The sequence below is a fragment of the Callionymus lyra genome, chromosome 7, assembly GCF_982586985.1.
Source record: "Callionymus lyra chromosome 7, fCalLyr1.hap1.1, whole genome shotgun sequence".
In the NCBI taxonomy this organism is placed as follows: domain Eukaryota; kingdom Metazoa; phylum Chordata; class Actinopteri; order Syngnathiformes; family Callionymidae; genus Callionymus; species Callionymus lyra.
Window position 1 is genome coordinate 24325363 of NC_141824.1, and position 54968 is coordinate 24380330.

The window sequence follows — 54968 nt, forward strand, 5'->3', positions numbered from 1 at the left end:
CATATATATATATATATATATATATATATATACTGTATATATATATATATATATATATATATAAACAAAATAAATTCAAGATAGGTGGATACATTTAACATGTTTCCCACTGAATATAGATGGAAGTCAGAAAGAACAATGTGAACCTGCAGCAGCAAACTACAATCCAACCATCATCCATAATTCACACATGTACTTGTCCTACTATCCTTTGTGTTGCACCGAAGGAACTAATAGACGAGAGAACTTAGTACCTGAGCTGCATCTGCAGGCAACAATGAATCAACGATTTCTTTGTAAGCCTTTATTCGGACTTGATTTCAGTGCATAAGATACTATACTATACTGATATACTGTAATGTTGTGATGAACTGTTGTGAAAGTGTTTGCAGTCATACATGAAAACTCTTCAAACTGTGATGAGTTCAGTTTTATTGGCAGTACTAGTAATATACAGGATTTATACATAAGTCAGCACGACAAAGAAACGTATCAGCAGTTGTGCAGGAATGTTTTCAACTCCATCCGTAGCTCCTTCATAAACAGAAACATGAGCCTGATACAGATAATAATGTAGATTAAAATGTCCCCCACACAAATCGTAACATCATTTTTTAATCAATGGTTTAAGCAGATCTTAATGTGTCACAAGAGAAAAGTCTTCTTTCTAAGAATTTCTGATCAGCTTGATTCTCTCTGCATGTTGCCAAAATGCAATCTCAAAGTGATGTGCTTATGAAGCTTCATGAAGCTGTGTCATGTTGTTTAAAGGTCAGTAGGTGGCGCCATCAGTTTTAAAAATTATGTTTCATTAGGATAGTTGGTCAAAACAAAGGAAAATAGAGACCGCCATCTAGTGGACTCTAATAATAATGACACTGCTTCATGAAGCTTCATCAGACAATCACTACCATCTCACGCAATTCATGTAACATCAATTAAAAAACATTTTAAGTTGTCACATCAGGTTGTGAAGGAATATGAAAATATGATGAAAATTCTTCTTTTTATCTGTGCTTTAGAATTAATTTTATTTCTCCTCTCTATTTAGATTCTCCATTCAAAAGACTAAGATGAATTGAAATATAGTTTCTAATATTCAGTGTTGAATCTCCCCAACATATATTTTGTGTGCACGTGTGCGAGCGGGTGTTCATCGAGGAGGTGGCTAGAAGGACAGCAGATGGCAAGGACTTGCCCTCTGGGCTTTTTTGCTGTCATTGGTCTGCTTGGCACTTAGTCTGTCTTTTATAAGCTGGTCTCAACCCCCAAAATAAAAAAAGACTTCATGCAGAATAACAGTAGAACACGTTTCACAGGTACATCAGTCATTTTTAAGGACAGTGGTTTAAATTAAAAAACAAACAAACGATATGTCGCACTTTATTTTGACAGTCCTATCACAGCATCAAAAATAGTTTTAATCTTTTTAAGTACAGTATATGGTTTGTTTTGTCTTTGTAAGTCTAAACTGGACCAGATTCTTGCAGTGGAATGTGATTTCAGGTTTCTTGCGTCGCTGTCTGACGGCTCAGCTCACATCTGGCTTTCTCGAGGTAGCTCGTTCTGGTACTCAGAGTCAATTTCGGCGGGCCCGTCTTTTGTCTACAGTAACCGGATGTGACAGGGACTAAATGTGCAAATGCCAGCACACTGACGCAGAATCCCTTGATAGTTGCTGCGATATGGTGTTAAAATAAAATCTGTGCGAGTAAGGGGGGTGGATGAGTGTGTGTACTTGCAAAATTTAGTGACCAAACGCAATAGCTTAACATGACATTAAAACGGTTTAAACTTCTATATCTGTAACATAGAGGGCTGAGAGTTGGTACCAAAACCTTTTTGTGTGATATCATCCAGACTTTGGAACCATTTTCACTGTAAACTAAGCCATTTTATCTTCAAATGTCATTTTTATATTTATAACTCCAACCACTTATTGACATAAAACTAAAGCAGTGATCCTCAACCGATGGGTTGGGGACCAGTACCGGCCCATGTTGCATTTGTTAAAGGGCAACAGAGAAAAACAAAATAATTAAATTTTTGTTGATTTAATGTTTATTATCACTGTCTTAAATGGCTTTTAATTTTGTATTAAATGCTTTTCTCATATAAAGTCATGTAAGAATGCATCTTCTTACATGTAGAGACGATATTTCGTTCAAGTTTACCCACAAAAAAGCAAGTAGTGAAGTATGTATAACACAAAGTCTATATGGGACCATCGTGGGACTCCTGCCGAGATGGAGTTATGGGGAGATGTATTTTCACGCTCTTAACTTCTTTTTTTTAAGGGTTTAGTCGTGAAAATAATGCCTTCATTAAACTGGTAAAAAAGAGGTTGGGGACAACTGCACTATAGAACTGAAAATGAAGCTCCAAAAGCGGCACAATGTAAACATATAAATTATAGTTTTGTTCTGTGATGATGTCATTTTAAAGTGTCAATACTGAGACTTAAACTATTACTTTATCATAGTCTTCGACGACAGCGATTGCATTTATTTTTATAATGGCTTAAGTACTATGGGGGCCTTCCTGTTGCTTTTCTAATCGAATGCGCTGAGATTGCAATTACACTGGTCTAACACAAGAAACAAATATTTAATATTACGTATTGCTCATTTAAAAAGATAGTTCACTCACATTGCATCCATTTTCTACAGTGTAGACGGTAGACAGGAAGGCTAAATGTCAAATAAAAAAATGTTCAGATGGAGAAAGAAGTCAATCAATAAAGTTCATGAACAGGAAATATAGAAAGATAATAATTTGGCTTCATCAAAGCTTCCTTAAACTCTTTCCTATACATTGGCGACAATATCACTCCCTTTGAAGGTTTGCAAACAACTCTATAAAATGTTGTGAATCATTTAATCTAAATATAATCCTACGAGAAGGAACCTGCATAAAATTTGATCTTCAAGTAGTCCAACCTGAAATTATCAACACTGGCTTCCGTTCCATTAGAGAAAATAACGGATTTCATATCAAAACTTCCACTTTATAAATACCTGAAGAGATTCCGAATATAATCAAGACATGCTACATCTGGGTCCAAACATCACTTTGCAACAACCCAAACAACTTCCTGTCGAATGATAACATTTAAAAACATATATTTCTTTATAAATGTCTTTGTTTGGTTGTGTTAAAAGTACCCTCCTCCTCCCCCAACAAACACAGGAATATAAACAGTTTAAAATATTAGAAATTAAATTGAGCTTTAAGTCAAACACGCTGCGCTAGAACGATAAACTCACAACCTAACGAAGAGATACAAATGGCAACGCTTGTTTCATTACAGTACGAGCAGTGGTTTGTTCTGTGGATGTTCCTCCACTGGGCTTCAATCCTTGCTCGCATGTGTGCGTGTGAGTAGAAAAGTTTTGTGCTCGGTGGAACAATTTGGGTTTTCAGTGCTATGTCTTCTCTGGCGTTAGCTTGTTGGTGGAGAAGAGGATGATGAGAATGAAGTGCAGATTCAGACCCTCGCCTCCTCCTCGCCTCTCAACTGCACTTAGTTTGGCTTCTCCGTTGGATGCACTGCACCCGGAATAATATCCGCGGTGACATGTGGTTCCGCCGGAAACGCTGTTATCCAATCTCGGGCAGTATTTTGTGCCTTCGTGATTTCCGAGGCAGATGGCGGAGCCTCGTTCGGAGGCCTTTTGTCCTTTTTTTCCAGGCAATCCCCGCTGGTTCTGCTCAATTTCTTCGTCTGCTTCTGTGACACGCCGCAACAGTACGCTGATTTGCTTTGTGTGACATTGTGTCAGTTCCACTTTTTGCACTCTCTCGTGCTGCTCCGAGCTTGTTGTGGTGATCCAGTCGGAGACACATGGCGTCGGGGAAAAGCCCATTACTTTGTCGTCAAACCCCACAACAGATTGGTCCCTGCTTTTATGATGAGCTCTTGTCCGCGCTGACTCATCACTTCTATCCACTTCCATCATATTCTCTCTCAGGCAGCAGCATCACGACTACACAGAAGAAATATTACTGCAGATAATTGCTAATGTACACTACTTCAGATTATTTGTCATGATTTAAACAATTTAAATACTTTTTTAAAATCCAAAATAAATCATCAGATGGCAGTGTAGATGTAGACAAAGACTAGCAGAAGGAGGTTAAGCAGTATGCCGATGACACCCAGCACTGCCAGGAATCTCTCCTCCGGTGTGCTCAAATGAGGACAAGTAAGTTCCATTTAAAAAAAGGTTTAAGTCAATACATGTCAGATTTAAAACTGGAAATTGACCTTATTTGTGCAACAACATTAAATTCTGGCAGTGAATTTTCTCTCCGTTCAGTATCAAATGTCCATTTGAAATACCCTCAAAGATTGAGAAGTTTTGTTTCCCCAGCTGTCATCAGGGATTTTATAAGATCCAGGTAAGTACACTCTGTCATTGAACCTCACGTCTCACAGAGGAATCAAACCCTCCACTTCGTCGAATCGTTAATGAGGTGGAAGTTGTTTCAGGGAACGTCCAAGGAACCTGTTTTTTTCTTTCTCCTCATGTGACTGAGGTGTAGATGTAGACGAATATCACCACCAGAAGGTTAAGGATGGTTCCGATGATGCCGAGCACGGCTAGAATCCTCTCCTCCCTGTCGTTCCCGGAGTCGTCCTCTCTGGAGTGAGCGCTGCAGACATAGTGGCCGCCTGGGATCATGGTTACCATCACAGAACCCCCCCGCCACAGGGTGCGACGCCTAAAATAAACAGAGAAAATACAGCTTATTAATATCCCATTATTTATATATGTTTATTGTGTCATTCTTCCAATAAATACTATGACATTGTATGGGGATAAATCTCAATATGAATGTTGTTCTTTAAATAATCCCACTTGCTAGTAATGTTTGATGAAGCTTCATGAAACAGCTGGTAAGGTATCATGATACAGAGTCATAATTTTAAAAGGTCACTAGATGTCACTCTCTGATTTATTATCTTTAAATTTGATCTACTAATTCCATAAAACCTGGCATCATTTTCAAACTGATAAGGCATTAAGTGGTCTTTCAAAATGAAGACACTGTATCATGATACATCGTCAGCTGTTACATGAGGCCTCATCAACCCATCAGTACCGTTTTTCAAAGTATATACATATATACATGTATATACTTTGACTTTAACACCCCCACAATGTTCGCACAGACCTGCTTCTCTGCTACAGTTGGTGTCAGAAGTGGTAAATAAAAGTGGTGAATGAAAGAAGTCAAACCTATTTATTGCTAAATGAGAAAATAAAAATATTGATTTAAATATATATTTATATAAAAATATGGACTAATAGGGATTTTTATATTTTTTATGTGTGTGTAAGTGCTGGAGGGTTCGCCTTAAAATGAGGGGGAAAAATAATACACAAGCTAGATTTATTTCCACTCGAGTAGACACAATTGTTTTACCTTCCAGCCAAAAGAAATAAGAAATAATGCCATGATGCATCAAAACAATGTGGTTCTAGTCCAAATATGTACTTCCCCTCCTCGCGCCCTCTCCTCTACTGGCACATCTTAAAAAGCTGCTGGAGCACAAAGTCAATTTAGATTAATTCAGCCACTGCAGCACTCGGTCAGATTGCTGGAAAACAAGAGATCAGGATGCTGGACATTTTATGATGCAAAAAATCTGTATTTTCTTTATGACCTTTACAAAATATGTATCAATGGCGAATTAGAATTTTCCTCCAAATAAAAAAACTTCATTATTGGTCCTGCAAACTCTTTCTATATGGATTAATACATTTTCCTTTTTTTTTTATAGTGGAGTGCCAATGTCGACCTCTTTCTCTTCCCATATATCGTTTTCTCTTTTTTGTTTTCCTGCAAAATGACCCAAGCCAAGCTGAGACTACAATTATGTAAACGGTAGTTCTTGTAATGAGTTTTCACCATTGATGACATAAACGGTCAGTAGTTCCAGCGTCAAAATTGAATTTGAAATATTATGGACTAAGAAAAGCAAAGTAGAAACAGAAACCACCACTTAAGTTATGAATATACTACACTTTTACAGAGGCAATACAATAAGGGAATATTACAAAGATTGTCATAAATTGTAATTAAAATAAAGTTAATATGAAGAATTATGTGAAGCCAAACCATTCAATGTTGTAAAGGGGGTGAAATTGGTTTATTTTCTTTTTATAATAGGGGGAAAAAACTATATAAAAAGAAAAATTATGAGTGGAAATGAAAATCCTATACAGCATATGTAATTAACCATGAACACAAAAAATCATTTTTCTTAATTGAAAAAAATGAAATTCAATATCACATTGAGCCTGGAATTGTCTTAATCGTTGAACCTTCCCTAGTTATAGCTGGTTAACCACACACACATCACTGTAAATATGTTGATGTAAATGTGTTGAAAATGAATTCATTCTCTTGCAAAATCGTTCATATCATATTCCGTCTTTGCTGACAAAAACCCTGTTAATATCATTTTCCACTTTCTATCATGTCGGTAAACGCAGCACTGGTGGTACACACAAGCTCCCCTCCCATTGCCGCGAAGCAATTTGGCCGGCCACATGAAGCTCATGCATAATAGCCGCTGTAATTGGTTGATATATCTGCTCTGCTTATTTCACTGTCAAATCAATTCATGTTAAGGTGTGATATGAATTCCCATCGGTCGGTCCATCTGCAGTGCGGCATACACACTGGGTGAAGTGACAATTGCAGCCCGTTTTAATCTTACAAATCTTCTCAGTCTCAGCTTCTACTCGCTGATAGTGCAGAGTGAGTTCACAGCGCTTCTAAATAGGCTAGAGTTAATTATATATTTATCTATATATCACTTGTCTATCCTTCTCCATTGTGAGAACCATCCATCGCTTGCTTATCTGAGATTAGGGCGGCCCAGAAATCTGTAAACAAAGAGTCGTGTCCGGGTCAACATTGTCTGCATCTTTCTGGGTCTGCTCCTGGACCTCCTCCTGGCCAGATACTCACAGTCCAGAGAAAACTAGAAGTTTCTGTTCTCATGGTTGGTTATCTGGTCCCAAACCTCTTTTTTTATCTGTCTGGGCATCTCTTTAAAGGGAACATTTCATTTGGTTTCCTTTCTCTTGACTCTATGACAGTATCCTGCTGATTCATTGCATAGCTTTTAAACACATTAGTCACAAAGGTGACTAACCACCATGCCTTTAACATTTCACAGCATTGCAGGTCCTGAACTCTTAAAGGGCAACTGATGTAAAAACCCAACTCAGGCATCTGAAATCTCTGCGAATAAGAGGTTACGAGAGCAGAGTCCATCATGTTGTAATAATGGCTTCACTCCTCCTCCAGGCAACTGTATTTACACCCCGCTTTGTTTATACAATGAGTCCCTTGGAGGCAGAGACTTCCAGGATTGACGACGTGCGGTGACAAAGCTTGATGCTTTACCAATAACAACAGAGAGCATGTGTTTGCTCTAGAAACAAGATTTAATCTCCAGAAAATGTAAACGTTTTCAGTGGGCGTGGCTTAAGCACATTTTCTAATGTAAATACTTCAGTGAAAAGAGGGTTTTGTACAAACAGACAAATACTGATGAGTACAATAGAGTCCAACAACTATTTAAGATTTAAATCAACATATTAGTTGACCTTTAAAGTTGCATTGTAGGCTTGTTATGTTGTGAGCAACAACAAAACATAAACTGCTTTATTTATTCTTCAATAATCTTATAATATAATCTATTTAATGGAGAATGACCTCACGATTACCCAAATACACGTAAATAAACTAGCACTCCTGTTGACAAGGTAAGCTAGCGAGTATAGCATTAAGGTGATATTGTACAGTTAAAAAAACATTCATTTGTCCCATTTGCGCCATCTACGGACAATATCTAACTGCTAAAATAAATAAATCATTAGAATGTCTCATCATGTCGTTTGAGTTACATCTCCTTGTGTTTTGGTAAGCAGTAGGAGGTTTTATGTTAAAGGTTAACATGTTTTTATAAAAGAGAATGTTGAGCGAAATATTTATAGAGATTTCATGTTACATAACTAATTCTATATGGATCTTTCAGGACTCATGACCTTGCTTAAACATGTACTCAATATCACTATAATTAACTCCTTAACCTTTTCCAGACACTTTCATTAAAGTGGACCAGACGTTGGCTTCTTTGATTGACCCCTGTATGTGTTGAATATTAGTTTTCTGACTGATCAGCAAGGCTCTGAATGAAATCATTTCCGGGGGAAAAGCAACGGAATGCATTAAACGGACCGCTGGTCAACATTCCGGTGGGAATACTGAACCTTGCAGATCATTGGCTCGGCGGCTTCCAGGATTTAATTGGCACACTAATTAACAGAGAAGAAGAAACGCGTTAAAGGACCACTGGATTGGCAACGACCTCTGACTCGAATCCTTCCCCGAGGAGACTCTGGTTCGGTGGATGTCTTCCAGAGCAAGCAGGACCCGAATGATCAAAAATCTGGAATCCGTGCGATGTAACGTGAGATTTAAAATTCAAGGCCTGCATATGTCGATTCCTCTCTCTGTTTCTGGAACAAAACTGTTTGTTTTGACAACTATAACGTTGTTCTATCGTTATTGAAAGCATTTTGAATCACTAGAGTATTAAAACGAGTAGGTTGCCGGTTTCCGGAGGGATGCAACTTGTGACCTTTCTGTGTGAAGTATGTATGTTCTCCCCGTGTTGGCACTCCAATTTCCTCCCACAGTCCAAAAACATACAGAGATTGATTGGGAACTTGGGGGAATTGACAGAGGTATGATTGTGTGTGTGAATGGTTGTCTGTCTTTGTGTGTCCTGTGACTGACTGGCGTCCTGTCCAGGGTGTTCGTCACGTCTCGCCCGAAGAAAACCCGGGATAGCTCCAGCTCCCCCGTCACCCCCCAAAAGGATTAAGTGGCATAGAAGTAGACTGAATGATTAAAAGTTATTGGGACTTCTCGGACAAAATAGAAAAGACTTTCGGAAGCAACCATTATAGAATGGATCCAATGGTATCTTTTCCAAAGTGCTGCTTGGAAAATTTCACTGCATTATTAGACCAATAACATGTTAAATTCTGAAAATAAAACGAAAGCTTTTCCATGACTGGATTAAACACCAAAAAGTGAAGCTGTGTTCAAATCGTATTCCAAAAATACTGAAAAAGCTTTTGCTGCCAGTACGCGAAGAAATTCTTCATTTTTGGTGGATAAATGTTTGAAGATATAGGAGCTTTTATTTTGACTTCCTGCACAAAAAAACTGTAATATCAATGTTCATATTTGGCCTCTGCTTCATGAAACTTGTACCTCTTAGGGAAAAAAAGGTTGGACAACCCTGAGTGAGTCTAAATGTAGTATTTTCAAATGTTAACGCTTAATATTCATCTCATATTAACCTTCAAATGTGTAATACATTTTTAAACCACAAAATGAGATTTCAATTAAGCAGCACTATGCAAAACAGTTAACTATTTCAAAGAAAATCTAGACGTTGTTTTTTTAATCAGAAGATGAAGAAATGATCAGTGAGAGTAAGAATGAACCCGATGAAGATAGATGGTGTCAGTGACTCACTTAAAGTGATATTGATCTTGTAGCTTCAGTGATAACAATAGCGCTCATCGATTAGACACTTGGAGAACACAACAAGGCGAGCTTTTCTAATCTTTCAATATCCATGCAAGGGATGAAAAAAAAAGTGGTTTTCCACACTGATACACGACTTCTCCTGTGTGTACCTGTTCGTCTCAGTTTGCTCTGCTTCTCACAATATTCACTGCGATGATGTGAGAAGCAGATTCCGTTGACACTAGAACATTCCACAGCCTCATTATGAGCTCGACTGGCCGAGGCTTCTGGAATAACGAGGCCAGCGGCCATGAAGCGGCTGTCACTTCACCTCAGCCACAGCCAGAGTGTCTATGTGTGTGTGTGTGAGTGTGTGTGTGCATGTGTGCGCCTAGATTAGGGGATAGTGTAAGTGGGTGTGTGAGGAGGGAGAAGAGACGAGTACACATGTAAGAATGTGTTACATCAAAGGACTATAGATACTGTATACGCGTATGTAAAGGAGCAGGTATAGAAGATGCTAATATGGGGTTTGTTGCAAATCTTATGCTAAATGATATTTAATACATGCGTAACTATTGTAATGCTAATGATGTTGTTATTCTTGTGTTCAAATTAACATGTTGTCGCCCATTAATTATCAGCCGACACTACAAACGTGTTCTGGGAGAACATTTCATGTACAATAGGAACCTTCTTGTACTATTTATTCATTGTTCAACAAAAAACAGTGCATTGTTCTAAAAATATTAGATCTGTTTATTCAAGTGTTATAACATAGTGAATATTTAAATATCACCATCAATAAAAAATATACATATACAACCATAACTGTCATTTCTATTACAACAATTATATATTGTAGTATAAGTTATGTATAACAAATGTACTTGTTGCCCCTGATACATTAACTTATCTTGAAACATGTTTAGGTTTCTGGTTTTCCTCCAACGGTCCAAAAACATACAGAGGTTGATTAGGAATTGTCCCTAGATGTGAGTGTGTGTGTGAATGGTTCTGTGTCCTTAAACAGACTGGCGTCCTGTTCAGGGTGTCCCTCGCCTCTCGCCCGAAGAAACTGGGATCGACTCTGATGAATGAAAATGAATGAATATAGGGCAAAAAATGCTTGATAAATAACCTTATACTATGTAAGAATAGGATTCATGCCAGTTCCACAGTGTTACCAACCCGTTACGCTTTGGCTTTTACATGTTGTTGTTTTGTGAGTGACATCACTGATAGTACATGACATCATTGTAATCCTGGCATGATGACTCACGTCAGGGCACATTACCCAGACCCTGCTGTGATCACACAGTCCACTCGTTAAAAGAACGATAACCGCCCGCGAGATTATTAGATCCATGAGGCCGTCAATCAACCAAAACATTGTTTGTGCGCATTTTATACGCCAACACTTCCAGCTACCCAATAGTGGTTGCCGGAACGAATTAACTGGTCTCCATGTCATCTTGACGGCTGCTTCTGACACACGACTGTGTTTCCCCAAGCTTGAGTTAACTCTTCCACATCTTGACTAATAATGTACGATTCAACTCATCATTATCAGATCAACCCAGTTGTAATCTATGAATCAGTTGGTGACACATCTGAGAGGCAAAAACCACGTCGATTCAAAGAATCAACACAAATAAATTAACTAACTAATGAGACTGGAATGGACATTTGAATTGGAAATGACAAGGTGTGTTTTTTTTTCACCACAAAGAAGCCACAGAAGGAACAAACTTTAAAGAGAAATGGTTGACCCCAAGTCCTAGGAATGTATATATTTGACAAATAAAGACGAGTGGAATTCCCTTTGGAAAAACATGGCTGTTACCCAAACAAGATCCAAATACGTAAAAATCTTTAGATGCTACACCGATGGCCGAGAGAATACAAAAATGAAATTTAAATTTATCTTGCAAAAAAATACCAACAATCTTGTGTTGCCACAATGAATTTAGCTTAGCTTTAGCACCAGTAGACAAGAATAAGCCACATTGACCAAAGAAAAGTGGTATGAATCGAGGTGCCAAGAGCTGATCGACGTTTCATTTCCTTGAATGACGAAATGAACAGTCGTGTCTTGAGAGCAGTACGTATGAAACGTGTACTCACCACACATTGCACCAGGGGCGCAGCCAGAAACTCAGCTCTTTTTTCTTGCTATCCAAGCATGTTGGTTGTTTCGGAGGATCCTCTCGGCTGCCGGTGGCTCTCACTTTTCTTGGCCGATCCTCACCCCCCTCCCTGTCCCCCCTCTCGCCGCCGCTGTTCAGGTCCAGCTCTGTCGCTTGCGGGGAGAAAACTGGCGACTCACACTCGTACGGCACATCACACACACCTCAAGGCTGAGCTTTGACAATACACTCTCAGACACAGCTGGCTTCACTTGACACACATATATCTTTGGCCGGCACAGGATAGCTCCGCGACGATTCCTGTGATCATCACACTCTCAGATGTTCCAAGACCTGCCTTGTCATCGTGGCCGTTGCAACCTCAAGCCAAGAATCGGGTAAAAATTGTCGAAAAATCCATTGTCTTAAGAAACTGATGATTGATTGTCAAATCTGTGAGCATCAAGCTGATGCCAGTCTTTTAAGGATTTGTATTTCCTGTTGAACGAGGTTCAGAGGTTTCCCACTGTAGACTGTCAGCATGAATATTTAAGAGGAATATCTCGCAGTGGTGCTCTCACCGTTCCCATGTCGCTGTCGCCATGAATTCCCTCAAATGTCCCTTATTACGATTTTAAACCCACTCTGTGTGTATTCAGAGATTTCCTAATTTATCTTCAGTGTTTTTTCGATCAAAACCCTATTGAGGGGGGACTTCAGAATCCTCCCAGTGAACCTTCATTCAACCTTCCAACTTCCCACTTCAGAATCCACCCTTCAATCTTCCACGCCTCCCTACAGCGAGCTGACTCACTTCACCTCCCTGGCTGCTACTGGTTTCTCCAGCGATGTCCCCTTTATTTCCTCTCTTTCTGCCACTAATATCTTCTTCCACCAAAAATGCACAGAAAAAAGTAATCCGACTTCTTGCCTCCGAGTCTTCTTATTTCCTCCCTTTCTATGAGTTTTCCCAATAAATATATGTTCCAATAATCCCTTTAAATCCCAGTTCTGGTCCAAAAACAGGAATTTGTTAAAGGTAGTTTCCAATTAAAAGACAGGAAGTGGGAGAATATCCACCTGAAGAGAGAAACAAGTGACTTCGCATTCATCCAGGTGTTTCTTCAAAGTTGTTTAAAGGAATACCTGACTTAATTCAGATGGTTTCCTCTCCTCGGAGTCCCTTCTCCATCCCTCCCATCCTCGGAGGTAAGAGGAATCTGATGGAATCCAAGGAAAGAGGGACATGAATAAAAAAGAAAAAAAAAAACCTCCTCCAGGATCAGTGACAGCAGATAGAAAGGGAGGAGGAAGATAAGTGGGAGGAGGAATTGTTGTGTATGTGTGGGTGGAATGGAGAGATGATTGTGTGATGGATATGGAGTGAAGTAAGAGGAGGAGCTCACAAGTGGAAGTGAAGGATGCTTGGAAGGATGAGTGGACGTGTTGACGGATTGAAATGTAACAATTAAAAGGTACCTGAGTTCAACTCCGTCCTTCACTGCTCAACGTGCAGCAACTCTCCAAATGTCTGCCGGTTATTTCCATCCTCGCGCCTGCACTTGCAGTTGGTGTTATCACCAAAATGCAGCATCCCTCCTCCTCCCCGTCTCTCCCTCGTTTTCCTCACTCCCCCTTCGCTCCTCCTCTCCCGCTCTTTATTTTTTCCTTTAGCACCTCTATCTTTCCCCCACCATCTCCTCTCCTTAGTCGCCCTTTGCTTTTCCTTCACAACGCCATCTCATCCTCCCATATTCCATCTTTTCCTCTGACTTTTTTTCTCCCCATCATTTGCTTGCTGCACGTCCCTCCTCCTGGACTGAAGCTTCTAGAACCAGAGTGGACAGACGAGGAGAAGGAAAAGCTCTCACAGCATGTGAGCATCATTCATAAGCCTGTACCTATTAATTATGAACACATACAATGCATTCATATTTTTTTAAGATGCATGTCCCAGCTCAAGACGTGCACACACTCTTTCTGGTCAACAAAGATATGTTCTTTTTTCTTCGAGTTAGGATCCCTCCTGGTCCACGTACTAATACACAACTCTCCGAAGCCATCGATAATGGAAGAGCTGTGTATCGCTGCAAACTGTAAATGGTTTAAAGATTGAAGAGACCAGAGACAGTATATAGCAAACACACACACACACAAACAGACACACACTTATGTCAAACTGTTCTCTTTTGAATGCAGTTGGACTGAATCGATGCACAAAAGACGAAGAGGGATTTGCCGCTGTTTGTGTTGACTTGTGTTCAGAGGCGCATGTGTGGCTCCAGTCTCCAGCGCTTATGCATGCATGTGTGCACTTTGACATGTGTACGTTCTGTGAGTGTGTGTGGCTGGTCAGAGCGCTTCTTCTGGCCTCTGGCGTCACTCAGTGCCACCATCTGTACAGCCAGCCGTGTTGGTGAGGGGGCTCTGACTGTGTGAAGGGGTTCAAGTGCAAGCTCTCATTTTCTGTAGTTGTTAGAAATAACAGCTGCAATAACACATCCAAACAAACATCCATAAATACATTAAAAAAAAAAAAACAATTAAAATAAATACATGAACATTAAACCATTGTGTTATCTCTGGGTCCTGGTGACCCGGTGGGCCGAAAATCTCTGTGTAATTTCTATATATATATATATATATATATATAAAGCAATACTATTGCAGGAACATCATAGTCAATGTAGGAGCATTATCAAAAGGTGTAAACCGACACATAAACATAAGCTATAAACTAAGATAAACACACACCAAAATTAATCTTGATTGTTCAGCTGGAACCAGTGTTCAAACACGCTCCTGCAGCCAAACTCCTATGATGGTGAAGTTGTTAAGTCTCTCGCTTAGAGTTTTCTTTTCTGTTGTTTATTTTGTTGTTGCATATGTGTGTGTACACCTACTTTCATTTTGGTTTATCTTACAATTTCCACAAGTGTGCATTGCTCTGCAACATATAGTTATATAGTTTCTTTGATAGATGGATAGATGGATAGATGAATGGATGGATGAATAGATGAATGGATGAATGGATGGATGGATGGATGGATGGATGGATGGATGGATGGATGGATGGATGGATGGATGGATGGATGGATGGATGGATGGATGGATGGATGGATGGATGGATGGATGGATGGATGGATGGATGGATGGATGGATGGATGGATGGATGGATGGATGGATGGATGGATGGATGGATGGATGGATGGATGGATGGATGGATGGATGGATGGATGGATGGATGGATGGATGGATGGATGGATGGATGGATGGATGGATGGATGGATGGATGGATGGATGGATGGACGAACAGATGGAGGGACGGATGAATGGATGGAAATTACCAAATTATTTTGGGTATATATCGACACATTTTCTGTTGCAATAAACAACATGTCTATTCATGATGAAAATTAAATTTTGAGCAAAAATAGCAAATGAGGATTTATCTAAATTATGAGTTGACGAAATCATGTATATTTGTTTAAGCAACTCTGTAATAATAAATACTTGAACTATTGTGGGCCACAATCGACTAAGTGGTCTGGATTCAGTCATCAAGAGTTTGATAGATGGTTTTCATCTTAAAGCAGCTCTGGGTGGTTTGGGTACCTTAATATTTTGTACTAAAATATTTTCATAAAACTTGTGATTACACATTACGGTACAAATACAAAGTTAAAGTTATGTTATTTACAAAGCCGTCATAATGCATATCATATTTCATTATCCATAATCTGATTCATTACCTCATCTGCTGCAAACCAGGACATGCCGACTTTTGCGACGTTCAGCGAGTGCTCATGGGAAATGTGGTCTCCTGTCGGGCTAAACAATTACCACTTTAGTCCACTGACGTCGCTCGACTTCAAATCGCAAATAATTGCTTTAAAGGGACAGTGTGTAAGATTGAAAAGTACATTCTGGATCCACCTGTGTCAGAACAGGGTAATTACAGTATAGTAAGTAAGTAAGTAAATAAATAAGTAAGTTATAGTTATTTGTAAAGCGCCTTTCTAGACCAGGGTCACAAAGTACTTGAACAATCAAATGCAATACACAGTTAAAAATACATATAGTGTTACGGAACCTTCATTGCTACATAGCTCTTGTACATTTTCAAGAGCTACATCACATTTTGTTGTCCAGACAGAGTTACGTAGTGAAAAGTTTAATTAAAATAAAAGGTGGAGAAATCTTTTGCTATTTACATGATTGTTCAAAGTTTAACATATCATTGCAGATTCCTTAAAAGTCCAATTGTTACATATTGTTGCTTTAATAATGTGTCTACCTTTAATATACATTAGAAAAAGACCAAATATTGAATTAACTTGACTTACAATATTATATTTGATGTATGTTGATTGTTCCATGACTCAATAGTGGATGCACTGAACAGAAAGTTAAGTATAAAGTTATAGTTTTTAACCTGTTTTTGGAGCCGTAAAAAAAAAAAACCTGATCCATGTTCAATTATTTCACCACATTGTGTTCATTACAGTTTGTCCAACATCGAATAATTCATGGTATTCATGATAACAGCGTGACGCACTCGACCACACTAAGTTCGCACGATATCAGTTCCTTCGCTGAAAATGTCTTCAAAAAGACTTTATTTCTGCCTTCTTGGCTGCAGACACACCAGTGGCATCAATTATTTATCAAACCATTCACAGTTACTTCATTCATGATGTTAAGTGGATTTTCCAAAAGGATGTTTCAACAACTTCTCTGACTTCAGATTCACTGTAAATGTACGGTTAATATTTTAGTTTGGTCTGGTTAAAGGAAGGTCTGAGAATCAAAACAAGGTCAGATCACTGCGGATGTTCTCTCCACAGATGTTTAAAGACAAGTATATGTAGCTAAAATTGTACAGCGACGGCTTCCAAATCCCTCTCGACTGGTGGCAGTAAAGTACTATTAGCGTTAATGAGTTTAGACATGAATAAAGAAGGAACCAGGTCATGTTGAGTACATGCTGCTTTTAAAATAAATAAACTAACCACAGTGTGGGATGTCACTTCCCAATCTGGGTCAGTACCCACTTGTGTCTAGACCATATAGACTTTATTTTCCAGAATAATAGTTCCCCCTGGTGTTGATGTTTGGAACAGCAGTATGGTATAATTAATAGACTTGTGCCTTCATAGTAACTGTTTTCCAATAAAAACAAAAAAACAACGATGACACATTATAATGAGTTACAACTTTTTTTTTTTTTTCAAGTTTCTCAAAACGAACCCATTTGCTTGATTCTACTGTTACAGTACAGTACAGTTTCCATTTACCTGACACAGTCCGTCCACTCAAATGCATAACTCGATGTTATGAAGCTGCTCAGGTGTACGTGTGTGTGTCTCTGTGTGTATACGTGTGCGATCCAGAGCTCTTTCCTCAGGCCATGGCTGTTGTCAGAAGGCATTTCGTATCGTCATGCTCGATTAAATACGAAGTGGAAGCCAAATTAGAAATATGTCTCTGGAGACCTTCGTATAGGGCAGTGTGAACAGCTGTTTCTGGATATAGCTATTATGATGATGAAAGAATCTCCGCAGGAGGAACATTTTAAAGATATTTTCTTTTAAAAAAAAAATGAAATCGGGGCATGTGTAAGTAATATGTTAGCATAGCTTTAGTGTGACGTTCAATGCAGGTAGATTCTTTCTGTGTGAAATTGTAGAAGCAAATAAATGCAATTATAATAGAATGAGTTAAACTTGAGCTTTAAGATGTAAGTCTGTGCAACACAACACTTAAAATAACCATAAATTGATGCATGCGGATGATATAGTGATTTGTACTGAGGTTAAAGATGAGAATTAATGGAGTAGAGGTTAGCTCTACCAGCTAATAGCAAAAAGGTTGCCGGTTCACTTCCAGCTTGTGCAATCCTGCCAGTAGGTTTGAAATTCAAACTGGTGACCCCAATAAGTGATGTTAAATAAACAAATAAACAAACAGTGCAACAGTGTAAAAAACAATCTTTATTCCAAAACGATTTTTAAGTATATAAAGACATGTATTACATTCAATACCAAGAATGTCCAGCATTTCCTATTTCGATTCTTCACACATTCTAAAAATAAAAAGGTTGAAAAATATATTTCAAAAACACCTTTGACAAAAGACCTGCTGTCACCAGTAGAAGAACACATTTAAGTTGAACTGTTGGCTCCTGAATATGTAAACGTATGATCCATAGGACGTTGATACTGAGTCAACTGTTACATTCAAAATTAACCCCAAGAGTAAACACGACAAAAAAAAATCTAAATCTGATCTGTAAAATGTCATTATCTGTATATTTCTTAAACCTCCTGCTTATAAAGTGCATGAAACATTATTGCAGTAGTGGAAGTTTTAACTATTAAAATTAAATATATGCCTTTATTTTTGATATCTTTCTTTCTAGCAGGCACACTTAATATCCCTACAGATTTATCAAAAATCAAGGCTTCGTATTATAAAACCAGTATTACAAAGAAATCAAAAGTACCTTTCGTTAACATATTATTATAGTGTGTGTGTAAGGACCCCAAAATGGCATTTGTAAAGAGACATGCTTACGAAGCAATTTTAAAACTCAAAGCTTTCATTCACGCGATGATCTCTTGAGGAATTTTCCTGTTTCCTGTATCTAACTAATATTATTTTTATTAACATGTAGAGAACTGACAAATGATTACACTTTTTCTTTTTAAACTACGTTGATAAAGTCAGAGACAGTGTTTATTCTCAGGAATCAAAAATTATGTTCACAGATCAACTGACCAGCAAAGAGTTTTGAGGAGGAACAGGTACTATAATGGCACCAAAAAATACAAATGAAAACAACACAGATGAATTAAAGAAATAAAGTCACTCTTGGCATCGCCCCTCATGTATGCACAAGTTAGCCCCAAACCTATACTGACAGAACATAACTCAAATAAAGTGTATCATGTTCATGTTCAAAGCTATTGAATATTTTCCTAAATTTCTTTTATCATAGTATTTTAAAACTTTTTGGGCTCATTCTTCAACCACCAACGACACAGTTTAATGACCGATTGTCACCAGTATTAGATAAAACTAGTGATGGTCTGATAAAGCTTCATGAAGCAGTGTCATGTTGTTTAGAGGTCAGTAGGTGGCGCCATCAGTTTAAAAATGATGTGATGTTTCATTAGAACAGTTATTCAAATCAAAGGGAAAAAAGTGCAGAGACCGCCATCTAGTGGACTCTGAAAATAATGACACTGTTTCATGAAGCTTCATCAGACCATCACTATATAGAAACTATAAGATACGCATCTAGTTTTTCGGCAGCCAGGGAACAGTCCTTGATTTCAGTCCAAATTTTCAATTATTTTCTAAGGAGTAATCAGGGAACTAACTTAGCCACCAAATTCTTGGGTAAATGTTGCTCTTGGCTGATGTGGTTTTACACAGCCAGAAACTTTCTCAAGACTGACTTGAACTATTTGTTTTGTCGTGAAAGTGACCAGAAGAGACAGAAGTGTTTTCCAGTGTCAAATCTTCTCGCCATTATCGTGTCGTCGTCCTAACCACAAATCACTCCCACGTCTTCCGAATGGGCGCAGTTATGCTTCCCGACCTTGGCTCTCTTGCACTCCAGCAGCGATCCCTCGCCTCCCTCGCACTCCACGTCGTCCAACAAGATCCTGACGGTGCCGTCGGCCTCCCCGAGCGCCGCCCTCTTCATCACCGCCAGCGCCGTGGTGAAGCCGAGCTGTCGACACACGACCGTTCCCGCCCTGCTGGTGAAAAGGTCGTCGCACACCGTCCCCCACTCCCCTCGGATGTATATCTCCACTCTCCCTCGATCAGATAGACCGTCGGCGCTTATGAGGCGGACGGAGCCGGCATGTATGCGTCGACCTCCTCTTCCTCGCTTTCGTCCTCTTCCTCTCTGCCTCTTGGTCACCTGGTTGCCCTCCCCGGTGTTTTCCGACTTCTCTCCCGGCCACGCTTTGGATCTCGTGGTCACTGATGGATTAAAAGTTGGATTCCCTTTTGGTTGGTGGAATGTTGAGGGATCAGACGTGGCTAATGGATACTGGGGGAGGTTGCCTTGTCGTCGCGGAGACGGGCTTGTGTTGATAAGGGAATTCCTGGAAGAAGCTGCTGTCGCGGCGGTTGAGTAATAACCTAAGGGAGAGACAAACTCTCTTTACTCAAACGTACGTGCTTGACAAAAAGAAACACACAGTTTATTTGATAGTTTTAAATTATGCACTTTATTTAAAACCATGTAAACATTAAAAGGTTGAAGGAATAACATAGAAAAATGCAAAAAAATCTGTATCCAAACTGAGATTGATGTATTTATTCAAGTAAAGAAGTAAAGTTATTTATGTGCAAATATCGACACATTAATAAGAATAATTTAGTGTGCATATGTTTGATCTTTGTACCAGCCAAAGATTTGGACAATAATTCAAAACGGCATGTATGTTTGCTCAACTTGTAAATGTTAATATCCCTGTTCAAAGCTGCTATTAGTGAGTTTCAAGCTACAATAAAAACATTAAATACTTTTTTGACTCAAACTCGGGATGTAAACCAACCACAACATAGCTTTAGTTCCAGCAGAAAGAATAGTCGCCACAGAAACACTGTTCGCTCCAACAGTCGACATTTTTCAATTACATTTTTTGGGGGGTAAACATCAGCCTTATAAAATTCAAAAGAAGTTGTTCCTCGTTGACCTTGACTTTGACTTGGTCCTCAAATGTGAACAGATCAAGTATTTCATGGATTTTTAAACAATAAACCACTGGGCCTGGTACTAGCTAACTAACTAACCAACTAGCTAAAATAACTCAAGTATAAAACCATCTTGTTGTAGAGAAACCAGTCCAGGACTCCTGATTCAGCAGAATGCTGAAATGTATCTTTCTTTTTTTAATCCAAAGGCTGACTCATGAAAATAACCCCTACATTAGTCAATATTGTTGGCGAGTCCTTCTATAAGGCCCAGCCAAATGCCTAATACTCAAGCACAAGTTTAACAAGTTTCTACAGGGTTGTGAAGGGACAACAGGACTGGCGTCCGATTAGGTTCACTTTAACTTGGCGACTAATGCAAGTACTAAGTAAGTTAGTAAGCAAGTAAGTAAGTTAGTAAGTAATGGCTATTTGTTAAGCGCCTTTCTAGACCAGGGTCACAAGGCACTTTAACAATCAAAAACAATACTCAGTTAAAATATATAGTTTAAAAGGCCAAGACACATAAGACAGACTCAGGAGTCCCAGAAAATCAGGGAAAAGCCTGAACAAATAAAAATGTCTTAAGATGTTTCTTGAAGGATTCAGTAGATCATCAAACACAGAGAGAGAGGAAGATCTATCTAAGCTTAGGAGCAACAGCCTGGAAGGATTTCTCTCCTCTGGTCCTGAACCGTGTTCAGGAACCATCAGTAGATTCTAATCCACAGACCTCAGAGCCCGAGCTGGGGTGTAAGTCTGGATCAGATCACTGATGTAAGGAGGAGCCTGACCATGAAAGTAAGAACCAGAATTTTAAAGTTGATCCTGAAAGAAACTGGTAGCCAGTAAAAAACTTTAAGGATCAGGGAAATTGGAGTTCTTCTACTAGAGCAGGTCTGAATTCTCGCTGCAGAGGTTTGTATTAACTGCAGGCGAGACAGCTCCTTCTTGTTTAGACACCAAAATAAGCTCCAGATCGTGTTGTGAAATGATTTTCCTATTTGAGAGATTTTTCTCAGTTGAAGGAAATAGTTTCTGGTCAGTTTTCTGCAGTGTTGGTTAATGATATCTATTATATTTCAAAATATGAAAAAGGAAGGAAAAAAGGGGGCAATTATATTAGGTGGAAATTACCTGCTCGGCGAGGATTTTAATGCTATTCTATATACAGTATAAAGTGTATTCAGGATGTCTGCCTTTCTCTGGATATTAAAACCATATGTTATCTTCTAATGCATCCCTTACCATATACTTAAAAAGACAAGTTTAACCAATCATAATCCATACCTACACCTAGCACGAGATGCTAACATTGGAATGTACAGTTTTGAATTTTAAAACATTTAATTTGCTGTGCAAACAAGCAGACTTTCAACCACAGTAAATGAGAAATAAAGTGTAGCAAAATTGCACTTCTACTCCATCTTAGCAGCCAAATGAAACCATGAAAAAATCGACCCGTCTCAAACCCTTCATGTTGCCACTTAAATATCACTCAACAGTTATTGTTTCATGTCTCGGAAAAACAGTTTAAATTATTTGTGGTTTTAAAAACCGATTGACGTGGTATGAAATGCTATGGCCTTTTTAAAAACAAAAGACAATGATTGTAAAATACCAACTTTAAATAATATAATTGTATCTATTGTTTTCTGCCACACAAGCACAATTTGATAAAAAGAAGAAAAATAAGAAAATCTGTACCTGACAAAAAAACACTATAATCACGATCCAACAATAGCTGCCGACAAGGCCTCCATCAACACACTCTTGATATAATCAACTGAATTATTTTGCGATTAAAGTGCGGTAACTAAAAACCCAAGATAGTAAAGAGACAAAATAAAAAGGATCACAAGGAAGAGTTTCATCTTGTTAACAAATGCTATATATGGTTGAGTATCTTCAGGTGAGTTGAAGGAAATGATGGACAGAAATGAATGTAAAAAGCAAAGTGAGGAAAGAAACCGATGCGCATTTGTTGGCCATTCCATGCGCAGAACGTTGGACCTCTTGATGCTCGGTGGGTTTAGGAGAATCTCTAACAGAAGACACACTTGACTCAGGTGCACCAGTAAGCCTACCAGTGGTTGGCGCAGGAGTAGTCGCTGCCGTTTTTCCTATTGTCGGCGCTTTAACTGTCGCCGGTTTTCTTGTGGGTTTTCTTGTTTGTGATGTTTTTCTAGTTGTTGTTGCCGTCGTTGGCAGAGGTCTCCTGGTCGGCTTCTTGGTGGCTGGAGGTGGTGTGGCTTTTCTCACGGCTTTCGTTGTTGGCGGCGGCTTTCTTGTGGTCGTTGTAGGCACAGGCGTGGTTGTGGGTTTTTTGTTTATCACATATTCTGTAAAAATAAACAGGTATCAATAAAGAAAATTTGTAAATCATTTCAACGTGCTATTTAGTGGTTGAGTTAACCACTTAATGGCATGTAATTAAAATCAATGGGTTGTTGTTTTCTTTGTTTTTCTTTTCCCAACATGGTTTCTTGGCTTTCGCACCTGCTTTTGGATGGAAGTTGATGAGTTTTCCCTTTATATTAACTGGTGAAGGTTTGAAGCTGCATTTTCCAGGTGCCGCGCGTCTACGTGAAAGACAAATAAAGATGTCAGTTTGGTCGCACAAACTCAAAATACTAAAGTAATGTTCAGGTTCTATCCTAGCTACTTGGGGTACCGGTTGTCAAATACAACACGCAGGTTTCTCAGGCTCAGTTTCACAGACTGACTTATGTCACCCAAGTACTGACTCAACCCTGGAACCTTATCATCAGGAGCAATCACAAGAGTTTTAGTTTTGTCCACATTTAGCTGCAAAGTGTTTTCACTCAGCCATTGTTTGATTTCTAACAAACAATTGACTAAGCTGTTCAGCCTCTGGGGCTCAGTTGGATCAAAAGAGCAGTAGAGCTGGATATCATCAGCAAAAATGTGATAAGAAACATCAGAAAATCTCTGAATGATTTTACCGAGTGGAATCAATTACAGCAAAAACAATAAGACAAAGGACCCAGAACAGAACCTTGAGGGACTCCACCCAACAGATCTGCCGATTCAGACCTCATTTGATTGGCGGATACACTGAAACTGCGCCCAGAAAGGTAAGATGAGAACCACTGTAACACAGACCCAGACAGTCCCACTTCATCCCTCAGTCTTCTCAGCAGGATCTGGTGATCAACTGTGTCAAAGGATGAGGACACTACACACCTGTGCTGCTTTACGAAATATAATCCTCAAGAAATTGTTACTTAACTGTACACTATTTGATGCTGTTTCATTTCATACAAAAGTTTATTTTGAAACAAATCGAGAATATGAACCTGATTTAATCTTTTGTTTATCATAACATCAACATCTATCATATCTTAAATTAGATTTACAAATGGGGTTTAAAGGATTAATGGATGTTTAAACTGACATTTTGAGCCGTGCATAATTATGCTGACCTTCAATTTGATTGAAGTCAAAGAAGGTCAAATACAAAATGTCAAGTACGCGAGCAGGATTAGTTCTGCAAAACGGAGGGAAAAATATTGGAAATTAAATGAAACAGTGAGAATTTTTGCTCTGAAGTCATTAATCAATTTATTTGATCACTTACATGAAATTAATTGTCATGTTTGCCTTTATTTTGGCTACATTTTCTATTTCTTTTTCTTGTGTTCGTCCTTGCAACTGTTCTTTTGTTTTTGTTTTTCCGGTGCCTGAGCTTGATATTTGTTTCCCTGAGCTACCTTAGCCATAAACTTTCTTATCTGCCTCTTGTCACTATCATTGAACTTTTTTTGTTCCACAAGCGTGCCTAGCAGCCGTGTATATTGTTTTCAATCTATTTCGACCTCTTCTATTTTCGTGTTCTACTCCAGTTCAGCGACTTATTAGCCTTCCTTATTCTTCCGTCTGTTGGTCTGCTATTTGTATTATAAAACTGTTTTTTACCGTCATGGTTGGAATCTCTCTGCAACATCCACAAACTACACACACCATACAACATGAATATTGAGTTAAAAAAGAAAATATGCTTTGTGTTAACACAGTAGTATATAACAAATCAAAACAATATCAACAAAATCGTTCTCTTTCATCTCTTTGCCTTATCTTTCTCTTATCTCTCCCAGCTGGTCACAGTGAGTCTGGTTCTGCTCAAGGTTTCTGAATGTAATTAAGATGATTGTTGCTAGGACATGTATTTCTTATAAAATTTTATTTGAACTGTTTCTTGAGATCTAATTATAAGTTGAATAAAAATAATATACTCTTGTAATTTGGCAATTAAAATCAAATACAATTGAACTTAAATTTAGTTGTTGTATTCAATTGTAATGAAAAAAAAGGTAGAATCCTACACTTTGTTTTACGCATCACTTTTACTCCCATATTCATGAACTTTGTACTCTTGCAATATTGCTGACATGCTTGCCAAGCTCTAACTTAAATGTATGTCATTCACAGCAATACTCAAACTATTCATGTCTTCTTTTTAACAAAATTACCTGGAGGGATCCACAATCTTATAGACGACTCCTGCTCTCGCTTTTGCACTTGGTGCACCAGTAGCTAGGAAATACAGCTCCCCTGGGGAAAGTAATAAACAAAAAATGTGTATTAAATGACATATATATATGATAGTAAATGTAATAAAAAAGCAGTTAAATGTAGTGATGGTGTGATGAAGCTTCATCAAGCAGTGTCATGTTGTTTAGAGCTCAGTAGGTGGCGCCATCAGTTTAAAAATGATGTGATGTTTCATTAGAACTGTTGTTCAAAACAAGAGATTGCCATCTAGTGGACTCTGAAAATAATGACACTGCTTCATGAAGCTCTCTCTGTTTCTCTTTGTTCTTGTTCTTATTTTATTTTGATAATTTTTTATGAAAAATTGCTGTATTTTCTGTGGCTATTGGAAAAAAACAATTTATAATCAATACAATCAATAAAGTTTTACCTTACCTTACCTTAAGCTTCATCAGGCCATCACTAGTTAAATGACCATCACAGAAATAAAATTAGTTATTTAAATCTGTCCCTTATATTTTACCAATAATGAGTGATTGTAACAAAGTAACATATTTGTTGTGCTCTAGTTGAATTTATAGTGAAGAGTTAAACATTTACCAGCTTCATCTTCAGCAAATGAGATGATATATTTATAGTAGCTGTTGATCAGTTTGGGGAATCTGCACGTCTGGTCTCTGCCCATACAGATCTCTTGGTACTGCCATTCTCCAGTGTCGTCGTCCTCCTTCAGCGACATCAGACGCCTGAAACATAATCCAACATTAAAGACAATCATTATCCCATTGACTGCTTGAAAAGTGTTTGTGTTCAAGCTTGAATCGATCGTAGGAAATCTGAGGGAAAAACACACCCACTCATGAAATCTCCAAATATGTAGAGACCGTTAAGATTCGGCATCTGACAACCTCTGTAGATGTAACCTCCGGTCACGGATTTACCCAGTTTGTGAGCGTACGCAAAGATGGGCAAGACGTCATCTGTTGAAAAAGAGGTGCAACATAAAAAGGAGGTCTCTTAATGAAGTGCAAGAAAAGCAAGAAGCTCAAATACAGATTTGAACTGAGACTTACCAAGAGACGAGTTCTGACACAGTTTTCGGTCGTAGCAGCTAAAACCTTCTTTGGCTCTCCATCCATAGTTGCCTCCTTTAAATCCAATAGGTTAGATTTTAGAATGATGTCATCTACTGTCAGTGACAATGCTTCAATAACCAGTGTCTTTAATAATAATTAATCATTTATTAACTAATAATAAAACTTTATTTCAAATATATTTATTATGAATAAATAGTTTAGGTGCTTACGCTGTGTGACACTTTGCAGACACGAGTAAAAAGTCAAAGAATAAAAATAAAAACATTTAAAATAAGATTCAAATAGACTTTGAAACATGTATTATGTACTTTAATCATAAGAGTTCTTTCATAATAACAAAAAAACGAAAATGTTTTCTGCGAAGACAAAATATACAATTATTTTTCATAGCTTTTTCATAAAAAAAGAGCATTGTAATTTCACAAAAGGCAGCAGTATTGAAGAGAAAATACTGGTTTGGTTTTTGACCTTGAATTGGTGAATCACAAACAAAAATTGCTTCAGAATGAGTTTATTTTCCTCCTGACTCATGAGGAAAATAAACTTTGAACAATCATCCAAAAGCAGTCATTTCAGTGTAAATTACTCTTATTGTTAGAAATGAACTGACTCAGCGTCTGAGTGCTTTCATTCATTTTTAATGACTCGTAATTATGACCATATCCAATTTAAAAGTGGTTTCGAGTCCCAGAAAGTGAAACATTTTATACCTTTAATGATCAGGTCCACCTCTTCGTATTTGTTCTGGCCCACGTCACCGCAGAACATCCTGCCACGTCCCAGCCCGGTCGTCGAGTCGCCTCGATCGATAGAGCAGCGCCACATGTTCCGCACCCCATAAGCGTAGATTTCTGCAGGACGTGGAGTGCAAACTTGCTTATGATCCGTTCATTTTTAATTTTGTTAAATATAATTATTGAAGCTTTACTGAATGAAATCACTTCCGACATGAATGTAAGATGACATTTTTGTACAGTGTCTGTTGGGAGGAGCCATTTTTATTTTTATTAAGTAAAGCTAAAGTAGCGATAAGTTTACAAACAAGTAATAGAATCAAACTTAATATGTTAAAATTAATATTTTATTCTTTATTTGATATTCATTGTCTTTTTATTAATCTCATATAAAAAAAACTGAGGTGCAATAAATACTCACAAAATGACAAAAGCAGAGACAAAAGTCCAAAAACTAAAATAATAACTAAATAAAACAAAATATAAATAGTAGTTATAAGAAGTGTAGGTCTGATGAAGCTTCATGAAGCAGTGTCGTTATGTTCAGAGTCCACTAGATGGCGGTCTCTGCACTGTTTTCATTTGTTTTGAACAACTGTTCTAATGAAACGTCACATAATTTCTAAACTGATGGCGCCACCTACTGACCTCTAAACAACATGCTTCATGAAGCTTCACCAGACTAGTTATTAGATCAAATTGAAAATAATTATTAGAGAAAATTCTTCATGTGAAGACATTGAAATGACTGTGAATTTATATCAACATTATTTTGTTATCGATAGTTTATCAATAATATTTTATCAAATGGAAGCGAGCCTGATGAACAGAGAGATCTAACTTCATGTTTTAAGTCTGAGTCATCAATATTTTTCTTGTTTCCAGGTGTTGCAAGCCAAGGATACAACATCAAAAATTAAAAAAAATAAATCAAATGAAAGAGAGTTTGATTAACAATGGTAAAGTTGAATTACCTTTTCATTATAAGTTGGCAATAATAAATACATTTCACCTCTTTGAGTAATTTAGTTTGAGAACGTAATAAGTAACTGGCGGTTAGAGTTGGTACCTGGTCGTGTTTCATGCTCTCCTAGAAAGGGATTGTCAGAGGGAATGCTGTACGGAGCGCCGTCATCGTTGTTGTTCACATCCAAACGTAGGACTTTACCAAGAAGTGTTGACCTGCCAAAATCCAGAAGAAACATACAGGAAATTGAAAGTCACTTCTTTTTTTAAATCATTTTTTTCTTAAATCATACCAGCATCTAAATATGTGTGAAGTGAAGGTTTGAACTTGTCTGCGCTACATGTGTTCCAAACAGACAAACCACTTTTCCCTAAAGCAAAATGTTCACCTCAACGCTGCACTTTCTACTGCCTCATAACACACACGCACACACACACACACACATGAGCTGCAGCCTACTACGTGTTGTGTCAATATTACACTTGGCCACAGAAATCCTAACTCACTGCCTTTCCAACTAACCTCTTAAGGAGCAGCTGAAATACGACCATCCAGGGTTTCACTGAGCAAATATCTCGAGAAATCTCATCTAAAATGATAGAATTAGACCTGAAAATTGAACTTTATGTTGGAGAGTTTTTGTATTGATCAGATTAACCGTTAAGTTTATAAAATTTAACACAAATTTGCACTTGAATATATTTATTTTAATTTTAATTTTAATTAGGCCTTAAAATTAAAATGTCCACATTTGAATAAGAGTGTGTTTGAGTTCATCTTTTTTCTTACTAATCTTAAAATGTTATAAACAAGAATCATATTTATCGCATATTTATTTGATATTTTTGTTGTATTTAATACATTAATACTTATTATTAGTAAACAAAAATAATAAATAATGGTGGATTTGCCACAAAACTTAGTTAATATAATGTGCATCTGTGTTCAATCTTTTTGGGAACTGATGTAACAACTTTAAAAAAAAAAACCAAATTTGGGAAGAATAAAGGCCCAGAATAAGTATCCATCTAACTTTTAATATTTTTTAAATATAGAAAAAAAGGAAAAAAGAATAAAGTGTATTATTTAATTAAACATTTCCAACGATAAATCAAATGTCTATATTATCAAATAAAATAACCTCAAACCAGCTTTGGTGTGTTTTTTTAAGATAAATAAATACGTTTAAATGTGAATCAAAACTACAAAAAAAGGATAATTTACAGTAATAAATTCACAAAAGAGGGCTTGTAAAATGCTGACAAAGGGACATTCGTGGCCCCCGTCCCGCACTTCAGTTAAATTAGTGTTTGCATGTGGTTCCTGGTTTGCTTACTTGTTCTGTGAATTCCCAAACTTGCCAAAGGGGTCTCCGGCTCGACCGCCGTCACCAATAAAGACGTACAAGTATCCGTCGTGACCAAACAGAAGCTGCCCGCCGTTATGATTGGACGCTGGTTCAACCACCTCCAGGATGGTCCTGGAGAAGAGCGAGGAGGTGAGCGATGTTACGCCGTCCCAATGTTTTTATTCTGTTTGTTTCTACTCACCTCTCGGAGGAATGGTCCAGCTGGTTGTCGTCATGTGTAGACAGAGTGAATTCGCTGACTCGTATCCGCTCCTCCTTCTTCACGGAGATGGAATAGTAAACATACGCTTTCCTGACTTCAGCGAGTCTGAGGGAACAACACATGTTGATGGACGTCCATGTCGGGGTCATGCTGAGTTCAATATGGAGGAAGTTCAAACCTGGGGTGAAGGGCGATACAGAGGAAACCCCTCTCGTCGCCGGTCCAGGGCGACGTGAGGACGGCCTGGGTGAGGTTGAGGAAGGGTCTGTCGATCCTGGAGCCGTTGGCCAGATACACCCAGACGTAGCCCAGCTGCTCGGCCACAAAGAACCGGTGGGTCCCATCGTCGGCATGAACCATGGCTACCGGATTTCGGAGTCCATTCGCCACTTCCTGCAGGCACAACTCCAGGCAACCCTGAGAGTCTGCACGGACCGACCCCAGGTTGGCGTTGAGTTCTGAAGGAGACACAATTATTCAATCACTGTATTCCAAGTTCACCCTTTAATATGAAATAGCTCTTTTTAATATCATTTTTTGCATTAAAGGGGCGGTGCTTAGATGATTAAAGGGGCGTGGTCACATTCAGTTAGACAAGTAGTGGTATAATCTTCTCTCTAAGGTGACCCACAACTTTTTTTGTGTGCGTCTAGTCAAGCCCAGATATTCTCAGCTTGTTTGAAGAATGCAGGCAAACACATTAGCGCCAGACAGTCATGGACTTTCAGGCCATTTCCGAAAACACTTGCTTGTGTAATGAAGCGCGGAGTCAAGGTCGCCCACTGCTTGACTCTGTCGTGAGTTATAGCAAACAAGTTGAGCTTCAATATCACAAACATATTTTCTAGTCCAGCCCTTTTGCACGTCTCTGTGAGGTCAGTGTGAAGTTACGCTTGTGTTGCCTCGAGGTCAAAATGAATGTTAACAAGTTAATGTTCTTAAAATGTATACTTTTTAATTGACAGTTTCTTGTAGTTTTGTGGCTTATCCATCATTTATTATTATTATTGTGTACTTATCAATCTGTGAACACATACTAGGGTTGTGTATTAGCAAGAATCTGGTGATATGATACATCATTGAACATTGCAACAAGCATGACTCTTGACGAAGTCGTGATTTCTTTAATATGTCTAAACATCAGCTTCAACAGCTGCTGGAGGCGACTGTATCCTCTTGTCCCCAGTCATCACTTGGATCCCATTGTTCCTTTACTAGTAGAGGACGTAATGACTAAAAGTTTAATTGTAACAAAAAAAATAAACAAATGCTGTGAATATGTGCAGGTTAATTGTAGATTAAAAAAATACTGTGCTGTTGAACATAAACTAGTTCAGACTGCATCTTATTTTCATTTGCTATCATATGCTTTGGGCTATTTTTACCGGCATTAGTTCTAGCATAAGTAAGCCAAACCAGCCCCCGAATAATGATTTCTGTGACGAGTGGCTGCATCCCAAAAAAACAGTTGTCGGTAGTTAGTAGTGCCAACAATTAGTTAGGATAATGCAGTTGAGAGTGATTTGTGGAAGCTGTGCTTCAAGTTAAAAAAGTGTTGGTGACATTTTTGTAGCTTTCTTTTTTCAGCTTATAAGAATCTTAGTCTACATGTTAATCTATTTTTAATGATTTTTGCCCAAGAACTTGAAAATTGAGTCCCCTTGGATGATCGAGTCTCAAGACCCTGATCTAGAGTATTGAAATAAGCTGTTTATGAACTAAACACTTATTGAAAATTTGAAATATGAATATAGGACTTATGTTATGAACTCTAATTTGTTTTACAAAAAAATCATCATCAATTTTTATAAAATGAAGCCATTTGTTGTTGTTTCAATCATCATTTATGACAAATAAATAATAGGCCCAAACAGTATCTGACCTGTGTTTGTGAGCACGTTAGGGTAGCAGTACTGTTTGTCCTTCAGCTCCAGAAAGTCACAGAACTTTCTCTGGTCGTCTTCGATGCTCGTCGTGAAGTTTGCGAGCTGCTCTGGACCCACGAGGTTTTCCAGCACCAGGCTGAGAGTGTAACGACACTGATGCCAGTAGTCGGTGCAGTAGGAACCACAGAGTCCGGGCAGGATCCTCATGGGAGTGTTGGCGTCTTCTGCATCAAACAGGTGAGCCGAGTACGGAGAACATTCCTGTCCAGAAGCAAAAGAACAAGAGAATGTCTCAGTTCCTCCTATAAGACACTCAAATTCAATGTATTTGTATAGATAAATACAATAAAATACAATAGTAATACAATGTTGTTATCACTGGGAAATGCAAAACAAATGAACAAACAAATGAAATAAACTTTCTGCAGTTCGTAATATTTTTTTATATATTTTAAAATGTTGTAAAGTTGTTTTAGAGGGTTAGTGTTTACTTTTCTTTTTTTAAATCAGAGTTACATTTTGTTCTAAAGTATAGAGTTTTAAAATGTGTTGCATAGTTGAGTATGAGTTTCACAGTTTGCAGATTTGTTTTTCCTGATTTAGTTTATTTGTAAATTAGAGTTTTACCTTACTTTTATATGAAAAAAATCAGAGTAAGTTCATTTGTTTATGGGTTTGTGGATTTCTGTCGCCATGTTTTAATGGTGACATCGTGAGGTTATATCTTGAAGTTGTATCTTAAGTTATTTTTACAGGCAGATACATTGATACACAATATCGAGTTAATTATTAGATAAATACATACATAGTAAAAACATCCTTTAAATATGGCATTACATTAAAAAAAATTAAAGATCAAGATTTATTTATTTTTAATTTGCAACCTTAGTCCCTTACAAAGTCAAGGTCGCTTGAATTTCAACTTAAGCCCAACAAGGAAATGATGTCAGATTTGTGCAACATGGTCTACAAAAACTATAGATTAATTTCAAAAGGAGAAAAGGCTACTAGATAAGAGCTCTACCCTTTAATGAAGAACTCTCCCTTGTGTACTCGTACTTGATTTTGGCCCAGATAACTTCACTCAGTTTTAAGGGTCATCATTATCTTGAACCTCTTGAACTTTGGTTAATTCAACAACACATTTATGAAGATAAAATCTTGAGCCTCCCACTTCTAGACACTAATAACCTCACCTAAATACCTTAGTAATGTCCTTTATATTTTATTTTTAACACACTCTGTTGCTGTAAGTTGTTGGGCAAAAATAATAAAAGGATAAAAACATCCATGCCACTCGTTTTTTTAGACACGAAACTTACAAAAAAAATGTTATTTGTAAGTGACGTAATGAACCATGCTTAAGTTAATGGAGACATTACCGCTGCTTTATTTCGAGAGGTGATCTAAATGATCATCCAGTCATGTCAACAGTCGTCTATATTTAGAGAGCAGATGTTTTTGTTCCACCACAGTTTGTCACCACATGGCTGTGACCAGGATAGCCTCTGGTGCTACACACTGCTGTCTTCTCTAAATGAGCGCTGGGAAAGTCCACTCAGTTATTATGTCACCACACCCAGCGTGGTGGAGAGTGGAACTGGACGAGACATCTCGTCAGATGAGAGGAAACCTTAGAGTATGATGAAGACTATAGTCATTACAAGTTCTCAAATATTACTTAAATACATGATTATATCAAATGATTTAATATGATACAGGCTTCACAAGTGCTCCAACTGTTTCTCTGTGCTCTGCAGAAATCTAATATTTATGCTTACTAATAAAGGAAATTGTTATTTTTCAACTGAAAACAATCTCCCTCTTTTTCTCCATCCCTCTTTATCTCCAAGTCTCCCACTGTTTTCCTGCCAAAAGGCTCCAGTAGAGCTGCTGGAACAGAGACTTCAGTGTGATGGGTTTTCTGAGGAAAGTGATTCTGGCAGATAGACTCTTCCGCTGAGCCAAGGGTTGGGAAATGATTTCACCATGAAAACACATCGTTGGCCCGGAAACTATCAACATTTACATTGAAAATGTTGATTATAGCCAAAGTTTATACATCGCTCATTAACTCAAGTAATGAATTGGGAAAAAACCCTATTACACAAATACAATAATTGACAAAAAATACTAATAGTTAGACGCTTTTTCTTACACGTAAAACATATCTATTTAGATTATGTTAACCTCCACCACTGCATATGTATTTCTGGAAGCCGTTCACCTTGACCCAGAGACAGAAGGGTTAAATTAAAAGGAATGGCTAATAAAAAATGAATACATGAATGGCATTTATCTTATTACACACCATAACATGTATACATTTGTTGTTTATTTTGGCATTTCCTGTTTAAATAATAAATAGTTCTCTTTTTTAGTTAGATTTGTTTTGTTCATTTATTTTTTAATTTAATCATTGCGTAAAATATTTATAATATTATGTATTTATTATTGACATAGAAAGTGGAATGTCCTCTAAGAAGCAAAAATATAACTGTACACAATAACAATGAAAAAAGAAAAGCTATGCAAAAAGTTTAGTCCAAGTTATTTTTAAAATATTTATTCAATAATATAATGTAGTAATAGAATCATTTTCAAATTTTATTTTATGTTTTATGAGAAAAGCAAATTTTTGATATAATATATTTATAGTATATAGTATATAGTAAGTTTATTTATTTTGCGTTTGCGTCAGTGTTTATATTTTACTTTCTTCAGCTCTGTCATTAGAGCTGCTAGAACAACCCACATTTCTCTGCAATAAACCACAGTCCGTAATTACGAAGATAGAAAAAGCTACATTTAAGCAGACGAGGATTTGTCACCGTCTTTATGCAGCTCTTGACGTAAGAACTCTTCCCATCATCCTCTACTTTTCACTCATCTGCCACAGTGCTCTCTCACGAGGGGGTTGTTTTTGTTCTGTTGATTCGACGTTTCGTGCTGCGGCAAACCTCGATTAACGTCTGCAAAGTCAGCTTTCAATTTAGTGAAAGTGCCGAGTTAGAAAAAGCAATTATTTCAGAGGCTTAAGTAAAAGTCCCGCTGCGAGTTAATGACAGGAGATGAATGCAGATGAGTCATTGTTTGGGGAAAAAAAGGAGTTGTTTGTGTCCTCCTGACTCAGTGGGAATATCAAAGCTTTTTGCCTCCTGCTGCTTTTTATTTACCTGCTCCTGTCTTTTTATTTCTTCTCATCATGATAGCCTTAAATCAGCCCAAATCGAGCTTTGATAAATGATCCTCTTTGCTACTAGAACCGCTTTTAATGAGGCAAATGGTAGAATAAAATGTCCTAATTAATCCTTAATTAAAGTAGGATCATGAAAAAAGCATTTTGTTTGATCTGAATGAATCTGAATCTGCGTTAAAAATAGTTCAATGCAAGAGAAGTTACATGCTTGCCATATGTTTTAGGGACTTATTTTAAAATTAAATCCTAGTATTTACATACAAACTATTTTCTATGTAAAACCATTTGTAGAAAATGCTGTTGTTTAAATCACCAAATATTGTATTTTTCTTTTTTTAAACCAACTTTTATCCCCCACCTTCACCTCTCTATCCATAAACAAGAACAGCTAAGGGGTTAACTATGAAGCGAGCTGTAACCATGTCAATATGCATGGTGCTCTGGACTGAAGGTCTGTAGATCTCATGGTAGGGTTAAGAAGAAAATCGAATCATAAAATTATAATAAAGATTGAACTCTGGCTAGTTTTCTTTTCATTCCTGATAGGAAAAGACAACACACCATCATCATCAGCAGCTTTAAAGAAAGTAGAAAAGCAATAAGGGAGCGCAGACCTCTGCCAAGCAGCTATTTTAAATTATTTCCCTACATTTTTTTTAAACATTTGATTCTATAATATTTTAGCATATTAAATAATTTCCCAATGAGCTCAGTGGAACAGCAGGTGGCAGTAGTGTTACGGGCCTTGCATTAATACAGGGTAGGTGTAGAAGAGTTGTTGGAGTTCACGCTGGAGCGTTATATTGACAGAAGAAAACCTTCCCGGATCCTCATGGAAGTCCAGAACCCAAAATGTAAATGTCACTTCTTCTGATGTTCCATGTCAGTTTTTAAATTGTGTTCATCTGTATTCTGGTGTATTCTGGTTAATTCTCCTGGCAGATAGATAAAGTCTCCAGATACACCTGGTCAAAAATAGGGGAACCCTGGACCAGACCATCATGTGACAGATATTGATTGACAGCTACACATGTGCTTAACCCTGAGGATAACTACTAATGATGGTCTGATGAAGCTTCATGAAGCAGTGTCATTATTTTCAGAGTCCACTAGATGGCGGTCTCTGCACTATCTTCCTTTGTTTTCCTTCCTTTGTTCTAAAGAAACATCACATCATTTTTAAACTGATGGCGCCACCTACTGACCTCTAAACAACATGACACTGCTTCATGAAGCTTCATCAGCCCAGTTAACGCTTGTACGTTATGGAACATGGGAGGAAACCTGAGTTCACAAAGCAAATCCATGCACACATGAAGCACATTCAAACCTTCATATTTGCCCAGAAAATAAAAAAACAGTGACTTCACACGTCTCACCTGGCAGAGGATGCTTCGTATGAACTTGCTGCAGGTGAAGAAGCCCGAGTGGTCAAAGTGATCCATGATGCTGTAAAACCTTCCGGAGATCTCATTGTCCTTGTCCAGGTCACAGCAACCGAACTTGGAATACTCTTTGCAGAAGACCAGTGGCTCCCGGGGTTCAAACGGAGGTTTGTAATCCAAACACTGCGGGTGACAGCTCCCCCTCCAGGGCTGGAGGAGAACAACAAGTATGGTGGAAAGAGCAACAGGAAGGAGGCTCAGGTTTGTTCTTATCATGTTTGATTTAAGTCCAGAACTTCCACTGTTGATTGATACTTAACACGTTTTATTATTGTTGAGAAGGACTGGGATAAATGAGCATTTTACACCTTTCATTTTATCCAAGAAAAGATTAGAATTCTGTTTGTATCACACAAACTGTCCTGACATCCCACCTGACAGCAAACTGGAGCGTCTCCCTCAAGTCTCCCACTCTCTTGCATGAATAATAAAAAGAAAAATAAAGTGAAAAAAGTGAAAATCCAACCATCAAAGTCCTCCGAGTGGTGAGCAAAAATAAATAATTCAAGACGAGCACACAAACAAATGATGCTGAGTGATCATCAGAGGCGGATGAGAAAAGAGTGATCCCTTTCTTTAGTTGACAAAATGAGAGTTGCTTTACGGAAGGCTGTAGAAAATATTTACTTCCAGCTCCAGAGTTTGGAAAGTCCTGCTTTGTTTGCTCTGGACATGTGCTCCACTGCTGCTGCAGACAGGATCCATGCACGCAGACAGCCAGAGAGAAAGAGAGAGAGGGAGGAAGAGGAAGAGAGAGAGAGGTTCTTTCATTGAGACACAGAGCCACGCTGCAACCTTAGATCCCTCCTTCCTCCTCGCTTGGTCTTTCCTGCATCCTCCCCTCCGCTCTTCATTTGCTCTCTCACTCGCCTACAAAGACACGAGCATTCTTGGCTCCAGCATGTGGTCTGTTTTGCCCTGAAGTTGCAAATTTCCACATCTCCCCCTTTGGCATTCCCAGACTTCTCCTTCATCCATGTGTGTGTTGAGTCAGGACGTGAGCTGGAAGTCAAGACCAATGGACTACCTGGGCATGAATCCAATTCTAAAAATGTTCAAAACCACTTTCATCTGTGAAAAACAATAAATTCTTCTTTACTGACGACTTACAGGTGATGGTTTGGAGACTTTCATCTGCAACACTGATGATGCAAGACTTGTGACAACTTTCCAGAAAGAAAATGTGTCATAGATGTGATGTTATAGTGTCTCAGCAATTCATTTCCCATCCCAGCTACAACAATAATCGTGAAATCCACCTAAGATACATTTTTTCGTCCACATTGAAAACTGCATAATCTAAAACTAGAACTGCAAATTGATATTACCAGTCGTAATCTTCAACTTTGCAACCAGAATAAAAAAAAAAACACTGGTGTCAGAGTCCAGTCTCAGTTCACAATAGTGGAGCATAAAGGAAATATAAACAAATCATTATAATGGGCAGCAAATTTCTACTGTGAAGAAAAGATGCAACTCTTTCTTTGATGAAAATACCCGGCATTGCTCAAAGAATTCAGGATCATAGGCTTTAGAAAGTTACTGCAGAAAAGGCGGAAACAAACACCTTAATTACTCACTAGAAATAAAAAACATAAAAAAGGAAAACCCAAAAACTCTAAAGGGAGAGTTGAAACTGATCGTGTTGTCCTCCCTCCTGGGCGCTCTGGTTTCCTCCCGAGATCCAAAAAGCAGTAGAAAATGAATTTATAATTAAAATACCAAACATGATCCACTGGCTTGTTCTAGTTGTACTGAAGCGCCAAAAAAACTCTCACTAATAACTTCAAAAATAAGAGGTACGCTAGCGTTAACAGTCTTTCTTTAAATAGGTTGTGTTGAAAATCAACCTAAATATTTGTTTTATTACAGTTAGTTTAAAAAGTAATAGTTATAGTGTATATAACTATACAGTAACAGTTTTAAATTTAGGATTTTTTTTAATTTTTTTTTATTAACATTCAAGTTCTCACACAGATTGTTCATTTTTGGTTTAGAATTAAACTTCCAGTCACTGTATGGCAATGACTGAGGACAAGAGGATACAGTCGACTCCAGCAGCATTGTAGTCGACTGCTGTTTGGACATATTTTGGTTTCAAAACAAATGAAAGCAGTTACGACTTCATAAAGAGTCATGTGGTCTGTAAATTCTGCAACATCGTAGTCAAGTACTCGATAATACTACAAATATTTATATATAGTATCGTTGCCGCTGTATTGAGACACACCACTATTCAACACTGTGAAAGATATTAATTAAATATATATATTTGGAATTTTAGAAGAACCTAGATCATTCATGTCAAATATGTATATGATTTAAGTGTTTTGTGAATCTATAGCGACGTTGGTGATGATTCATGCTGACAAAAGAGTTGTGTAAGTGTGTGTGTGTGTGAGCACATGTGGTTTGAGTTGTGCGAGTGTACATATACATACCAGCGACATCTGCGTGCCATTAATGCAAAGCCACCTTTCATAGGAGAGCGTCTCTCAAGTGACTGGACCAACATCAGACTTCCACTGAGAGATCAACGACACGTCCATCAAGTTATGCAACACGACAACTCTTTGATCGCTGCAACACAAACATCATGAAAGACTCAGTGCAATAAAAAACTGCTGGCGAAGTTTAAAAGCAGCTTGTTAAAATGCCCCGATCTTGAGTGAAGCGATGAGTTGGCATGACTGGTGAAAGACATAAATGTTTAAGTGGAGCACAGACCGTCTGTCTCAGCCAGTGTTTGACAGTCGCACTAACAGAGCCGACAAACAACGCAGACAATGAGTCGTGCTGGGGGTTAGAAGGTTACACAAACATCATCTCCACTCACCTCCTTTTTTCTCGGGACGATCTTTTATCTTATCTTACCTGATCATTTACGGCGTCAATGTATTTGTGTTGCGCCAAAGTAAAGACATGTTTATTATACTAGTTGCTAACACAAGTGTCTCTTTTTCACTCTTCAGAACATTCAATCCTTGTTGTCCTTAAAGATACTTCTTGTCCTGATCTTGAAAAACATCTGGCTTCGGTTAAAAAGTGTGTTGTGCAACCGATTCATGCTAGGAACTCTTGCTTCATGGTCATCGTAAGCATCGTGTAGCTAACACTGGTCCGGTCGAACGGGTGAACCTCTTGTCGAAGCTGCAATAATAAATCCAACTCACATGTTTAATATCTTTCCAGATGACCCGCACTGATGGGGTCAGAACTATAAATAACAAAAGATAAAGGCAGAGGTTGAGTCGTCCTGCTGGACTGTCAAAGACATTAACAAGCTTAAGACCTGATTTAATGGACTCAGAGCAAAGTCATCTCTGGCCATGATAAGATTAGTCGCTGGAATGAGACGTTAGGAATGTTAGTTCCTTGTTAATACCATTAATATTACTTTTTTTTAAGTGTTTGTTGTTTGTCTGCTGAAAGTTTGTCCGTGAAAATAATGACTAAATGTATCTGGTCCATGTTTAGAAAAAAAAGGCTCCTGCTGAAACCTGACACACAAAACCTCTGGCAAATGTAATTAAAATAATAGTTCTTTCAAAGACACTGATCCATTTAGTGATGGATGATCAGTCAAATGTTTGGTCAGTCTTTAGCAAGCAAATTTCAGACAATTTCACGTGATTTATTTGCTCCTTGATGCCCAATAAACTTCACATTACCAGAATCTAATGTAAGTAAGTAAGTCATTTTTATTTGTATAGCGCTTTCCCAGACCAGGGTCACAAAGCGCCTAAACAATCAAAACAATATTCAGTAAAGTATATACTTTAAAGGGCATAGTATTAGAAAAAAAGCTGATAGACCAGAGAGTAAAAGTAACATTTTCTAGGAAATGTTCTATGGTGAACTTGCTATCTTAGCCATCAATTAGCAGTGAGACTCAATATGAGCTAAAGAAATTTGTATTGCCTTTTTCTGTAATTTTTAAATAATTTAAATAACAATCAATTTATTCCTTATATCAAATTAGGGATGTATGGAAGCCCATCCCTGTGAAAAAAAAGTGGTTAGGAATTAATTAACAATATGAAGTTATGTTTATTAAACATGTATTTAAAAGTAAAGAAGGAAAGAAATATGAAAAATGAATAAAAATGGGTAAAAATAAATAAATAATAATAATTAGATATAAAGTGTAGGGGAAAATACTTCCTCATTAGTAAAACGGACATTGCTGGTGTTTGTATGTTGGCACTTTGTACAAATATACATGTACAACACCAAAACTAGATTTACGAAATTATGTGATTACCTCGTGCAAAATCTTGCCTTTTTACTTGTTACACAGGATTTCATATGATTTCATATGAACTTCCATGTTGAGTTCATCAGAAAAAATGTGTGTATGTCCTAAACCTTAATAATAAAGAACAAGCAACAGCCATTTGATAAAAATATGAATGTATTAACTATAGTTAATACTTAAATATCGTATACAATTAATTTGCTATGAAATGCAACCTTTTTTTATTTTTTTTCTGGTGACTTTTTTTTAACACTTTATTTTAATTCTTAAAAAACATATTTTTAACAACATTTTTTAGCTTTAACCTAACTTATTTTTTTCTCCTGGTGGGAATGGGCTTCCACAATTAAGGAGTTTTAATAAGAAGGTAAACATTGCATTTAAAAAAAAAATTACTTATGGCTCATGTCTTAAATGGAAGGGCGCACAGTGTTGCGTCCTCAGAGAAGGAAACTTGTGACCTTTCTGTGTGGAGTTTGTATGTTCTCCCTGTGTTGCATGGGTTTACTCCGGGCACTCCAGTTTCCTCCCACAGTCCAAAAACATACAGAGGTTGATTGGGAACTTGTGGAAATTGTCCATAGGTATGAGTGTGTGTTTGGTTGTGTTTGTCTTTTGGAGGGGTTGGTAAAAGTTCACAATTTAAAAAATAATATTTTTAGAGGTCATAGTGAATCAATGTATCATGAAAAAAGATAGAAAAGACCAAGTAGCTTTTCTCTAAAATCCTCCTCGTGGATGGTCTGTGATGTGTAGAGAGCAGTAAAGCGCCCAGAGCAGAAACTTCAGAGTGTTTTAATGGTCAACCGAGGGCCACCCAGTCAAGTCACATAAAAAACAATATTCTGTTCCTAAGTAGAGTGACTTTTATCAATGTATCTGTCTATTTATCTATATATTTAACTAGACTTATTTAGCTGTCACTATCAATTGTCTGTTAAACATGCATTAGGTTAACTTAGCATTAGCATACATGTGTCAGGGGACCGACACAGAATCCAGGAGTTTGGTCGGACTTTAAGTTAATGTGTGTGTGTGTGTTTGTGTGTGTGTGTGTGTGTGTGAGTGTGGAGCATCTCGCTGGACCGAGTGAGGAATCACAAATGTGGATTTCACAGTCTGGTGCCTCACATGCATGAAAGGAGTGATGAAGGAAGAGACAAGATCCACAACAGAGGGTCACGTAAACATGGTGTTACGAGGCCTTCTTAAGACTCGTCGTCCCTTATTCCGTCTGTTCGTGTGTTTGTGTTCGGGTTCGGGAGGATTTATTGGGTCAATATCAGACACGGTTACTCTAACAGAGGTTCCCAGTTCTTCTCAAGAGTTGATGCAGAGATACAGGAATCTCCAGGTTTAAGCTTTTGTCTCTCTTACACACACACACACACACACACACACACACTCTGACACACACAGAGAAACCTAATGTAGACTCGGTGTGATTGCAGGGTCAGATCTTCTGTCGGTTCAGTTTGCTGAATCATTACTGCCATCTTCAGTTTACATCTTAAAGTTCTTTTTTTCTAAACTCCACTGAAGATGATTCAAGCGATCGCTTCCTGTTCTAAACTCATCCAGCCACAGTTTTTCTCCTTTTAACCTCACGTGCAGCATTCTTTCACTTTCATGGCCTCATTAAGATTTGGACTGTCGTCGTCCAAGTCACCAGGAGGAGTTGCTGGAGGAGACAGTGACGTTGAAGGAAGGTAGCAGTGGAGGGCCATTCAATTAAAGGGGCCACATTTCCTTTATTTTACAGCGGATGTAGTGAGAGGCCGTCAAGCAAAATAAAGGAGCACAAAGTATAAACTCATGTTATAAAATCAAATTTATATGCTGCATTTGTTTCATGTAACTTTTTTTTTATTTAAATATGATATATAGAAGCAATTTTTTTTCCCAAAAAATGTTTTTTATTCACCTTAACATTTTTGAGTGAAAATAAATACTCACAGAAATGAAAAAAGAGAAGGACAAAAGACCTAAAAGATAAAAGTCAGACTAGTCATAAATAATAAAAATAAACACAAAATAAAATTGTTTATTTCAACAAGAGCTCTGAAAGGGGGCCGCACTTTGGCCAGGTCTCCACTAGGGGGACGAGAATGACGACTCGCATAATTGATAATAGAAAAAGTTGTTAGACTCCGACCTAAAAAATAAAATCTACCAATACAACAGCTAAAATAGAGTCTTAACACATTCTATTAATTGTATTGTTTTTGTGAAGTAGTGCCTAGTGTGTGTTGTGCAAGCAAATTCCATCACACTACTGCCACCCTATGTCCAGTTGAGCTCATTGCGATTTGAACTCCTAACTATGGATGATATAAATGTCAGGAAATAATATTCAATAAAAGATAATAATTAATGAGCTGCTTGACAGAAGTTTGCACTCACTTTAGTACTTCGAGTATTCACCTTGTGTATGTTTACATGTAGCAGTTACAGAAGGCTTGAGGACGTTAGAAGATTGAAGGAAAAACAACTTGCAAGTGGGCCATTGTTGTGACTTCATGTGTGAGAAGCTGCGTCAGAGGCAACAGACCACTTATCCAGTAGCAGGAAGTGGCCTCGGGCACACAGTTGAATTTTAGAACGCGAGATAATGAGGCCAAATGTATATTTGAGCAGAACAAAATAGATTGCGCCTTTTTTTTTTTAACACACTGAATACAGCTTACCCTGATGGAGGATGAACCCTCGGACAGAATAAAATCAAACAAGCTTTTTATTCATGATTCTTTTTTTTTTTTTAAATGTGGGACAATATAATATACTTTAAGTGCATCTTTTATGTAACATGATATGAATCGTGAATAATAAAATGCAAACATTTTTAAAAGTATGAAAAGATTTTGGTAACGGATGTAAATTATATATATTTTTTATTAATTATATAAAAACGTTCATGAATGTTTGACATTTTCTTATTGACATTTAAATACATACTGTATATTATATTCACATTTCATCCTGTAAATATTCAAACGGTAAATTGGAATCCATTAAGGCCCCAAAGCAGATTTCAAAAAATAGACTCCCTATGAAGAGTTGAGATATATTGAATTTTCACATTTTTGCTGATTTTATTTCAAATATTAAAACACACATAAGAGGTCATGTTCTTAATTTGACTCATTTATTTGATCTGAATTATTTTTACTGAGCTGTTTGAAGCTTCATGAAGCTGTGTCAATATTCTCTGAGCCCACCAGATGGCAGCATTCTAGTTTATGTTTTTGTTGATCACTACTTTTTAAACAGTTGTAATATATTTCTTCAACTAGAATTAAATATATATAAAAAAAAAATGTTCTCCCCCCCCCCTATTCTTTACAAGTACATAATTTTGGTTAAGTTAAGTTCAACTTGAATGACTGCTTCCCAATTTCAAAAACTCTCTACATTATTTACTATCTCAAGCTGTCCGTTTTCTCTTTGGGTGCTACTTTGAATTTTGTGTGCATGACTTAAAGAAATTTAACTCCCCTCATTTGTGTTTCCTGCTATCATCGTCCTGGACGCTCACAATGGCTACAATAGTGTGTCCACTGGTGATCATTCAACCACACTGACCGCAGCGAGAGCAGCCGATGAGACGCTGAGCAGTACAAAAAAAAAAGTTCAGATCACATTACTGAGTGCCAGTGACAGGAAGACGACGTCCTAACATTGAACTCGAGGTGAAATGGGCCTTAAAAAATCTGAGCAGACAGAAACTTTAATGACGTTGCAATATATGAATATCGCAATTGTTTAAGGCTAGAAGTATTGAACAAAATGTTGATATTTAAGGGCAAACATGACTCATCAGACTGATCTTTTTAGATCTTCAGGTGGTCAAAGAAAAACGTAAAGCTTTCTTTAAAAAAATAAAAAATCCATGTGACATTGCTGTTTTTATTCCTTCCTGTACTAGTAGTCATTTTATTTACATCAACTTTAATAAAGTGGTTAAAAAAAACGTTTACATTTAAAAAAAAATCTGGAGTACAGACTAGAGTCTCACTCAAAGATAGTAGATCCGTTTTAAGTGTGGACATCAGGCAACACTGTGATCCCACATAAACAAGCTATAATCTGCTCCAATATTTGGGACTTCCCTGCACATATGCAGCTCGGAACAAGTTTACGTAACCTTTTTTCAATTGCATAACCAAGCTGCTAATACTGCTTTTAAATCAGAAATACATTAGAGATTCCTAATAATCTGCCACACTATGGCTAAATAAGTATGATTTACTTTGAGTTCAGAACTCTGTTTATACAAGTCAAACTGAGAAACCAATGATATAACAATAGCAGCTTTAAATAAAATAAACAAAAGAGGACAATGGCAAGTGGGAGGGAATTCTCACTTTATCTTAGAATTCTTGCTTTTATCTCAGGATTTCACTTAATGTCTAAATTCAATTCGGGAAGTTTCACTTCAACCTTAAAATTCTTGTTTCAATATCACAATTCTCTCTCTAAAGTCGGAATTCCATCTCAGAATCGCCATTTTAAACTCGGAATTTGCACGAAGTCCGAATCCCATCAGAGAGTTCTCCCTTAAATCTAAGAATTCCATCTCAGAATTCTCAATTTAAAGTCAGAATTCACATGTTTAATAAGTTTGCTGTCATATGTTAATTATATGTATTTTTATTTCGGCAACAATTAGCTTTTACTTTATCATTGTACTGAGGACTTCATTTTAATATTCCTCTTTTTTTTCTTTTTGGTCGTAACAATTAAAAGTTAAAACCCCTTTTCAGTTCAGTCACAAAAAAAACATTAACAAGATACGTTGTGCATGGAGATGTATCGATGAAGCTTCATGAAACAGCTGATGAGGTATCATGATACAAAGTCTTCCTTTTGAAAGACCACAAGATGTCACACTCAGTTTTATAATCTATGACTCGGATCTATTGATAATAAAACCTAGTAGAGTGCCATCTAGTGGCCTTTCAAAGTAAAGCCACTGTATCATGATACATCATCAGCTGTTTCATGAAGCCTCGTCGACACATTACTAGTTGTGCATGTATCAAACAAACGTAATGTTTTTTAGCATTTGATCACATTTATTGAGTAACAAACTATACACATGCAAAAACTCATTTGTATTTCTGGTTTCCTGCACCTAAGTTGGCCACGACTATTTTGAAGTGCCATCTAATGGTAAAACAACGACAATATTTACAGTTTTGGAGGTTCTTGAGACATTTTCTTTGTCATGGAAAGAGAGGTCCACGTTTGGAAATATCATTTTAATGTGAGGGAGGTGTGCTCTTCATGTTGGACGATTCTATAGACTTTGACCTTCAAAAGCTACCGACAAAGTTCCGTCAATCCTAAAAGAAATAAAAGTATTTACATTGATTTCTGAAGAAAAATATATTTCCAGGATTTACAAGAATGTCTGTCTGTCCACGTGGTGTCAGAAGGCACAAGCGCAGACGACGGCCACCACCACGATGTTCCCGATGGTCGCCAGCACCGCGATCCACAGCCAGATGGTGTCGCTGGACACTTTCCCATCATCCTCCGTCTCCGAAGGTCGGGAGTAGGTGGCGTTGAGGTTGGACGTGGACGTCTGCAGGGACGTGTTGCCGTTATACGGAGAATCCATGAAGGCCCCGCTGACGGCTGGATAATGCTACGGAAAGACAAGAAGAAAATTGATTAAAAAAAATGTAAGACTTCAAAAATAAACTTAATGTGTTTGTTCGAAACAAATATTAAGCTATTTTCTTTCAGAGGTGGCAGTTGCATTCATTTATATAATGGCCAAGGACTGGGAACATTTTAGAATCTCTGTGGTGAAAAAAAACAACTTAAGCAAATGCACGTTAACAAAAATGCAATTACTCCGTTCTACCAGTGGAGGGAGCGAGAAAGAAATATATTCAATATTTGGTCAGGCTGTTTTAAGAGTTTATTTGTCCCTATGCATATAGAAGGCTAAAGTAAACTAATGAAGGAAAAATGTGGACTGAAAACCTTTTCATTTTTTTCCATAAAAACACTTTTGTCATAGGTTAGTTGTCTTCAGAATTCCCACAAAGAAAATGTATTTTTTATTTACATTTGATTGAAACATATTTGGATTAACTAAATGTATTATTGTATCTCATTAAATACAAATATTAAATATATTCAATCTATTTATTTTTTTTCGTTTTTCAGGGTCAAGGGCAACAAATGTAAATGTTTTATCCTTAAAATTGCTTCTTGGTCAAGGTGAACGACCTCCCTGGCTCCCATAAATACATATGCAGTGGTGGAGGTCGTTCACCTTGACATAGAAGTAACACTAGGGATAAAACAATTATATTTGTTTTTGGGTCACCTTGACCCTGAGATAAAACAAGGTTTAAAAGAAGTCATTTTTTCAGTCCTATAGCAAGGTTACCGTTGATTTTATTTTATTTTTTTCTTGTTAATGGTTTGATTATATGTCAGGGAGAAAATATTTCACTTGTTTTTAGTTAATAATCATAGTTCAGAATTATAGATCATTTGTATATTGAAAGGTTTTTATTTTTCAAATAATTCAATGAAAAAGAGTTTCATATTCTAAATCCAATACATCTAAATATATTCTAAATTCCATATGTTTTAGTAGCCTTTAATTATTTTTGTTTTAATGGTATAGTAGTGCCCCCAGACAATAGTTTAAATAAACAATAAGGAATTTAGAAAAAGTTTATTAGAGGAAGCCAGTAACAATTTATTTTATTTTATTTTATTATCTCTTTACTATTTTTCTTTTCTTTTCCATGCACTTTATTTTCATTGTCCTGCTGCTGCTGTTGTAAAAGTGTGTTTCCCCTCTGGGGATGAATAAACGTTTTCTATTCTATTCTATTCAAATACATCAAAATAATCAATCTTCAGTTGTGCTGCTTTAAGTAAGTAATTCTTATTTGTATAGCGCTTTTCTAGACCAGGGTCACAAAGCGCTTAAACAACCAAAACAATATTTAATAAAGTAATTAAGAGTTCACCTGTGCAAATAGAAGACTAAAGTGAATTTGTATCCTTGGTTGTTGTTATTCAGTCATATTCAATTAATTGAATGTATTATTCTAATTATAATATCTATTTAACCCTTGTTTTATCTCAGGGTCTTTATCTCAGGCCTTCGGGTCACCTTCACCCTGAGATAACACACAGGTTAAATAAAAATATAAATTATATTTTAATCTATTATTGATTATTCTGTTTTTGATATTTTTTAAATTTAGAAATTGGTCCCTTAGGAAGGTTTAATTTTTTTTTCTTGTGAAGAGTTTGATAATATTTTTTTTATATCTATTGTTTGTTTCAGCAGTCACAGCGGACAAGACTTCACTCTCCCTAGAAAGTAGTTTTGTTTGTTGCCTCTATAAAACATACCTATATCGATCCGTGCTGAACACATGTACGTGGAGATCACATTATATACAGTTCCTCTCACCGGACACATCACGGATCATGATAGCAGGATGTAACAATTGAACAATGTTCTGTTCAGAAGGCTAATCCCACAGCTGAGCCTGTTCTCGGGACAGATGTAGGGAAGAGAAATCATATCTCGAAGGGATTAACCCTCAATAGATTAGAAAAGTCACGCCATCCCAACAACAGAGGAAGCTCTTTCAAACACACAGCAGTTGGTATTGGTTCTGTCGGCAGCTTGCACACAGTGACAACTTTTATGTCTGCTGTTGATACTGGAGGTCCGACACCTGCGCTTCAGGCACGCAGACGCTCAGGATCTCAGGTGGGACCCCCGACACACACCGAGCTAAATAAACCTCCGACACAAAAGAGCTTCGTCTCTTGTCTCTCGTCCGTCAGAACCACCCAGTGGCCATGAGTAGTTCCAAATCTCGCTCCGACAGCTGACAGGTTCAGCCGCGTTTGACCTGGTTTCGGGCTGTTTTTGTGCCCTCTGTTTCATCGAGTTCAAACAAGTCCAGATATTCACCCAAAATTCAGCAGGGATTTGGGAATCAGCAAAATGCTAAACATGACACAGCAAATATTCCAGGAATAATGTTTAAGTGATTCGCTTAATTTCATGTTGTATAATATAATGTTATGTTGAATATTTGTTATGTCATTCATATTTTATCTACCTTAATGCTTTTAATCTAACTTAATGCTTTTACTTAAATAAAAAATAGAAATCAGATCTGGTTTAAAGACGCATGTTTTTCTGTTACAAGTGAGAAAGAAGAACAAGAAAGAGATGCTTGCATGTCAGTGTGAATTCGTTCTGAAGCACAGAGCTGTTAGTTCGCTGTTATATTCGCTGTTCGCTCTGGTGATTGCTCCTGATGATACGATTCCAGGGTTGAGTCAGTACTTGGGTGACTTAGGTCAGTCTGTCAAACTGAGCCTGAGAAACCTGGGTGTTGTATTTGATAAAGACATGTCTCTTGTTCAATACTGTAGAAAACTGACCAGAAACTGTTTCCTTCAACTGAGAAAAATCTCTAAACTTAGGAAAATGCTGTCACAACATGATCTGGAGCTTGTAATCCATGCGTTTGTTTCTTCTCGTCTGGACTATTGTAACAGTTTGTTTTCATGTCTTAACAAGAAGGAGCTGTCTCGCCTGCAGTTGATTCAGAACTCTGCAGCGAGAATTCTGACCCGCTCTAGTAGAAGAACTCACATTTCTCCGGTCCTTAAAACTCTTCACTGGCTTCCAGTTTCTTTCAGGATCAACTTTAAAATTCTGGTTCTTACTTTCAGAGCTATTCATGGTCAGGCTCCTCCTTACATCACTGATCTGATCCAGCCTTACACCCCAGCTCGGGCTCTGAGGTCTGTGGATCAGAATCTACTTATGGTTCCACGCACACGGCTCAGGACCAGAGGAGAGAAATCTTTTCAGGCTGTTGCTCCTAAGCTTTGGAACAATCTTCCTCTCTCTTTGCGCTTGATGGAGTCTACTGACTCCTTTAAGAAACACCTTAAGACGTTTCTATTTGTGCAGGCTTTTCCTTGAATTTCTCGAACTCCTGTGTTGTTCTCGGTGTTGTCTTGATCTTTGAAGTATGTACTGTTTTGAGTATTGTTTTGATTGTTAAAGCGCTTTGTGACCCTGGTCTCGAAAAGCGCTATATAAATATATATTACTTACTTACTTACTTACTTATATCTACAGACTTGAATAAGTTATTATGTGGGGTTAGCTGTTCCCTCCTTCAAAGATCGTACATGGCACCATGACATTTGTACTCCCTATATTCCTCTCCCATACAAGCAGTGAAATAATAGGTGGTTAATTTAATGTGATAGCTAAAAATTGCTAAAAATATCTATCATATAAGAAAATTACATCAAAAATATGGATTGGTTGAATTTGTTTTGATATGTATCTTTTTTTAAGCACTTATTTATTTGAATAATGTATGTCTAATTTATCTATAAGGATTTAAATATAAGGGTTGAATTTGTTTTACTTAATAATACAATTATATCATTTAGGTATTTATATATATTTTTTTATGATTTAATAAATAATCAGAATATTTTCAAAATGAATTAATGTTTTTTTCACAGAGTTTGATATTCAAAATCCAATTGATTAAAACATATTTCAAAATTCCATCCATCCATCCATGTTCATCTGCTTATCTGTTCCCGGGTCGCGGGGGCAGCGGCTTCAACAGGGAGCTCCAAACGCCCTTCTCACGAGCAACATCTGCCAGCTCTGACTGATCCCCAGCAATCCCAGGCCAGTGAGGAGATATAATCCTTGATCCACCTGGTCCTGGGTCGACCCCTTGGTCTCCTCCCAGCTGGACGCTCCTGGAACACCTCCAAAAATCGTTTTGTGTATTGCACTTTCTTTTTTATTTTTTATTATTAAATTAAGCTATAATTAATTATTACATGACAACTTTTGCAGAGTTTATGGTCAAATGCTTTTTTTATTGCCAAAGTAAAGCCGAGGGGGTGTAATCGATAAAACAAAATGTTTCAAAAGTCAGGCAGGGTTTTTTTTTTGTCTTAAATACTTAAATAGTTTTTTTCTGTCTTTCTATCCTTTATTTTCCAAAATGCTCTCAATAGTTGCAACAAGGTCGACCTAGAGCAGACCTGGGCAAAGGGCCGCTGAACTTATGTGGCACTCATGAGGTCAAAGACCATGTCGCAAATAAATTAGTTTTGGTTTATATTTGTGTAATTCATTACTACTTGAACTCTTAATATGACATTTTCCTCAGTATTTCCCTTCAAAAATATTTAAGTGAATATAACAAAGTATGTAAGTAAGTAATTTATATTTGTAGAGCGTTTTTCCAGACCACGGTCACTATGCTTTTATTTTAAATGTTATAAAATTATAATGTGAGTAGATTAAGCTTGATTTTATTTATTTTCCCCCCAATATATGAAGGCTTTTTGCAACTTTTTTTTGCTCGATGGCCCCTGAAATCATACCCTGTATATAAAGTGGCCCCTGAGGAAACATAAGTGCCCACCACTGAGCTAGAGACTTTTCACCCCTGTGTCGATCTTTCACTCACTCATGAACAAGATCCTTAGAGACTTGAACTCTTCTCTTTAATCTACAATCGGAAAAAGGGACAAGCAACACCTTTTTCACTGAGAACCATGGCCTCAAAATTTGAGAAACCAATCCCCATTTAGGTCACTCAACACTGCCTTTGATAATATTTTGAATCTCTTGAAAAGCTGAAACAAGTCCAGACAAAGTGTCATGAAATACAATCATGAAATAATAACATGGAAGTTACTCAACGAAACATTGTCTATAAATACATGAAACTTGATCACAAATGGCCATTTTAAGATGATGGCCTTGTGTTTACGCTCTCGTAAAAATCTTAACGCGCCCGACATATCTACTCGTGTGGAGTCACTCCGCTGTCGTCTCTTGTTTCCTTATTCACCTCCTGGTTCAACTCTGACCTCGGGGCAAATAGAGCAAGTGCTTAAGAGCTCGCTGGCTAAAAGGATATATGTGTATATGTTTAATCGCAGCGGAAGACGGCTCATACTTTGTTTTTTGTCTTCGGGGAAAAAGTCAAATGGACAACTCTGTTTAAGTTCTGAGTTGAAGTCAACTGGGAACCTTTGTTGTTTCTTGGTGTAGCAGAAACTTGGTGTCCAACCAAAGTCACAGGGACAATGGTTTTGGTCTATCATTTAAAAAAGCAAGTACACAACGTAGTGGCTAAACAATCTTCAAGTGTATTTTAGTTAAGAATTTATCGAGATAATCCCTGAAATAGTGGTTAGATGGTGCAGCACTAGCTTCAGCACTCACAAAGCTCTGCTAGTAAAGAACAGAACATCTAATAATAATCTTCATAGCTATGAACACATGTGTGTGTATAATTAGACGCCGCAATGGCTCAAGGGTCTGGAGGAATTGAACAGACACACAAAAATGCTTCACCAGACATTTCCTAGTTTTTAGGTCAGTGGTTCTTGTTTAAGGAAACAACATCACATGACTTTTAAGGCAAGAAATTCATGTAGTTAAATAGTTGACTCAGAAGATATTAACACTCGTGTTGAATTCTAATCCCATCGTGTCAAATAATCTGGAACACAAATAGGAAAATATCTTTATTTGTTTTTTTGCTGATGTATACTTTTTTTAAAGATACATTTTAACATCTGAGTATGTTTTGTAACTCTTTTATTCTTACATTTTTACATTTTCTATTTTCTACAGTTTTTGCTGGGCTGCAACACAATTTTTATACAAAATTTTTAGAGTTTTTAATGTTTAAATTATATTTTTTGTTTATGTTAAGAAAACATGTGAACATCTGTGCATGTTTTCTAAAAAATATTTTTTAATTTTGTGTTTTAACACATGTAACATTCTTGCATGTTCGTAACATATGTTTTTTCAGATATATATTTTAACATCTGTGAATGTTTTCAACACATTTTCCAGGTTTACTTTTAATCATTTCACATACAAACAATGATACAATAAAAGTCAGTAAATTATATTCCTTTTTTTTTTTTTTAGGTCAGGTCAAATGGAAAAAACGAACACAAACATGCACGCACACTTGAAAAGCACTAATGGATAACTTGTAATTAACAGTAATTTATTCTAAGAGCCTTTTTTTCACCTCAGTTTTACTTGGATTCTCCATGTTTGCCTGGAAGAGACGTTCATGTAACAGCCTAACCTGCTGTAATTAAACTCCGGCTGGTTTGTGTTGACGACTTCTGGCGTGCATCATCATCCATGCACACTCAAGTGGCCAACACACAACACATCAGCATAATTCATGAGAAATTTTTTTTAAAGTTGATACCTCCGAGGGAAAGACGCTCGGAGCAATTTCACTTCAAAAAGTACCACAGCCTGAGAACTAATGAATTCACACGGAACAATGAACCTCGTCGTGTTTAGAAAAAAAAAAACAAGCTTGTACCTGCGAGTGATGTTTTAAACTGCTGGTGCAAAAACACAAAAAAAAACCTCCGACTCAGAGGAAAAGGAACAAACACCTGATTACAAGAAAGTTTCAGCAGAAATAATGAGGTTGGTTTTTTTTTAAATGAGCCAACAACTGTAAATATCTCTAAATCATCCATTTCATGATATTTCTAACACACACCTGTAAAACTGCGAACTGTACGTCTTTCGTTTGGACCTTCTGGGACCAGATGCCTTTAAAAAATATCCTGTTCAAAACATGTTTGAGGCAAACTTTCATTTCAAGTGACTCAGATCTGGACAACTTGGCGGAAATTGTTGAAACAAAATGAAAAAAAAAGACCAAAAGGGCAAAAAACACACTTTTGAATCCTTGTTTTGGACATAAACTTGTAAGCAACAAGATAAAAAACAAATTTTGACCACAAATAGGTCAAATCCTAAAGACTCAAAGAGTACACGAGCCAGAACAGTTGCTTCTGAACTTGAATAATAATATTTAGGACTTGTTTTGTTCTTATTTTAAAACCTAATGTGATTGACCTTGGAAGTATGGCCACATGGAGACCGTTATGTGTATTTTATTTTTATATTTTTCATATTTACATGCTTTGAAATTATTTATTATTACTATTTAAGTCGAAATCTTCTGAATTTTTTTTTTTAATATACATTTATGGTTGTATTTAAGAATCTTTCATAAAATCCATATTTTATTTTTCTTATTAAACTTCGATTCAACTTCATTTAAAATGTCAAATTGAAACACTTAACACTTCTTAAGAGAAGAGAAAAACAGGTTCCAACCAATCATAAGTCAGGAAGAAGAACGTCCTTATAAGACGCAGAAACAGACTCGGTGAGAACCGTCTTCTGCTCTGACCAACTGGGAAGGAGAGCTTTTTAAAAGTCTGTATTAGTTTGTTATTGTGATACCTATTTATAGCAACCCCATGCAATTCAGAGCTTATTTTTGAGGGGAGAGGGGGTGTCTCCCACAAGACTCACGATAGATAAAGTTAAGTTGAAGGTGGATCTCACATCTCAGAGGTCAACTGCCATAAATGCAAGTGTAATGTATTTATATATTTATGTCTTCTCGAAGCATCCAAGCGTGTTTGAAGTTTGTCAGTTGAAGATCAATAATCAGTCAGTGAGTCACATGAGAGAGAAGCCGCTGGGATTTTTACCAACAGAACTGATCGATGTTGAAGAGACTTCAGGTTAGATGTCACAAATCAATTCCACAAAAACATCAGGATTCAAATAATACGTCTCAGAAAAGGAGGTGAAAGTTCTATTTTTTCCTTTTGAATGCTTTTAGTTTTTCCCTGAAGAATGTATAGTAAAATGAATGATTTAACACGGTATTTAATCATTTACTAAGTGTAGTACTATGTTGATGGACAACATCAAAGAGTGAGAATCTCTCAGCAACATTCCGGTTTTGGAAAACTGACACCAGTCCCGTTATAGCGCCCACACACACACACACACACACACACACACACACAACACAACCACAGCATCACAAATTCAGATTTACCAAAACAACAATTCAACATCCATTTTTTAATCCACTAAAACATCCTTTTAAAGAGTTGATCCTCCACAAACACTATAGTGAAGTTCTCTTGAAACGACAGACATATTCTGATCTCATTGTCCTGCGATGATTTAGAAAATAGTTCAAAGTGTCGTTACCTCCTGCCGGCTGGAGATGAATGATATCGGATGAGATGTGGCGTCGGTCCTGCGCTGCTCTACTCTCTGGCTGAGGACTGAGTGTGTTCAGAGACGGATCACGAGTGGGGTGGTGGGGGAGGTGAGGAGGGTGAGGGTGGTGAGGGGGGAGACTGTCAGGGAGGGAGCGAGTGAGAGGGGAAGAGAAAGATCGCTGTGGGAGATTATCTGTTGAGTTCACGGCGAGACTCTCTGCGTGATGCCTTCATGTTCATCATTGAAAGTAAAAGCTTTCACATCCCTCCTCCTCTTCCTCCTCCTCCTCATCCTCTTCCTCCTCCTCATCCTCCTCCTCCTCTTCCTCCTCCTCTTCCTCCTCCTCCTCATCCTCTTCCTCCTCCTCATCCTCCTCTTCCTCCTCCTCCTCATCCTCTTCCTCCTCCTCATCCTCCTCTTCCTCCTCCTCTTCCTCCTCCTCCTCATCCTCTTCCTCCTCCTCATCCTCCTCCTCCTCCTCCTCATCCTCCTCCTCCTCCTCCTCCTCCTCCTCATCCTCATCCTCATCCTCATCCTCATCCTCATCCTCATCCTCATCCTCATCCTCATCCTCATCCTCATCCTCATCCTCATCCTCATCCTCATCCTCCTCCTCATCCTCATCCTCATCCTCATCCTCATCCTCTTCCTCCTCCTCATCCTCATCCTCCTCCTCCTCCTCCTCCTCCTCCTCCTCCTCATCCTCATCCTCATCCTCATCCTCATCCTCATCCTC

General features: G+C 37.5%; 2 protein-coding genes and 1 pseudogene across 4 annotated transcripts in view; all 3 read right to left on the reverse strand.

Annotated features, from left to right (window-relative positions):
• Positions 1 to 402: 402 nt before the first annotated feature.
• LOC148075763 (protein TUNAR pseudogene) lies at positions 403 to 13251 on the reverse strand (annotated as a pseudogene). Its single transcript, XR_015711874.1, has 4 exons — positions 13176 to 13251; positions 12843 to 12916; positions 11695 to 12776; positions 403 to 4725 (listed from the first exon to the last, which is right to left on the reverse strand). The product of XR_015711874.1 is annotated as a protein TUNAR pseudogene (transcript).
• A 4674-nt stretch (positions 13252 to 17925) lies between these two features.
• Positions 17926 to 36537, reverse strand: LOC148075764 (HHIP-like protein 1). The gene is made up of 14 exons (XM_087796130.1): positions 35763 to 36537; positions 31181 to 31445; positions 29477 to 29756; positions 29278 to 29403; positions 29064 to 29207; positions 27830 to 27942; positions 26737 to 26877; positions 26003 to 26077; positions 25783 to 25909; positions 25530 to 25675; positions 24908 to 24989; positions 22914 to 22996; positions 22502 to 22756; positions 17926 to 19856 (listed from the first exon to the last, which is right to left on the reverse strand). Exons 1-14 carry the CDS (start codon positions 36042 to 36044, stop codon positions 19249 to 19251), a joined length of 2727 nt encoding a protein of 908 aa, XP_087652256.1. The 5' UTR covers positions 36045 to 36537; the 3' UTR covers positions 17926 to 19248.
• Positions 36538 to 45215: 8678 nt separating this feature from the next.
• LOC148075765 (uncharacterized protein C14orf132) overlaps positions 45216 to 54968 on the reverse strand; it is a 23179-nt gene continuing 13426 nt past the window's right edge. Inside the window, exons 2-3 of one of the 2 annotated variants that reach the window (XM_087795931.1) lie at positions 45492 to 45736; positions 45216 to 45431 (exon numbers count right to left, since the gene is read on the reverse strand). In XM_087795931.1, coding sequence (XP_087652057.1) covers positions 45518 to 45736 — 219 coding nt within the window. In that variant the 3' untranslated portion in view covers positions 45216 to 45431; positions 45492 to 45517. Of the gene's footprint in view, positions 45737 to 54968 lie in introns of both variants that reach the window. The other variant, XM_087795930.1, reaches the window with a different exon arrangement.

Coding starts and splice junctions, on each gene's coding strand:
- LOC148075764 (XM_087796130.1), bottom strand. CDS start 36,044: ATGATAAGAACAAACCTGAGCCTCCTTCCTGTTGCTCTTTCCACCATA. Junction 26,878..27,829: donor AGAGCATGAAACACGACCAG/GTACCAACTCTA, acceptor CACGTCCTGCAG/AAATCTACGCTTATGGGGTG. Junction 24,990..25,529: donor ATTTGCTGAAGATGAAGCTG/GTAAATGTTTAA, acceptor TACTTTCCCCAG/GGGAGCTGTATTTCCTAGCT.